The sequence below is a fragment of the Capricornis sumatraensis genome, chromosome 20 (assembly GCF_032405125.1).
Source record: "Capricornis sumatraensis isolate serow.1 chromosome 20, serow.2, whole genome shotgun sequence".
In the NCBI taxonomy this organism is placed as follows: Eukaryota; Metazoa; Chordata; class Mammalia; order Artiodactyla; family Bovidae; genus Capricornis; species Capricornis sumatraensis.
In genome coordinates, this window is record NC_091088.1 from 10,182,051 (window position 1) to 10,253,221 (window position 71,171).

The 71,171-nt window shown below is 47.1% G+C and overlaps 2 protein-coding genes across 4 annotated transcripts; both read left to right on the forward strand.

Moving 5' to 3' along the window:
- Positions 1-26,645: 26,645 nt before the first annotated feature.
- MON1B (MON1 homolog B, secretory trafficking associated) lies at positions 26,646-36,863 on the forward strand. Of its 3 annotated transcripts, XM_068992395.1 has the most exons (6): positions 26,646-26,732; positions 27,148-27,305; positions 29,618-29,938; positions 30,476-31,295; positions 31,668-31,815; positions 34,421-36,863. In XM_068992395.1, the coding sequence occupies exons 2-6, from the start codon at positions 27,158-27,160 to the stop codon at positions 34,628-34,630; spliced, it is 1,647 nt and encodes a 548-aa protein (XP_068848496.1). In that variant the 5' UTR covers positions 26,646-26,732; positions 27,148-27,157; the 3' UTR covers positions 34,631-36,863. The 3 variants fall into 3 exon arrangements, with proteins under 3 accessions (XP_068848496.1, XP_068848498.1, XP_068848497.1); XM_068992396.1 differs by lacking the exon at positions 26,646-26,732 and having other exon boundaries at positions 27,069-27,305; XM_068992397.1 differs by lacking the exons at positions 26,646-26,732; positions 27,148-27,305; positions 29,618-29,938 and adding an exon at positions 26,894-26,932 and having other exon boundaries at positions 30,478-31,295.
- On the forward strand, positions 35,947-47,457 carry SYCE1L (synaptonemal complex central element protein 1 like). Its single transcript, XM_068992228.1, has 8 exons — positions 35,947-36,007; positions 41,965-42,027; positions 43,552-43,611; positions 43,801-43,896; positions 44,726-44,780; positions 46,318-46,381; positions 47,211-47,280; positions 47,366-47,457. Exons 1-8 carry the CDS (start codon positions 35,947-35,949, stop codon positions 47,455-47,457), a joined length of 561 nt encoding a protein of 186 aa, XP_068848329.1.
- The last annotated feature ends 23,714 nt before the right edge of the window (positions 47,458-71,171 follow it).

Here is a 71,171-nt window from a genome sequence, read left to right on the forward strand (position 1 = left end):
CCTGAGCAGACCTAGAAGCACTGACACCCTGAAAACAATGAGCACATTTAGTGCCCAGATTGTGGTTTCCAAACACCATAATGCATTAAAAAGAAACCAGAGCCCTTTAGAAAAAGGGTTGAATACAGGGCTGGGGCAGGTAAAACAGGAGATGAACTCATCTATGTTAAAAGGACACACAAATCAATATGAAAGGGCTCCCAATGTCCAAGGCTGGAAAATTTTCCTAGAAAACTACAGAACAACTGGAACAATTAAAATATAGGACAAATTTTTCTAGAAAACTAAATATATAATATTGAATTATACCTCAAAGAGCAAAACAAACATCCATCAGCCCATACCAATATTAATAAAATACTGAATAAGCTAAATAAATGGGAAGAGGGGAAAAATATCCCGTTTGGAAGAATTCCAAATAACATGTTGAGACACCTGCCTTCTAAGAAGTGGAAATTCATTTACTTCCCCTTAAGTATGAGGTGGACTTGCCATATCCCAAAGAATAGAATATAGAAAGAAGAAAATAGGAATTTTATAACAGAGAAATAGAGAAGAAACCATCTTAACCAAGCAATCAAGACTAATTTCAGCAGTGATCATTTTTACTGATATCACACATCCCCTGACATAATGCAATGAGAAAATAACTCTAACTTTGAGTATACTTTAGAAATATACTTTTTCTCTTTTCAAAGTGAAGTTTACTTAAATATGTAATGAATACATTATATTTAAATTACAATTCTTTTTAAACCTGTTATAACACTGTAGCTGTTGTTCTTGTTTAATCTCTTAAGTTGTGTCTGATTCTTTTGTGACCCCATGGACCATAGCCCACCAGGTTCCTCAGCTCATGGGTTTTCCAGGCCAGGATACTAGAGTGGGAGGCCATTTCCTTCTCCAGGGGATCTTCCTGACCTAGGGCTCAAATCCACATCTCTTGCATTGGCAGGCAGATTCTTTACCACTGAGCCATGAGGGAAGCCCTTATTATACTAAACTTATATGACTATATGTACAATCTCTAACTTTAATGCAATAAATAAATGAATAAATGCTGACAGTTACAGATTTGCCCTCATTTTGTTGTTGAAGTTTCTCATCTAGTATCCACTAAGTCAATGCAAAAAAATTAATCTCGAAATTTGACTCCTGGAGCGTAGGGGTCTTGCCTGCTGGTGTTTCAGGACGTTTGATGAGAATGTGACCAAATGAGGTTCTTCCCTATGAGTCTGCAGTTCACACTGTTAATGACAGGAGTCGAAGAGGTCTAAGCCTTCATGATGCATATACATGATGAAAAATATTCTTAGTAATTTCCAGATTTTCTTATGAGCATGTCCCAAATTTCCTTCACACACTCTGAGCTCAGTTTTCATTTTTGCAAGCTAAGGCAGGAGTCCCTAACCTTTGGGCCACAACTGGTACCTCCTGTCAGATCAGCAGCAGCATGAGATTAGAAATGAAGTTGCACAGGGGGCTTCCCTGGTGGCTCAGCAATGAAGAAGCTGCCTGCCAATGCAGGAGATGCGAGTTTTCACTCCCTGGGTTGGGAAGAGCCCCTGGAGAAGGAAATGACAACCCATTCCAGTATTCTTGAAATCCCAAGGACAGAGGAGCCTGGCGGGCTACAGTCCATAAGGTTGCAAAGAGTCAGACATGACTTAGCAACTAGACAACAATACAAAGTGCACAATAAATGTAATGCGCTTGAATCATCCTGAACCACCCCTCCTCTTCCTGGTCTGTGGAAAAACTGTCTTCCATGGAACCGGTCCCTGGTGCCAAAAAGGTTGGGGACCTCAGGGTGAAGGAGATTTTAGGAATCTGCGTAACGCTTGGTTCATATCACCACTGCTTGTCAGGGAGGTGAGTAAGGCACACAAAGGATAGGGATCAGATCTAACCTAAGTGATCTGGGGGTACAGCTAACTCCTGCTCCTGTCAGCACAACACTTCCGTGTGGATGTAACTCTTCCTGTTTCCACCTATGGTTCTGTATTTATGCTTTAGGAATGACTAACATTAGAGTAAAAAAAAAAAAAACCACAACAATAACAAAGAATGAAAAAAAATTAGTGAACTTTCCCCTCAAGCTAGGCAATTGCCTTTCTAAATATTATTTCATGATCTTGGCCCTAAATGATTCACCTAAGAGAAAACAGACAGCAAGATAGCATCACTAAACCTGTGAATTCATCCATGATGCCGCACCAAATGTTACTAATCCCAGCACCAGATGTGCGGCTACTTTGAAGGGTGATGAAGGGTGACGTTCTGGGGCTCTGTGTCTGGTGAGTTAGATGCTCTTCTTTTAAGATCTTTACAGATAAAATAAACAACTGTTAATGAAATGATTAAATAGGGCCCGTGAAGATCCTCAGAGCCTGGGGTCTGGGTTTAGGCAAACAAACCGGTCCATTAGATTGTAAGTGACAGAAAACTAACTCGATGTAACTTAAGCAAAAGAGGAAGAATTTATGGGCTCTCCCAGTTGGGAAATCCAACACTGTCTCCGGCTTGAGACCTGGTTTGATGCAGAGACTCAGCAGCTTCAGGGCTCCGGTCCACCTCGCCACCTCACACTCTTTTTGACTCTTCTGGTATCTTTCCTTAGATGGGCTCCCCTCTGTCAGCTCAGCCACCCCACTGACAGAAGGCAGTCTTTGCTCTCTGCTGGCATAGAAAGTTCCAAGGAGACTGTCCCCCAGGGTCACGTGCCCTTCACTGATCAGTCACTAAGGTCTCGGCTGAGATGCTCTGATTGGACTGGCTTGGCCCAAGCCTTGGCTCCTCTGTTCAGGGGAGGGAGGGGCTGGGTGATTCAGGGACCAGAGGGGCCACATGGGTGAGGGAGGAGAAGAGAAAAAGGGAGCACCACCCTCAGAAGACAGGGGATGGAAATCAGAGCCCCGACAGCTCTCTGAAGCGACAGTGTTGTCTGAGCAGAGAAACCCGTGACCTCAGGACGGCCTTCCACCAGAGCTAACAGAAGATGCCAAAGGGGGCCTCCCGCGCCATCTGTGGCCCTGATAACATTCTGAACAAGGTCTCCCCATGCACAGCTATGCAGAGACGCCTCTCCATCTGTTGGAGCCTTGTGGCTCTGACCCCTCAATCTGGAGCTCCTCTCTCTCTCTCGGTGGGGACAGGCTTCCGGAAGCAATGTGTGTACGTGACCCGGCCCTACCTACAGCTGATCGGTAAGAGACAAGTCTCAGAACTGAACTTGTCAGACATCCGATGGGGAACCTTGAACCTTGAACCTTGAACCTTGCCTTGGGGCCACCAAGGCAACTGTTCCTATGTGGCTGAACACAAAACATAGGAATTTGAGAGCTTGCTGTGGCTCGGGTTTTCATTCAGAAACAAGAAAAGCTGGGGGCTCAGAAGTAAGTAACAGAGATATAGAGAGAGGTGTGGAGAGAGGTATAAAGACGTTTGGAGAGAGAAGTAGGCAGAGGGAAGAGAAGGAGATCTCAGGATCTTTCTGGTTTCTAATTCCATCCCTCTTGAAGTTCAGCGGCTCTCCATCTGATGTGCCATGCGGTACGCTCTGATTTCTCCCCTCTTTCTAATGAGCTCACCAGAGTTCTCTTACTTTCGACCAGCGTCCTAACCACCACAGCAAGAGTGAGGAGACGGGCCAGTGAGCAGGAAGGCTGTCTTCTAGGCACAGGACTATGATCCTACACATCTCTGACAATACCTGCTCGGTCCCAGGGGTGCTGAGATGGAGCAGTTTCACAAAACCCTTGAGCACCAAGCCAGACCACCACAGAAACATGTCAGATCGGAAGAACTGAGTGATCTTCTCCTTGCGCAGGCGGGAGAAGATGAACTCAGGACGGTCCTCGGCTGCTGGGATGTGGCACTCATCCACTCCATCATACTAAGAGAGGGCTGGGTAATCCGCAGGCAGCAAGACAGTCCAGGTGGTTTGCAAATCATCGTGTATTTCTTCAGATCTGCCTGGGGGCCATCTGTCAAACTAACGCAAGTTCCTCATTTCTGTCTCATCTAACTTGGAAGCCAGCGCAGCAAAGCAGAGCAGAAAAGTAACGGGCATTCCTCAAAACCACTGCAAGGCCTATTAACAACCCTCAGATGCCTGACGCAAAAATACTACCTTCAAAACATTCAGTAGATTGCTTAACGCCAGACAGCATTTCTAGGAGCCGTCCTAAAGACAGGCTGACACCACCTAAAACAGCTCCTGCCCTGGTCTTAAAGCCTGGATCCCTGGTGCTCCCAACCAAGTGGAATCTTCAGTACCACCTGGCCAGCAACCTCGGATTCTAGTTCTGTGTCCACCCCCCGGCTCTTGATAGCACATGACATCTAGGCACCTGCCACTGTATTGAGATATTGTCTCTATTTTCCTAGCAGGCTCAACGTGCCCCTAACTGGGATACATTATGACCTTTTCACTGGTATTGACTTAGTAGGAAGGCCTTGGAAGACTCTGGGTTAGGAAAAATATTTGGTAAAATGTGACAAAAAGCATAGCACCAGGGAGAAATGGCTGATTCTAGGACTGAAGCAGGGAACATGCAAAATGATCCCAGGGCATTGTCCTGTGCCACAAATCAAGGATGTAGTTTCTTCCAGCTTTATTGAGGTATGATTGATAAAAATGGTATATATTTAAGGTATCTGACATGATGGTTTGATATATGTATACATTGTGAAATGATAACCAAGTCAAACTAAATTAATACATCTATTACCTCACATAGCTGCATTTTCTTTAAACAATGATTCTGGTGCTGTGAGAACACTTAATATGTACTCTCAGCAAGTTTCGAGTATACAATACAGTCACTATGCCGCACACTCTATCCTTAGAACTTATAACTAAAGTTTGTTCTCTTTAATCCAACTCTCCCCCATTTTCTCCACCCCTAGTGACCATGGCTGAAAAGAATATACAATGTTTAAATGAACACATAAAAGTTACAGATGTACTGAGAGGATATAGGAGCTGATCTCAAAGAACACTCAGTGGCTCAGTTCAGTTCAGTCACTCAGTTGTGCCCGACTCTTTGTGACCCCATGGACTGCAGCACGCCAAGCCTCCTTGTTCATCACCAACTCCTGGAGTTTACTCAAACTCATGTCCATTGACTCAGTGATGCCATCCAACCATCTCATCCTCTGTCGTCCCCTTCTCTCTTCCCACCTTCAGTCTTTACCAGCATCAGGGTCTTTTCAAATGAGTCAGCTCTTTGCATCAGGTGGCCAAAGTATTATAGTTTCAGCTTCAACATCAGTCCTACCAATGAATGCTCAGGACTGATTTCCTTTAGGATGGACTGGTTGGATCTCCTTGCAGTCCAAAGGATTCTCAAGAGTCTTCTCCAAAACCACAGTTCAAAAGCAACAATTCTTCTGCACTCAGCTTTCTTTATAGTCCAACTCTCACATCCATACATGACTACTGGAAAAACAATAGCCTTTACTAGACAGACCTTTGTTAGCAAAGTAACGTCTCTGCTTTCAATATGCTGTCTAGGTTGGTCATAACTTTTCTTCCAAGGAGTAAGCGTCTTTTAATTTCATGGCTGCAGTCACCATCTGCAGTGATTTTGGAGCCCCAAAAAATAAAGTCTGTCACTGTTTCCACTGTTTCTCCATCTATTTGCCATTAAGTGATGGGACCAGATGCCATGATCTTTGTTTTCTGAATGTTGAGCTTTCAGCCAACTTTTTCACTCTCCACTTTCACTTTCATCAAGAGGTTCTTTAGTTCTTCTTCACTTTCTGCCATATGGATGGTATCATCTGCATATCTGAGGTTATGGAATAATTTGCCCAGGATGGGAATACGAGAGAACCTGACCTGCCCCTTGAGAAACCTATATGCAGGTCAGGAAGCAACAGTTAGAACTGGACATGGAACAACAGACTGGTTCCAAATAGGAAAAGGAGTACGTCAAGGCTGTATATTGTCACCCTGCTTATTTAACTTCTATGCAGAGTACATCATGAGAAATGCTGGACTGGAAGAAACACAAGCTGAAATCAAGATTTCCGGGAGAAATATCAATTACCTCAGATATGCAGATGACACCACCCTATGGCAGAAAGTGAAGAGGAGCTAAAAAGCCTCTTGATGAAAGTGAAAGAGGAGAGCGAAAAAGTTGGCTTAACGCTCAACATTGAGAAAACAAAGATCATGGCATCTGGTCCCATCACTTTATGGGAAATAGATGGGGAAACAGTGGAAACAGTGTCAGACTTTATTTTTGGGGGCTCTGAAATCACTGCAGATGGTGATTGCAGCCATGAAATTAAAAGACGCTTACTCCTTGAAAGGAAAGTTATGACCAACCTAGATAGCACATTGAAAAGCAGAGACATTACTTTGCCAACGAAGGTCTGTCTAGTCAAGGCTATGGTTTTTCTTGTGGTCATGTATGGATGTGAGAGTTGGACTGTGAAGAAAGCTGAGCACCGAAGAATTGATGCTTTAGAACCGTGGTGTTGGAGAATACTCTTGAGAGTCCCTTGGACTGCAAGGAGATCCAACCAGTCCATTCTGAAGGAGATCAGCCCTGGGATTTCAGCTAAAGCTGAAACTCTGGTATACTTTGGCCACCTCATGCGAAGAGTTGACTCATTGGAAAAGACTCTGATGCTGGGAGGGATTGGGGACAGGAGGAGAAGGGGACGACAGAGGATGAGATGGCTGGATGGCATCACTGACTCGATGGATGTGAGTCTGAGTGAACTCTGGAATTGCTGTGATTCATGGGGTCACAAAGAGTCGGACACGACTGAGCAACTGAACTGAACTGAGTATAGGATTATGCTCCAAAAGAACAAAATAAGTATCAATAACTATATGGATATAAAGATTGAATATAAAGAAATAGATGAGGCAAAGAGGCAAATCTTCCCTACAAAAAAATTCCACGTAACACATGTAGATACCCATAGAGGATTTCGCTTCCTTCTTAGAGTGCAGGCTGGACTTAGTGACTCACTCATTTTCAAAGAATAAAGTATGGAAAGGTATAAGTAGTGACCTTACAATGTAGAAACCTGGTGACACCTTTGTAGCCACATGATCAAGGTGAATATCACCAGTGATGATTCAAATTGATGTCATGTATCACCTGATATGATACAATGAGAAGGGGGAGACACCTCTGTGGTATTCTCTCAAAAACCCGTTATTACCCAAATCTACACAAGAGAAAACACCAGACAGACAACAATGAGGGACATGCTACAAAATGCCTGACTGGTGCTCTTCAACACTCTCAAGGCTATGGAAAACTAGGAAAGGCTGAAAACTGCAACATACCGAGGAAGACTGCCGGCACATAAGGAGACAATGTCATCTGTTATCCAGGATTTGAGCAGGGAAGTGAAAAAGGATGTGGGTGGCAAGACTGAGTAAACATGAATAAAGTTTACAGTTTAGCTCATAACTACCAGTATTAATTTCACAGTTTTGACAAATGTACCATGGTTAAGTGCCATGTACTTCCCTTGTATTTATTCCTTGGGGAAACTGGATGAAAGGTATACAGGAACTCCATACTAAATTTCCAAAATTAAAGTTCATTTAAAAAGTTAAAGTGTAAAACCAAAATTGTAAAAAAAAAAAAAAAAAAGGCCCTTTTTAGGGATAACCAAAATAAAGCAAAGGAGTCAGGGCAGGTAGAACTGGTGAAGAGTATCAAGTAACCTAAAAATGACTGCAGTTAATTTGTGAACCCATCATCAGCCTTTATTTCTCTCACAGATACGCCCAAAAGACCAAAATAAAATACAGTTGGCTATTTATCTCCTAAGGATCTTGAGAGCCCTGCAGAAACTGTGGAATGTCTCGGACATGAACACCAAAGGGGAAGTATTTTAGAAGGGTGGCCTAGGCTAGGTATATCTTGTCTGTAGTGTGCAGGAGTAACGCTGCTGTGTTTAACCTATTCTGAATTTATTGAACTTCTTAAATACACATATTTTCCTCAAATCTGAGGAGCTTTCAGCCATTAAATTTCTACTTCCTCCCTCCCTCCCTCCCTCCCTCCCTCCCTCTCTCCTTCCCTTCCTCTGCTCCCTGGGATCAGCATTATGTGTTTAATATAAGATGTTTGATGGTTTCCCCAGTGTCTCTTAGGATTCACTGACTTTTCTGCATTCTTTTATGTCTATCAATGGACAATCTGTATTGATCCACCAATAGGTCTACAGACTCTTCCTTTTACAAGCTCACATTTGCTGTGGAACTTCTCTAGTGAACTATCCACACCAGTTATTGCATTGTACTTATTTACTCCAGATATTCCTATTCGTTTATGTGTATTATTCATATTTATCAATTTCCTGAGTCATATAATTGTATTTTAATTCTTTAGTTTTTAAAGCATATTTATAATATCTGTTTTGATGTCCTTTTCTACTAAGTTCAACACGTTAGCTCCCTCAGAGAACACTTTTACTGACTGATTTTTTTCCTGTGTATGAGAGTCTGATGTGACTGAGCGCATGCACGTGGGCACACACGCCATGCACACACACATGGCTTACTTTCCTATTTCTTTGCATGAATTCTTGAAAACATGGCATTTTAGACAGTCTACTGTACTGACTTTAGATTCTGTTGCTGCCTTGTGGGTGGCTGTAGTTGATGGATTTTTGTCTGTTTAGTGACTTTACTGGACTAATTCTCTAAGGTCTCTTTCTCCTTCAACATATGTATAATTGCTGTCATCTTGTTGCCCAGAGCTTGAAATTCCATTCCTACATCCTCACTGCTTCCCTACAATAACAAAATGGCATTTCTCCCATCTCAACTAGAGAGTCTGGGGAGCTTAATGGAAATGATGGTGCAGGAGAAAGGGATTCAGTAAATCTGCATTTGATGTCCTTAGGAAATGTATGTATGAAAATGGCCAGAATCAACACAGAAGAAGGTTTGAGAAGTGAATTACAATACAGAAACCAAACAGGTTTCAAATTGTTCTCTGGGAGCACACAAGTGAGGCAGAAAAGAATCACACTGCAAAGCCTTTGAAAGCTAAATTCATAGCTGAGCCACAGTGCCTAAAAGTAGGCCAGAATGTGTGCTCCAAACTAAAACAGGTTGGTCACTTACTACAATGGAAGATTTTCAAAGGAACCATGTCCAAACAGAAAAAACAAACTCATAAAAAGAGAGACCAGATTTATGGTTACCAGAGATAGGCATTGGGGGAAGGGAAAATCGGAAGAAGGCTGTCAAAAGCACAAACTTCCAGTTATAAGACAAACACCTGAGATATGATGTACAATATGAGCAAATATGATTACCACTATTGCCGGGAGCCAGCGTGAGGAACTCCGCCCATGGCAAAGGTCATGAGGAAGGAGGCTTCAGCATACGCAAAGGCGGGATCGAGCCTCAGGAAACCCCCTGTTCTCGAGCATCTACCCCCAAAACCAGAGTCTGTTTTATGCTCTCACCTACACCTCTGACTTTACGGGGGGCTCTCCCCCATCACCATTTCTCTAGGAGAAGGAGTTAACTTGCAGCTCCAGTTAATAAAAATTCCTGGGCGTGACAAGAGTGTTTCAACTTACAAACTCCTCTGAAGGTTCTCTAGCCTGCCTGAGCGGGTTCGTCCGGCCACATGTGATTGTTTACAGCCTCCCAACCGTGAGAGGCATGAGATGCTTTAAAGCTTTCTAAATACAGACTCTTTTGAGAAGTTACAAAATTATTAGTATAGTATAGTGGGTTGATTAGAAATTATATTGGTGGAGGGTTTTTCATTTGTTGAGCCAATATTTGCTGCTAAATCCCCATATTCCCTGCCCTTATAATGAATATAACTAGCATATAGGAGAAATAAGTATTAACCTTTAAGAGTAATCATGTAAAACCTTAGGCTAAGTAAATTCCTTTCTTAGTTGTAACCTACTACACCCTCACCCTATAGGAATGCAACTTTATCTGGTACCTTCAGAGGGTGGCGCCTGGTTTAAGAAAAACACCCTTGGAAAAAATAAGTTTCTTGGTTATCAGAAAGAATGGATCATAAAATGTCAGCAGGCCTCATGGCCAGAAGATGATGTAAAACCCATAAGACCTTTTTGTATACATTTATGTGAAGCACCTGATTTTGATAAAGGTCAGGACTGCTGACCCCCACGTGACTTTAAAATTTCCATTCATCCCTATGTATAACAAAAAGTATATAAGCAAACCTGAAAAATAAAGAAGTGGGATCAGTTTCTGGAAAGACTGATTCCCCCGTGTCATTCTTTCCCCTTCTGGCTGAATTCCCATCTGGTACGTGAGTACTCACCAAGCCTGCTAATTCTGCCTGGGCTTCTAAGATCGGACCAGGGAGGCCTCAGTGCCTCCTCTCCTTTGGGAGAATGGAAAGACGCCTGTGGCCTACGTAGGTGGTGATTGGTATTCCACGTAAACCAAGTTATTCAGCCTCTTTTTCTCCACTAATTTTCCTACTACACTATCCGTTTCTAATCTCTCTCTATATCTGTAATTAAATAAGTTTTTTCCTAGGACGCCGATTCCGTCTCCCCTTCAAATTACCCTGGATCCACCGGGGCTGGACCCCGGCACACTATTAAATACAGTGTTTATATATGTTATATATTAAGGTTGTTGCAAGACTAAACCTTAAGAATTCTCATCACAAGGGAAATTCTTTTTCTATTTCTTTAATTTTGTCTATATGAAATGATGGATGTTTAGTAAAGTTATTGGGGTGATCACTTCATGATGCATGTAAGTCAAATCATTATGCTATACCTCTTAAACTTATGCTGTGCATGTGTGCTAAGTCACTTCAGTCATGTCTGACTGTTTGCGACCCTATGGACTGTATCCCACCAGGCTCCTCTGTCCATGGGATTCTCCAGGCAACAATACTGGAGTGGATTGCCATTTCCTCCTCCAGGGGATCTTCCTGACCCAGGGATTAAACCCTCATCTCAGGCATCTCCTGCACTGGCAGGCAGATTCTTTACCACTAGTACCACCTGGGAAGCTTTTATACTGTGCTATGCATCAATTATATCTCAATACGATTGGAAGGAAAAAATAAAGCAAATTCAGCACAGTAAAGTAAATAAAACCATGTCATGTAATATTCAACACATCCATGACACAGTCTAAAATAGCATAGCACAGGAGCAGACATATGTATATCTGTGGCTGATTTATGCTGATGTGTGGCAGAAACCAACACAATGTTGGAAAGCAATTATCCTGCAATTTAAAATAAATATATTAAAAATAAGTAAATCAATAAACTAGCATAGTCACAATCTCTCTTGATGACCCATAGTGTGACTTGTTGCTGCTCCCAGCTAGAACTCTTTCCCAGAAATTCCTGCTGCATATATTCAGTCTTAATTCCTTATGATTCAGAAAGGTTTTTGGGAACAGAAGCCATATCCTGGAGCCACCTTGGTGTGTGCAGACACCCACAGAAAAGAACACCCTGTGGTTTCCAGGTAGTCTGTTCCAGAGGCTCAGGGCACCTTGGGGGCAGGTTTAGAAGGGATGTGGCTGATCAGTCCTGGGAGGCTCATTAAGAATCATGTGCAGGGAGGGGGACCTTTGGTCCTGGGAAGATGGGTGGGGAACAATTTTGAGGAATCCCAAGGGTTAGCAGCAGGAGTCTGGACAATGGCCAACTTACCCTAGATGAGGAACGAGGGCAAGTGCCTCCCGAGAAGTTCAGTTTCTCCTGCACTGTCCACTTCTGGATGTAAACAGTCAGCCTCCTTGAAAGTCACACAAAGGAACTGAAATAGTCTTTCACTTGTCTTGATCATCTGTAATTAAAAAAACAAAAAACAGGACTGAGGCATGTGCTTGAAGAGTATGGAATGTTTTAGATGGCTTGAGGAGCTATAATGAAACAGCACAGACTGGGTGGCTTAAACAGCAGGCATTTATTTCTCACAGTGATGCAGCCTGGGGAGTCCAAAATCAAGGTGATGACAGATTTGGTTTCTGGTGAGGACTCACTTCCTGGCTTGCAGACCACTGCCTTTCTTTCTGTATTCTCACATGGTGGAGAGAGAGCAAGCTCTCTGGTATCCTCTTATGAGACCACTAATTCCATCAGGAAGACCCATCCTTACAGCTGTCTAAACCTAATTACCTCCCAAAGGCCCCCACCTCCAAATACCATCATGCTGGGGGTTAAGGCTTTGACAGACAGATTTGGGTGTATGTTATAATTCAATCAATAGCAGGTGGGCAGAATAATGCTCCCCACAAAGATGTCCGTGTTCTAACCCCTGGAATCTGTGAGTATGTTACCTTACATAGCAAAAGGGGCTGGCTTTGTTGGTGTGATTAAATTTAATGAGACTGAGTTGGGGAGGTTCTTCTGGATTATCTCTGTAGGCCCAATTTAATTGTGTAGATCTTGAAGAGTAGAGAACCTTTCCTGGTTCTCAGTCAGAAAAGTCAATGTGGCTACAAAGTAGTAGTCAGGGAGATGAAACACTGCCAGCTGTGAAGCTGAAGGCAGGGGATCATGGCACAAGGGTTATAGGAAGATCACAGAAGCTAGGGAAAAAAAACAAGAAAACAGGGTCTCCTCCAAAACCTCCAGAAAAGAACACCAAATGATATCTTGATTTGTAGCCTGATGAATGAAATCCATGTTGAATTTCTAACCTACAGAACTGTAATAAGACAACTCTGTATTATTTTAAGCTACGAAAGTTGTGGTAAATTGTTAAAGCAGGAACAGGTGATTAGTACAGGGAATTTGTGGGAGCCTGGAGTCTAACTATTTCAAGAGAATTTGTTCTGCTCCAGGAATTCACCCAAACCCATTCACTCAGAGCTGTTTTTTAAAGCCCTTGTATTTTAGTGGGGGCATGGAGGTGGGATAAGTTCATTTGTTTAAATGTTGAATTCATGAACCATCCAGTTTCATGGAAGGGACTCAGCTACTGATGCAGCCACACATTAGGTCTTGGCAAGGGCCTGGCTAGATCTTGTGGAAGGTCACACAAAGATCTAAGGTCAGTTATGAAACTCTCAGGTCCTCCACTGGGCCAATTATCTGCAACATTAACGGCTTCATTTTCATCCGAAGAATGACCAAGAGCTGTCAGGCCCTCATCGGAAGGTCAAGCACAAGTCAAGGCTTAATACTCATGACTCCTACCCCAAACTACAGGGCTGGCCATACCTGAGCCATTAGCAAGGCCAGTCCACGCCTCGTCATCGGATGAGGAGAGAAGCAGGTTTCCTCTTATCTAAGCCTCTGAGGCCCTGACTAGCTCATCTGGTCTGCACTATGGCTTGCTGGCTTCCTAAAGGGTCTCAGGTCCCCCTGACCCTGAAGACCCTATGTGCAGGAGTCACAGGAGAGCACAAGTCCAGCAAGGAGACATGCAGGTGGAATCAAGGACTGAAGAGCCTAAGTTACTTCACCTTGTAAAAGAGCTCCATTTTGCAAAGGTACCGGGCAAACAGACTTAGACTTTGGATATTGCCTAAACTTGCCCCACTGTGCACGAGCCAATCAGCCCTTAGGTTAAACCTCCTGACTTTAAGTTCAAGAATTTGTGATTTACCTTGGAAGTAATGATTTACCTTTGTGATTTACCTTGGAAGTAAAAAAACCAATCAGAAATCCACACACAACCCTACAGAAGAGGGTAACCGATCAGCAGTCCTTCAGCCTGAACACCCCGTTGTTACCCTTTCACCTGAATATTCCCTATACAAGCAGTGTAACCCAAAACTCGGGGCTCCTCTCCTTAGCTGCTGCGTCGGTAACGGTGGGAGCCCCAGCTCGAGCTTGGTAATAAAAACTCTCTTGCTTTTGCATCGGATACCGGCTCCCTGGTGGTCATTGGGAGATTTCGCGACTTGGGCATAACAGGACTTAGTGAGAGGGCAATTAGCGGTCAGAAAGCAGTTACCACGTCTTCATAAATTCTGGATACACACTGGTCGTAACCAGACCATTAGCTTCTTCCCATAGGAAGGCTCAGGAACAAGCAAGCATTTGGCTGGAGAACACAAGCAGGTCAGGCACTGGTGGCCCTGTTCTCCTCCAGGGCTTTCCTCCTGGGCCGTGACCCCAGGTCATTACCATTCCCAAAGCTCTTCTCTGTGCACAGCAGGTCGATCACTCTCTTCAGAATTAAATCCATTCGATCAGGCACACCCCTGGGCCTCTCACAGTCCCCAGGGTGTTTTGGAGGAGACAGGGCCTGGCAGCCTAGCTCCTCTAGTCTGCCAGTACTACTCCTGAACTCCCACTGTGAGCGCTTCCTGTTTTGAGCAGTGTGGTCCCCACAGAGGTGCTCTGAGAACAGGAAACCAGGAAGAGGGAAGTTGGGCCATTCAGAGGAAAGCCAGATTCTAGACAGGAGGAGGAAATAGGCAACACAGGGCATTCTCCCCACACGTCATGCCCTTCTCTACAGACTTGTCCATTACTCCATAAGCCATAGCCCTGCCCCTGACTTGGATGGGGAGCCGAGCTTACAGGCCCATCAGAGAAAAAGGGCCAAGCTGCCAAAGGCATCTATAAGGCACAACCCTACTATTCACACACTCACATTCCAAGACCATCTCCGGTATGTGGCTAAGACCTTGTGGGATTTAACAGTCAAACATAACACTCAACACTCCAAACAGGCCAGACATTCCCCCTGTCTCCCTCTCGTAGATGATTCCTGGGTTCCACAGTCTTTAAGAGAGGTTCACAAGACTTTAGAAGTCTTCTTACCCCAGTGCATTCTGCATCTGGTGAGGTTTTATATGGGTAGAGACACAAACTGTACTTGAGACTGAGGAAAAAAACAGGGCCAGGAGTCTGACTTGTGGGTGAGGAAGAATTCAAACAGTAAAGTAAGTGGAATGAAGAGGGGGAGGGAAGATGACAATCGGGGTACTTATTTACTCTATCATACTGATTTGTGAACATTGTAAGCATACAACTCCATGAACTGTAACAAAAGAAGTGCCCAAATGCAGATAGGAATTCATGTGCTTGATGAGCTTTGAGGGCTTTGAGGAGGAGTGATGGGATTAGCAAGAATCTGTCTGGGATGACTGGTGAGCCTGGGAGTCCTAAGGTGTTTGGGAGTGTTGATGGGCTTGGGGAGTTATATGAGTGAGTGTGAGAGTGCATATGTGTGTGTGTTTTATGTCTTACACTTGCTCAGCCGTGTAAGACTTGGAAACCCCATGGACTGTAGTCTGCTAGGCTCCTCTGCCCATGGGATTCTCTAGGCAAGAATACTGGAGTGGGTTGCCATTCCCTTCCGCAGGGGATCTTCCTGACCCAGGCATCGAACCCAGATCCGCTGCACTGAAGGCAGATTCTTTATCACCTGAGCCACCACGGAAGCCCTCATGAGCCTAGAGACGAGGACGACTCACTAGTCAGGTGGTGTGGAGTGACAGGCAGGGGGCTCTCGCTTTGCAGTGTCATTGACAGTGACCAGGTAGAGAGGGCAGCAGGAGCTGGTCATGGATAAGTGACTGAACTGAACGTTTTCAGACAAATGGGGCTTCTTCACGGGACAGGAATTCAGGGAAGCAGCAACCCATGTCTGTTTTGGAAATCTGTCTCTGAAGTTCAAAAGACAACGAAGTCTGCTCTCCATTACAGGAGGCTACCCCAAACAGAGAAACAATGTAAATCAAATATTTGAGAAGAGGAAACAGTCTTGGTTCTTGGTGAAGTCACAGAACAGAGAGATGGAGACAGGATGAGAGTGAGGCGGAAGGGAAAGGGGAGAAAAAACAGAAAACAGATCACACAGAGAAGGGCAGTGGGATCAGAAAGCGGAGTGGGAACAGGAACAGGCACTGAGGAGGAGGAAGGAGTACGGGGTCAGGGAGCGAAGGCCGGGAGGGAGAGAACGCGGAGAACAAGGACCGCGGAGAACCAGCAGGGAACGCGGAGAACAAGGACCACGGAGAATCAGCACGGAACGCGGAGAACAAGGACCACGGAGAATTGGCAGGGAACGCGGAGGGAAGGAGAATCAGCAGGGAACGCGGAGGAAAGGAGAATCAGCAGGGAACGCGGAAGGAAGGAGAATCAGCAGGGAACGCGGAGGGAAAGCAAGCCACAGTCCTGGAGCCACAGGCTCTGCTTTGGGGCTGCTCGTGATGCAGTTTTATCCTCCCTGCAGTCTACTAGGAAGCCTGGTATTGCTCAAAAAGCAGCACCATTCAGGAATCCACGTGGCAAGAAAACTGGAGTGGGTAGCCATTTTCTGGAGGGTAGCCTCTAGGGGATCTTCCCCGCCCAGGGATTGAACCCGGGTCTCCTGCAAGCAGATTCTTTACCGTCTCAGCCACCACCAGAGCCCAAGTACAAAGATTCAGATAACTTGCTCTAACTTTGGGGAAGCACACGGCACACTATTAGAGCCAGAACGAGTCCAGATGCCTCTCTCTGTAAAAGGACACACTGTAATTCATAGAGGCCAGCTCTAGAAGCTCAGAGGATGCTCAGGCAGGTAAAGAATCCCCTAGGACTCCTAGTTCTGCAGCTCAGGGTCCTGGGGACAACACAGAGGCCGTTAGACCCTACATGGGAGGTCCCGTGTGACCAGACCCATGATGGGCCCCAGCTAGAGAGAGCTGTGCAGAACAAGGAGATCGGCATGGGTCCCAAAGCCCACGTGAGGATGTACTTGCTTGGGGCTCTGGCCTCACGGCTGTTGTCACAATCAAAGACGCAGCTAATTAGAAGATAGTAAATGTCCTCCCAAAGCTTTTGATCATCTAGGAGAAGAAAGGCATGAAATGGGACAGAGCGGCTTCTGCGGGAAGAGAAGAGTCTTGCTATTTCAACAGAACCAGGAGATGGGGGTGAATGGGGGGATAGAGGGTTGTGGGGCTGCAAGTGGGAGGAAGCACTGAAGGATATATCTTTCTAATGCAGAACTCATGAAGTGTGTTTCATCAGCGACCTTGCTGGCATCGCCACCAACACTGTACCATTATTAGGCGGGTGACGCAGAGATCCTGGAGGCTTTAACAAGTTTCCACAAGGCACAGCATCCAAGAGAATGGAGCCAGATCCTAGAATGAAATCAATGATGTTTACCTGCTGACTGAAGAGTCTGGCTGGACGTTTATCTCCCAGCTTTAGGTCAGGTGACCGACTTTGCATCACGCACCCAGCCCTTACCTCCGCTTTCTAGCTTTATTTCAGGTGCCCCCAGCTTTACTTCACGTTCCCATCTTTGGTTCACACCTCAGGCTGAACAGCCACGTGCCGGGCTTTATGGAACACACCTGGAACTGTGATGGTCCAAGGCTTTTCACCTCAGTTTCCTGGCATTTACCTCACGTAGACCTGCTTCAAGTCATCTTGCTGCGCTTATGGCACCTGACCTTTCCCAGGGTTCACGTCACTCTTCAATGCTTTATGGCACTGTTGAGGCTTCATTTACATCATTTCCCGTCTTTACATTACTTGGCCCAGCTTTACCTTTGTCTATACCAATTTCCAGCTTTACATCTGCAGACCTTGCTTTACCTCACCTGACCCTGCTTCAGGGCACTTCCCCTAACTGGCCTGATCTCAGGTTTTCGGACTTTTCGGCCAGTGATCCGGCTTTCTCTCTCCTATTCTGGCTAAAACATTCTGACCCTGCTTTTCGCCAGGAGCCTGGCTTTATCTCACGTGCCCTACTTTATACCAGGACTTATTACAGGGAAGAAAGGAAGAATGAATCTGACTTCAAATTACATTTGTTTCTTTGCTTTAAAAAAAACACACAACTTTACTTTTGGCTGCACTCATGGTTTGCTGCTGCACACAGGCTCTCTCTAGTTGCAGCAAGCAGGGGCTACTCTCCCTTGCAGTGCACAGGCGTCTCATTGCCGTGGCTTCTCCTGTTGCAGAGCACAGACTCTAGGCACACGGGTTGCAGTAGCTGTGGTGCAGGGATTAGTTGCCCGGAGGCGTGTGTCATCTTCCCCCGGCCAGGGATCGAACTGTCCCCTGCGCTGGTAGACGGAGGCGTGTGTCATCTTCCCCCGGCCAGGGATCGAACTGTCCCCTGCGCTGGTAGACGGAGGCGTGTGTCATCTTCCCCCGGCCAGGGATCGAACTGTCCCCTGCGCTGGTAGACGGAGTCTTAACCACTGGACCCCTGGGGGAACCTTGTTTCTTTTAACCTTTGCTTTCTACTGCTTTTACAAGGTAGTCACTAGAGGAATGTTGCCCATTGCCGAAAATATTCAGAATGGCCTATCTCCAACCCTGTGCCCCCAGGCCTGAATGTTAAACTAAAAGACCTTTGTTAAGCTCTCAGGAAACACCCTGAACCAGCCCACCTGTGAATAGCTACAGGAAAGAAAAAATTAACACATCCCCTCCCACAGTCTGGCCGAAGCCACATCTTTGCAACAACTCATGGTCTTTTCATCCTCACCTCCCCTTTCTTTGTTCTCTAAAAGAAACTAGCTTCCAGGCCCTGGTAAGATGCTTTTCTAGGACACTGGCTCACCATCTTCTCAGAATCCCAGCATTAGGAACAAAGTCCTTATTCCATGCCCCAACACCTGGCTCCTGATTTATTGGCCTATCGTGTGGAAAAGAGAATGAGCTTGGAGCTGGGCAGTTTCCCTTGTGCTGCTATTCCATGGGAAGCGTTACTCCAAATGGCCAACCAGCTGGGTTTCTATGGATGCACAATCCATTCTCTTAAGATGTGCTTAACTGGAGAGATCATAACCTTCCTTACTGAGCAGACTCTGCATGGCTGAACGTTTTATTTCTGTCTTTGCCACTCAACCTCCCAATGGGCGGACATTCATACTTTCTTGAATAGAAACCTTGTGTGTGTTAGTCTCTCAATCTTATCTGAGTCTTTGCAACCCTACAACCCTATGGATTGTAACCCGCCAGACTACTCTGTCCTTGGAATTCACCTGGCAAAAATACTGGACTGCGTTGTTATTCCCTGCTCCAGGGGTAGGATGCTTACCGGGGACAAATAGTTAAATAGTTCAGTCGCTCAGTGGTGTCCAACTCTTTGCAACCCCATGCACTGCAGCACACCAGGCTTCCCTATCCATCACCAACTCCTGAAGCTTGCTGAAACTCAAGTCCATCATCTCCTCTGTCATCCCCCTCTCCCGCCTTCAATCTTTCCCAGCATCAGGGTCTTTTCCAAAGAGTCAGTTCTTCACAGCAAGTGGCCAAAGTATTGGAGTTAAGCTTCAGCATCAGTCCTTCCAATGAACACCCAGCTGATCTCCTTTAGGATGGACTGGTTGGATCTCCTTGCAGTCAAGGGACTCTCAAGAGTCTTCTCCAACACCACAGTTCAAAAGCATCAATTCCTCAGTGATAAATGGAGGATAAATGGAGAGTGGATAAATGAAGGATGGCTTTTGACAAGGCTACAGAGGAAGGCTTCCCTGGTGGCTCAGACAGTGAAGCGTCTGCCTGCAATGTAAAGGCAGAAAAGATCCCCTGAAGAAGGAAATGACAACTCAATCCAGTACTCTTTTTTTCTTTTATTTTAATTGGAGGCTAATTACTTTACAATATTGTGGTGGTTTTTGCCATACATTGACACGAATCAGCCATGGGTGTACCTGTGTTCCCCATCCTGAACCCCCCTCCCACCTCCCTCTCCATCCCATCCCTCAGGGTCATCCCAGTGCACCAGCCCTGAGCACCCTGTCTCATGCATTGAACCTGGACTGACGACCTGTTTCACATATGGTAATATACATGTTTCAATGCTATTCTCTCAAAGCATCCCACGCTTGCCTTCTCCCACAGAGTCCAAAAGACTGCTCCTTACATCTGTGTCTCTTTTGCTGTCTCACATATAGGGTCATCATTACCATCTTTCTAAATTCCATATATATGCATTAATATATTGTATTGGTGTTTTTCTTTCTGACTTACTCCACTCTGTATAATAGGCTCCAGTTTCATCCACCTCATTAGAACGGATTCAAACAAATCCAGTTTTCATTAGAACTGGAAAATTCCATGGACTGAGGAGCCTGGCAGGCTACAGTCCTGGGGTCACAAAGAGTTGGATACTACTGAGCGACTTCACTTTCACTTTTCACAGAGGAAGCATGCCAGCTCCATCTAGTGTGCTTCTGAAGATGGATCTTCAGAAGCAAATCTGGCAGTTTCTATTGCTGAGCCTAGGGGCTTTCCAGATGGCTCACTGGTTGAGTCCACCTGCCACTGTTGGAGACTCGGGTTCAACCTCTGGGTCAGAAGTCCCCCTGAAAGAGGAACTGGAAACCCACTCCAGGCCGTGCCTGGAAAATTCTATAGATAAAGGAGCCTGGTGGGCTACAGTACATCGGGTCCGAAAGAATCAGACATGACAGTACAACACAACAGAATTGCTGAGCCTAACTAGGATCCTAATAATGGAGGCATAACACACCTAGAGCATTATAGAAAGTGTATCTTAGCAGGTCCTAGGCAAAAGAGCTTAAACAAAATTCAGGAAATACAACAAAAACTTAATGAGGCTCCATCAGAGTTATGGCTCAATGGGTAAAGAATCTGCCTGCAATGCAGGAGACACAGGAGATGCAGATTCGATCCCTGGGTTGGGAAGATCCTCTGGAGGAGGGAAGGCAACCCACTCCAGTATTCTTACCTGGGAAATCTCATGACCAGAGGATTCTGGTGGGCTACAGTCCATGGGGTAGCAAAAAGTCAGACACGACTGAGCATACACACAAACACACACACATATGCATGCAAAGTCAAAGAATTTGTCAAGCTCATAGGCGCTATAGGAACACAGACCCTGAGGCCCCCGCATTGAACAAACTATCCCAGATATAAGAAGAAAATTACAAAATTCAGATGGTGCATTTGGAATGAACACTTCTCAATTGGTAGATGTTGCTTTTAACATGTTCAACAACAGGGAACAATGACAGAAGAAAGAAGACGCAAAGTGGAACACCACTTTCCTGGCAGCAGCATTGGATTCCTGGAAAGTGCATAACCCAAAGAGAGGTAAGTCACCACTGGGGAAGGAATGATGTGCTTACTGTAAGTAGGAAAGACACCGGAAAAAAGATTCAGTTCAGTTCAGTGCAGTCGCTCAGTCATGTCCGACTCTTTGTGACCCCAAGAATCGCAGCACACCGGGCCTCCCTATCCATCACCAACTCCTGGAGTTCACTCAGATTCACATCCATCGAGTCAGTGATGCCATCCAGCCATCTCATCCTCTGTCATCCCCTTCTCCTCCTGCTCCCAATCTCTCCCAGCATCAGGGTCTTTTCCAATGAGTCAACTCTTTGCATGAAGTGGCCAAAGTACTGGAGTTTCAGCTTTAGCATCAGTCCTTCCAAAGAAATCCCAGGGCTGATCTCCTTTAGAATGGACTGGTTGGATCTCCTTGCAGTCCAAGGGACTCTCAAGAGTCTTCTCCAACACCACAGTTAAAAACATCAATTCTTCGGTGCTCAGCCTTCTTCACAGTCCAACTCTCACATCCATACATGACCACAAGAAAAACCATAGCCTTGACTAGACGGACCTTAGTTGGCAAAGTAATGTCTCTGCTTTTGAATATGCTATCTAGGTTAGTCATAACTTTTCTTCCAAGGAGTAAGCGTCTTTTAATGTCATGGCTATGGTCACCATCTGCAGTGATTTTGGAGCCCCAAAAAATAAAGTCTGACACTGTTTCCACTGTTTCCCCATCTATTTGCCATGAAGTGATGGGACCAGATGCCATGATCTTCGTTTTCTGAATGTTGAGCTTTAAGCCAACTTTTTCACTCTCCATTTTCACTTTCATCAAGAGGCTTTTTAGTTCCTCTTCACTTTCTGCCATAAGGGTGGTGTCATCTACATATGAGAGATTACTGATATTTCTCCCAGCAATCTTGATTCCAGCTTGTGTTTCTTCCAGTCCAGCGTTTCTCATGATGTACTCTGCATAGAAGTTAAATAAGCAGGGTGACAATATACAGCCTTGACGTACTCCTTTTCCTATTTGGAACCAGTCTGTTGTTATTGCCCTGGGCTAAAACATAGGATTGCCAACATCTGCTGGATCATAGAAAAAGCAAGAGAGTTTCAGAGAAACATCGATTTCTGCTTTATTGACTATGCCAAAGCCTTTGACTGTGTGGATCACAATAGACTGGGGAAAATTCTGAAAGAGATGGGAATAACAAGACCACCTGACCTGCCTCTTGAGAAACCTATATGCAGGTCAGGAAGCAACAGTTATAACTGGACATGGAACAACAGACTGGTTCCAAATAGGAAAAGGAGTATGTCAAGGCTGTATATTGTCACCCTGCTTATTTAACTTATATGCAGAGTACATCATGAGAAACGCTGGGCTGGAAGAAGCACAAGCTGGAATCAAGATTGCTGGGAGAAATATCAATAACCTCAGATATGCAGATGACACCACCCTTATAGCAGAAAGTGAAGAGGAACTAAAGACCCTTTTGAAGAAAATGAAAGAGGAGAGTGAAAAAGTTGACTTAAAGCTCAACATTCAGAAAACAAAGATCATGGCATCTGGTCCCATCACTTCATGGGAAATAGATGGGGAAACAGTGTCAGACTTTATTTTGGGGGGCTCCAAAATCACTGCAGATGGTGATTGCAGCCATGAAATTAAAAGACGCTTACTCTTTGGAAGGAAAGTTATGACCAACCTAGATAGCATATTGAAAAGTAGAGACATTACTTTGCTGACTAAGGTTCGTCCAGTCAAGGCTATGGTTTTTCTTGTGGTCATGTATGGATGTGAGAGTTGGACTGTGAACAAAGCTGAGTGCTGAAGAATTGATGCTTCTGAACTGTGGTGTTGAAGACTCTTGAGAGTCCCTTGGACTGCAAGGAGATCCAACCAGTCCATTCTAAAGGAGATCAGCCCTGGGATTTCTTTGGAAGGACTGATGCTAAAGCTGAAACTCCAGTACTTTGGCCACTTCATGCAAAGAGTTGACTCATTGGAAAAGACCCTGATGCCGGGAGGGATTGTGGGCAGGAGGAGAAGGGGACGACAGAGGATGAGATGGCTGGATGGCATCACTGACTCGATGGACATGAGTTTGAGTAGACTCCGGGAGTTGGTGATGGACAGGGAGGCCTGGCGCACAGCAATTCATGGGGTCACAAAGAGTCGGACACGAGTGAGCGACTGAACTGAACTGAACCGAAAACATAGGAACAAAAACAATACAAGGAAGCGAGGAGCCTCTTGTATGGTAGAAAGAGAGGAACACTCAAAGCAAACGCAGAGATCTAGGGGGCTCCGTTTAACTAGAGGCTTGCATGCATGCATGCAATTCCAATTTCCCCACAGGCGCTCCAGGCTCCTTTGACGGTGGGGAACAAGTTGATTAACTTACTAATAGATACGGGCACAACATTCTGTGGTAAGCACCAAACGGACACAGAAAGCATCTCAATTCACCCCAGTTACAGGAGTCCCTGAAGAAGCACAAACTCATTTGTTCTTATAACTTCCAGAATGTCAACTAGGGGACCCCACCCTGAAACACAGTTTCTTATGATATGTCAGAGTGTTCAATCCCTCTTTGGGGACAGAATCTCCTTTGCAAGTTTAAAGCTCGAGTAACATTTTTGCCAGAACAGCTTGACATCAGGGGCCCACCCACCAGAGCATGCTTTGAGCCTACAGATGGCGCTCATGGAAAACCCAGAAAAGGAGATGGAGCTCTTTCTCCCCTGAGCTATTTGCTTTTACCTGGCAGGACCCAGAAACACAGGTAGTTCAACAGTGTGCTTGGACGGACTTCCATCAAGGATTTAAGAATTTCCCTACTGGAAGCAGCTCTTTGCAGGAAACTGCCCTCAGGAGGAAGCCCCTGTCCACGTCACCTTAGCAAAGCTATATTGTAATTCACTTTTAAACCAGGGACTCCCATGTTCTCAACTCCAACCCAAGCACACTTTTCAAATCTTGTAATCTCACAATACCTTGCCTAACTTGTTGGTTCTTTCCATGGATCAAAGCAGTAGACATGAAGAATAAGTAGTTAACAGGTGACCAGATCTCTTCTCTAGCTTCGCCTTCAGTAGCCTGAACACACTGTGTGAACAAGAGTAACATGTAGGGGAAGATCATGAGGAGTCCACAAGCCTGCACACAGTGGAAGACAGCCACAACTCTCACTCCCCACCTCAGAGATGAACTGAGATTACTTCTGTTTCCCTTTCAAAACTTTCAGGGCTGAAGAGAATCTTCAGAAGTGGCTTTCCGGGAATGCTGAGTCCACCTTCTCCCCAGATTGCTGCCATTCTGATTCAAAGCATCTTTTCTCTCCACCGACATTTGTGGGCATTGATTTTGTAAGGAGTGAACAGCAGGACCCGATTCACTGGGTAACACTACTTTGGGGAAACCTTGGCTAGGGACCTTAGAAACTTAATATTAGACAAAGGATTCTTACTCTAATATGTGGACAGTTTGCTCACAGCAAGCTCTGCTGCTGCTGCTAAGTCGCATCAGTCATGTCTGACTCTGTGCGACCCCATAGATGGCAGCCCACCAGGCTCCCCCATCCCTGGGATTCTCCAGGCAAGAATACTGGAGTGGGTTGCCATTTCCTTCTCCAACGCATAAAAGTGAAAAGTGAAAGTGAAGTCGCTCAGTTGTGTCTGACTCTTAGCGACCCCATGGACTGCAGCCCACCAGGCTTCTCCATTCATGGGATTTTCCAGGCAAGAGTACTGGAGTGGGGTGCCATTGCCTTCTCCACACAGTGAGCTCTACATATGAGAAAAGTCTTCAAAACACCATCAGAACTCTGAACTATTTGGCCAATTCTGGATATAAGGTCTCCCAGAAAGAGGCCTAGACATGTCAGCAACAAGTCACCTATCCAGGCTTTTTCCTTTCCTAAGGACAGTGGGATCTTTTGCCCAATAGACAACAGGCAGTTCAGACTTAAGAACACCCAAGACCCACAGGCACCTGAGGGTCTTCCTGAGAATGGCAGGGTTCTGTCACATTTGGATCCCAAACTATGGGCTCAGAGGAAAACTCTTCTAGGAGGCTTTAAAGGGACATGATCTTGAGTCCCTTGCTTAGACTAACGAGTACCAGACAGCCTTTGAAACAATAAAAACAAAGTTAGCCTCAGCCTAACCTTTCAAATTATATGTCCAGGAGAGACAAGGCCTGAGTCTGGGGGGATGTTAATTCAAGCTCTGGGGAATTGACCCCCTGCCTACTTTTCAAAACAACTAGTATAGACTGTTAAGGGGTGGCTCCCTTTCCTTCCAGCTGTAGCAGCTACATATGACAGGCTTCAGGAAGCTGAGAAGTTTAGCCTGGGGCAATCCACCACTGTGTATGTCCCTCCTCAAATCTTTTCTTTACTGGAACAAAGAGGGAGCTATTGGCTGACTTCTGAGAGAATTCAGGAGTATTCTCTTAGACAATCCTAATTTAAGACTTCAGGTCACTTCAGCCTGAAATCCAGCCATTGTTCACACCCCTCAATGCACAACTGCCTACACGTCATTGAGCTAGTGTACTGTAGCAGATGGAACTTAAAGGACCAACCCTCCACTGAGCCTCATGTGGGACTGATCACCGATGGAAGCAGCTTCATGGACCAGAAATCATTGCTCTGACAAGATCCCTACTAAGCACTGAAGACGAGGGACTTTCACTATGCATTCTCCCTGGTGCACACTCACGGGCAATCTGGAAAGAATAGGGGCTCCTCAGTCAAACCGTCAAGACAGAAAGCATGCTTATGAAATCCTGTCACTATTGGAAACGGTCCATAAGCCCTCCCAAGTGGCCATAAGGCCACCAAAAGGGTGAAACTCATACAACAGAGGGCGAATGGTTAGCTGCCCAAGCTGGAAAAAAGCCAGCAAAGAAGGTGATGATCAAGCCTTGCTGGAGTCAAGGAGGAATCAGGAGCCTGCCAAAGGCACGCCCACAAGCGCCCCGGTCAGGCCTGGGCTCCTAACCTGCATAGTCTCGCCCACAGAGACCCATGCTCGGAAGTGAGGTCAGCTCTGCCTTTCGCGCGTTTGGGCAGGGCCTGGTCAGCCTACACATTGTCTTTGCAAACTCACCCTTCTGCGCCATGAGCTTCCCTTTTTCCAGAGGCCGCCAAGCCCTTAGCTGCCTGAATCCCCAGACACCCACAAAAACTTCCTGCCTCTGAGAGGCCCGCCTCTCGCCTTAGCAACCGAATTCTTAAGTTGGCCAGCCTGCGCACGGTACTCCGATTGCGGGCGGCCCTTGTCCGTCAAGCATTTTCTCTCTGTCCAGTGTCCACTCCACCTTCCTGCCCCTGCCTTTCCTGGAGGATAACGGAGGATGAAGTTTCCTCCATTCTGGCGAGTCCCACCTATCAAGACTTAAGCTGCGAGCTTCGGAGAGGAATAGGCCCCAGCCTTCCATTGGGCCCGGAGAAATGTCAGTCAAGGGATGGGCGGGTCCAACAGCGACCTGACGCAAGGTTTCTGTGGCGACACTACTCAGACGGAATGGGGCGGGACGACCTCAGGGGACCGGCTTCGCTGTATTGGGCCAGAGGCGAGGCAGTCCGCCCTCCGTACTCCGGATTGGCTGAGCGAGAGCCGCGCCCCCCTCACGCCGGCGGCTTTCGCACGAGAAGTGGGCCCATTTCGCCCCAGTTGTAGCCACACGTGCTCTCGCGGAGAGAGTGAGTGCAGACCGGGCCGGCCAGATCCGTCGTAGACCCGGGAGCAGCGCGGGCCACTTCAACGGTGAGGGAACACGAGTGGGCGGGAGGAAGGAGGGGTCTGGCGCCCGGAGGGCGACTAAAGCTCCGCAACCGGAAGTACCTTCAGAGAGGTGTCGCACCCGGAAGTGTGGCAGGACGGCAGCCACACCCGGAAGTGTGGTGCTTCCGGGGCTACGGGAACTAATGGTACCTGGCCAATTGAGATGCAGTGTTAAAACAGGGGTTTGTATATCTTTATTTGCTGAGGCTTGGCAGAGCCTTCCTTTGCGGGAAGTGTTGGAGGTTGCAAGTATGTGGTCGTGTTTTTGAATGTTTCATCCTGTTGAAACGCCAGGAGAGAACGAGCCCCAGGAGTGTGTGCAAGGAGGCCAGGCTGAGTAAAAGCTTTTAAGAAGTTTCTTTTGCTGCGGGTCGCCCTCCATCCCACCCCCCCACAGGGATGTGCAGATGGAGGCCGGAGGAGACACTGCTGCCCCAGTCCCTGGGGATGCGGAGGACTTGGAGGAGATGCGGTTCCCCAGTGAGGAGGCTGAAGACGGTGGAGGGGTTCACAAGGACTTACCCGATCCTGGAGATGCAAGCTTGGAGAAAGCAGGTATACATTCCCTTCACGAGGGTCTTGGAAGGAATTCCTAAGGGGTGTTATTCTTGGGGAAGTTTCTTGGGGGCCCAGAGAGGAGTCTTTGGGACTCAGGGAAGTAGTTTAAACCATGCTTTGGATCAGTGGGAAGTCATTGGGGACTCGAGTTGTAGTTTAAATCATTGAGGAATAAAAAGGAAATCAGCGAGTGTCAATGGATGTTCACTGGGGAGGTGGTGTGAATATAGGCCCTTGAAGAATCAGAAAGGGATCAGTTGAGGTTAGAGAGGGACCCAGGGGGTTTAGGCTGTTTAGATCAATGATGACCAAAAGAAAGTTAATATGGTCAGTGAAAGCCACTCAGTCCTGTCGGACACTTTGCGACCCCATGGACTATGCAGTCTATGGCATTCTCCAGGCCAGAATACTGGAGTGGGTATCCTTTCCCTTCTCCAGGGGATCTTCCCAACCCAGGGATCAAACCCAGATCTCCCACATTGCAGGCGGATTCTTTACCAGCTGAGCCACAAGGGAAGCAAGCCCTAATATGGTCAAGGGGGACTATTTAGAAGTTAGTGTCTTTGGGGGCTTTAAATCACTGAAGTGGGAAAGGGGATCTGTGGAGGCCAGTGGACACTCAGTATTTACATCTTTAAGGAGTTGATGGCAATTATTGGAGGGAATCTTTAAGGAGCCAGATCTTAGTGGATTTAATGGTGATCATTGTTGGAGAGACAGTGGACATCAGTGAGACAATTAGAGAGTCAGAGGACCAGTAGGAAAATCTTTGAAGACCTCAGCGTATATATAGTGGTATAAAGTGGAGGATTAGCAGAAATCATTGGGAAATGAGTGCTCATTGACCACTTTGGAATTAGTGGATGTTGATGGAGTCGTTGGAAAGGATCATTGAACATTACTGAAAATCAGTAACAGGGGTTGTCTTTGAGAACTTGGGAAGTATTGGGAGGAGGTAACTGGGGACTGTCAATGAGAGAGTGAGGAAATATGAGGTCATTGGGATTTTATGGGGAAAGTATTGATACATAGTTGCCAGTGGATAATACTGGTTGTCAATGGGGATCAGTGGACATTGACTAAAATAAATGGGAGGGTAGTCAGTAGAGGGCAATGAATTTGTGGATTTCACTGTTGAATGTTAATAATGGCCATGGGGAGGGCAATAGAGGTCATTAAAAAAGGCGATGGCACCCCACTCCAGTACTCTTGCCTGGAAAATCATGGACAGAGAAGCCTGGTGGGCTGCAGTCCATGGGGTCGCTAAGAGTTGGATACAACTGAGCAACTTCACTTTCACTTTTCACTTTCATGCATTGGAGAAGGAAATGGCAACCCATTCCAGTGCTCTTGCCTGGAGAATCCCAGGGATGGGGGAGCCTGGTGGGCTTCCGTCTATGGGGTCACACAGAGTCGGACACGACTGAAGTGACTTAGCAGCAGCATGGTGGTTATTGTAGGGAGGGGGTGGATATCAGTGAGGATAAAGGAGAGTCATATCAATGAGAATAAAGGTCAGGGGAATCAGTAGGGGTCATTGGAAGCCTTGGATGTTAATGGAGGTCAATGGTGGTCATTATTGGGAATGCAGTGGACATGGAGTAGATTAAATTGTGGGTTGGGGCAGTCACTGAAGATCATTGAAGATCTAGGTATTAGTTATGTTAATGTGGGGTCACTGAAATGTTACCGAGCAGCGGTGGGAACGAATAGGAAGTGGGGCGAGTCCTAAAGATCTGGATGTTAGTGGATCATCATGGCAGTCTTTAGGAGAATTAGCGGTCTTCCCCAAGAATGTAAATGGGTGACCAGGAGAGTCAGTAGTGTCATTAGGGTGAGTGGACATCAGTGAGGATCAGTAAGGGGTTAGGGTGATGAGGGGTGCATAACTGCTGACACAGATGATAGTAGATATAATGGTGGCCACTAAGTAATGAGCAGATATCAGGAGAGTACATGAGGGGTCAGAGTAAATGGGGGTTCACTGAAGATGAAGATATCGATGATCATTCACAGGTGTTGGGGTGCTTTGCAAACTTGGGAATGGCAGTTATTGAAAGGGGAATAATTATTTGGTAGGGAAATAGAGGGTTCAGTAATGAAAGTTAGATGGGCTTATTGGAGTTTTTGCGGGGGAGGTCATTGAAACCTAAGTGTTAGTAGACATCATTGTGGGGCAGAGGAGACACCTGGAGGTGTGTGTCAGTGGCAGGGATCACTGCAGGGCTGGTAGGGATTTGCTGGTTCTGTGGACACATGGGGTTAGTGGGGGTCCACAGGCAGATGACTTACTGGGGGCTCCCTTTCAGGATCCAAGACCAAGGACCAGTCACCTGGCCTGCTGCTCCAGTCAGAGGCTCCATCATGCACCTATGGGCTCTGGAGCCCCGCGGCCTCCGAGGGCAGTCCTCTGGGCGGCCCTGAGATTGGCTCGGGGGGCCCAGGTGGGGACCCGAGTGACGAGGACTGGCGCAGCAAGCGGAAGCACGTATTTGTGCTGAGTGAGGCCGGCAAGCCCATCTACTCGCGATACGGCAGCGTGGAAGCCCTGTCGACCACCATGGGTGTGATGACAGCGCTGGTGTCCTTCGTGCAGAGTGCAGGAGACGCCATTCGCGCCATCTATGCTGGTGAGCAGAGGGGCAGGAAGCAGGATAGGCGACAGTGACTGGGGCCTTGGCTGGCTGGCAGGAGGCTGGCTGCCTAGGGCACTATGGAGCTAGTTAGGAGTGAGTCAGTGTGTGTGGAAGCTGGCCAGGCGTCTGTCCAGGGGGTCTATCTGTCCGTTTACCCTGCTGAGTTTTGATTGATCAACTCACCGGGATATAACTGGCTGGATACTTCCTTGTTGTCTGAGAGCCTGAGCGTGGGAGCTGTGTGAGTTGGGTGTTTTTCTCGCTGTTAGTTTTCCTTTCTCCATCTTCCCCACTGCATGCTGTATGCCTGATTCTTGACCATCCCATCATATCTCTGCAAGTGTCCCAGCTCCCCCAGTTTGTCCTTACCCTAGTCCTGGTGTCCTCTGAGTGACAGAGTGGGCTTGGACCAATTGTGTGTGCCTTGTTGGGGGTGGGGGTGGGGGGCGACTGTGGAAGAGCCCCATGTGACCCCCTCATGCCACCACTGACCCATCTCCCTCCGACCGTCCCTTCCCTCCCCTCCCCCAGAGGACCACAAGCTGGTGTTCCTACAGCAGGGCCCGCTGCTGCTGGTGGCCGTGTCAAGGACTCCTCAGTCAGCCGCCCAGCTGCGTGGGGAGCTGCTGGCCGTGCACGCCCAGATCGTGAGCACCCTGACGCGCGCCAGCGTGGCTCGCATCTTTGCGCGCAAGCAGAACTATGATCTCCGCCGCCTGCTGGCCGGCTCGGAGCGCACCCTGGACCGACTTCTGGACAGTGTGGAGCGGGACCCAGGGGCTCTCCTGCTGGGCGCTGTGCGCTGTGTGCCTCTGGCTCGCCCACTGCGGGATGCGCTGGGCGCGCTGCTCCGACGCTGCACAGCGCCCGGCCTGGCCCTCTCGGTGCTGGCGGTGGGCGGTCGCCTGGTGACAGCCGCCCAGGAGCGGACGGTGCTGGCCGAGTGCCGGCTGGACCCCGCCGACCTGCAGTTGCTGCTGGACTGGGTAGGGGCACCGGCCTTTGCGGCAGGCGAGGCCTGGGCACCTGTGTGTCTCCCCCGCTTCAATCCTGATGGTTTCTTCTACGCCTACGTGGCCCGCCTGGATGCCATGCCCGTCTGCCTGCTGCTGCTGGGCACCGACCCCGAGGCCTTCCATGACATGGCCACCTGCCGGCGCCTGGTCGAAGAGGGCATGCACTCGCTCGGAGCCATGCGTGCCCTCAGGGAAGCTGCCAGCTTCTCAAATGCTGCATCGGCCAGTGCCTCAGCCTACAGTGTGCAGGCTGTGGGCGCTCCTGGCCTCCGGCACTTCCTCTATAAGCCGCTGGACATCCCTGACCATCACCGCCAGCTGCCCCAGTTTACCAGGTGGGCTCTGCCCCCATGGGCATTTGGCTGGGTGGGGAAGCTTATCTAACTGGAAGGTTCAGCCGCTCAACAGACAAGACTCTGGAGAGAGAGCCGGCCGTGCTCTCCAGAGATGCAGTAGAATGGGTCTCTGCCTGATGCGGGAGTCAGCCTCCAGCCTCAAGAAGTCCCCTGTCCTGATGGAGAGGAGCACCCCAAGGCTCCAGGAATCCCCATGTTTGATAGGGAGGTTAGGCCCGAAGAAGCCTCCAGTCTAACCGGGGAGGAGGCTCAGCTCCCTTACTTTAATTGAACTCCCTAGACAGAGGGGAGATGGGCCAACCAAGAGAGCTCTGGACTGACCCTATCCCCTACCCTCCTCCGTCAATGCAGCCCCGAGCTGGAGGCCCCCTACAGCAGAGAGGAGGAGCGACAGCGCCTGTCTGACCTGTACCACCGCCTGCACGCCCGGCTGCACAGCACCTCCCGGCCGCTGCGCCTCATCTACCACGTGGCTGAGAAGGAGACCCTTCTGGCCTGGGTGAGTTGAGCAGGGCTCTGAAGGAGTCGATTCCCATGCTGCAAGCCTCTTTCCCTCCGCTATATCCCCTCCAGCCACAGCAGCCTCCTTTAAGCACACTACACCTTTGCCTGGGCTGTGGTTTAGTATCCGTCCCTGTCCCTGTCACTCCACGTGTCTTTGTTTTTAAATATGTATTTGGCTGTGCTGGGTCTTTGTTGTGGCATGCAGAATCTTTCTTTAGTTGTGGCCTGTGGGCTCTAGTTCCCTGACCCGGGACCCAATCTGGGTCCCCAGCATGGGGAGCTCAGAGTCTTAGCAGCTGGACCACCAGGGAAGTTTCCATGTGTCTTTGAAACCCATCAGTCTCAGTGTCTGAAACCTCTTAGACTCATTGTTCTGTTGACCATTCCCTCATTAATGTCTTCCCCTCTCAAGAGGTCCCATTAACTACAGTCACTTTGCCTGTCAATTTCACATCAGCCCCACCCTCTGGCCGTGGGTACCGGTTGAACTTTGATTCTGTCTGTCCCCTGCACTTGAGCACTGCAGGCTTGGTTCCATGCTGTGCCTTCCACTTGGGGTAGCCTTCCCTGTGGTCTCTTTAGGACTGCTGTCCACGCTTCTGGTAAAGGTCAGCTGTTCAGGGGGTTTGGTCAATGTGACTCCATTGGAGATGGCTCTTCCCTTAGATTCTGACGTTTAGTGCACATTTTTTAACTCATCTATTGCATGTCTATTATGTATCAGGCATTATTCTGAGAATTTTATTAAAAATTTTTTTGTTGTTTTCATTTTCAAGCAACTTTAAACTCACAAAGGAGTTGCAAAAAATTTTGTGAAGTAGGTCTTTGACTTAGTTTCTCCAGATGTTAACATAACCAGGGGAACTCATCAAAATCAGGGAATTAACATCAATGCAATCACATCTTATCCACAGGCTTCATTCAGACTTCACCAGTCGTCCCACTCACGTCCTTTCAGTGGCCCATGATCCAGTCCAAGAGCACATATTCAGATTGATTGTGTCCTCCTAGTCTTGTTTATTCTGGAACATTCCCTTGGTCTTTTTTGTCTTTCACAACCTGGGAATTTTTAGGAAGTACCAGCCAGTTAGTTTGTAGAATGCCCCTCAACTTGTTTTTTACTAATAATATTTTGTCAGGTCATGCATCTTGAGCAAGCCTCTTGCAGAAGTGTCAGATGTCTTTCTCTGTGTTGTATCAGGAGGACCATGACATCACTGTGTCCCAATGTTGACATGACTCCTGTTCACTTCGTTAAGGTGATATCTGCCAGGTTTCTCCACTTTATAGTTAGTCTTTTTGCCATTTGTAATTAGTCAGTATCTTGTGGTGATTAGGTCAGTGTTTTCTTTTTCACCATATTTTCATCCACTAATTTTAATATCCATTGATGATTTTTGCCTGTGACAGCTGTTTCTCTGGCATTTACCATATGGTGATTTTTCTCATTTCATCCTAATGTCTATGTTTATTGGTTGAGATTCTGCTGTATGAAAGAGCTTTCCTTGCTCTTGTTTATTTGTTGAATTTTAAACTTCATATCATGGATTTTTTTTTAATTCAATGAGCTAAAATCTTTTCCTGTCTTTTATTTTTGTGCTCAAACTCTTGCTTAGTCAGCAGAAGCCATGGATTTAGCCAGACTGGCCCCTGTATCTTTTTATTTTTTCTTTAAATAAAATTTTTGACTGCTCTGTGTAGGCATGTGGGATCTTAGTTCCCTGACAGGGATCAAACCTGTGTCTCCTGTGGTGGAGTATGAACCACTGGACCACCAGGAAGCCCTCCCCCTATGTCTTTCTGACACATCTGTATCACTGCTTAAGTTCTTCTTACTTTCTGGCAAAAGATAGTCCAAGCTTATTTTGTAATTTCTCTGTGCCTGTCCTGAAAGCCACCATCTGTCCAGTGAGTCCTTGAACCTTTTAGTAGAGGATGGTATTTCAACACCAGAATCTGGTAGTCCCAGGATTTTAGATCAGGCGGTCAGGAAATGACATCTAAGTGGAAGGGGAGATCACAGGGCATGTGGGTGTCTCGAGGAACAGTACACCTGGCAGAGGAAAAGGACTGTGCAGGTGCCATGAGGTGAGGCTGAGCCTGGCTGTGTCTGAGGAACAGCAGGCAGAGGCTAGAGTGGCTGGCACGGGAGGAATGAGGGGAAGAACAAAGACGGTGTGGAAAGGTGCTGGTGACCGGATCGGGTTAAGCCTCTCAGGTTGGTATGAAGATTAAGTTGAATTAATCCTCACGTCACACCCAGGCTACAGATGATAAAAATGTAAGAATGTGGAACTTAGAACAGGACTCTGTATACAACAATTACTCATTCAATGCTAAGCACTCTTGTCATTATCTCCAGTCCACAGATGAGTGAACTGAGGTCCAGAGAGGGAATATGCACACACACATAGCACCCAGTTGAAATCACTGGTTCTGGCTGATCCCCTGGCCCACTCATGATACAGAAGCATCAGCTTACCTGCTTTAGCACAGTGGCCAGGTTGGACAGAAGACAGGTACGGGGCTAGGGTAGGATGGACAGCACTGAGCTTGGCTGGCTCGGGACCAACTGACCATGTCTCCTCTCAAACCCGCAGGTGACCTCCAAATTTGAGCTGTATACCTGCCTCAGCCCCCTGGTGACCAAGGCAGGTGCCATCCTCGCAGTGACCAAACTCCTGCGTTGGGTGAAGAAAGAGGAGGATCGGCTCTTCATTCGTTACCCACCCAAGTACTCCACACCCCCAGCAGCCCCAGCGGCTTCTACGGACCAAGCTTCCCACAATGGCTTGTTTGCTGGCCCTTGAGAGGCAGAGCTTCCAGACTGGGCAGTGTTGAGAACCACCGCCTTGGGCTTTTACCTTCTGTCTTCACCCTGGAAATGGGGCAGGGTTGGGGGGTTGGTGGTGGTAGTATGTCTGTGTGTGTCCAGTCGCTCAGTCAAGTCCAGTTCTTTTGCAACCCCACAGACTGTAGCCTGCAAGGCTTCTCTGTCCATGTAGTTTCCCAGGCAAGAATACTGGGGTGGGTTGCCATGTCCTGTGGGTGGTCCCAGTCTCCCTGGGCAGTGCAGCAGGATCTGGGGAGCTGCTCACCAAAGACACATGGGTGGCAGGGTGATTGCACACAGGTGAGCAGGCTGCCTACGCAGTCCCCTCATGCCCCTCCACCTCTGGGGAAATCCTTAAGACTCCCTCTTCCCCTCCCTCTGCCTTCACCTTCTCCACTTGGATGGTGTTCCAGCCTCTGTCAGGGACCGTCTCCACGCTCGCTCCTGCGACAGGGGCCTGGCTCCTCCCTGGGATCTCAGCCCAGAGTGTCTAGGGCTGGCCAAGGTCTCTCTTGGTGGCCCAGGGCAGTTTTGGAATTGGAAATGTAGGACCAAGTCTGTGCCCTGAAACGGCCTGAGGATATTTTTAAACAAAAGAGAACTGCACATAAAAGGCCTAAAACCGATATCCACAAGGACATTTCCTTTGCCCTTCATGTGCTTCATCTTTACCCAGTAAAAAATGACCCCATCAGTGCTGGCTGCTGCTAATATTAATAAGAAGGTGACCTCCAGCGTCCACCTGCCTATGTAACCCAGGGCAAAGTACCCGACTTCACACAGTGACTGAGATCCAGAATTTTTACACAGATCCACTTAGCTTCCACGGCCCATTCTGTTCATTCGTGACCGCTCATAGGCTGTTAAATGAGGATTTGTGAAAGGGGACTGCGCCACTTGTGCACCACCACACAGCACCTGCACAGTTGTCCGACTCACAAACCGCACGACCCAAGCAAAGATGAGAGAGAGAGCGAGGCCTGCCTGTAATTTCTACGTGTATGTGCAACACTCAACACCCCAACAACCAAGACCCTAGTCCTGCCTCGGGTTTCGCTAAGCTGGAGCTTGGAGCCTCGTGCTGCACGTGTACGTGCTAACTGTCGTTCAGAGATCTCTGGGTGGCCCACTTCGGTGAGCTGATCACCCGTCGCTCTTCACCCTGGTCAACTGATGCGCAGAGACGCACTGGGCACGTGCACGCTGTACCGCCTTTCTGCCGTCGTGTGTTTTTGTTTTGTATTTGTTTGAACCAATCACCAAAGCGCACGCGTATGAGCTGCGTGCTGGAAAATGGCGGGGAAGCTGGAGCCTCGGGAAGTGAAGTCGCCGGAAGTCGTGGAGGATGGTGAACGTAGTGAAGGCAAGGGGCCTCTGGCATCCAGGGTCGAAGGGAGGGAACCTTCGTCCCCTTGCCCTAGTGCAGTGGGTAGTCACTCCGTCGTGTCCGAGTCTGCAACCCCATGGACTCCTTCGTTCAGGGGATTTCCTGGCAAGAATTCTGGAGTGGGTTGTCTTCTCTAAGGGATCTTCCCAACCCAGGGAAGAAACAGATCTGCATTGCAGGTGAATGCTTTGCCGTCTGAGCCACCAGGGAAGCCCTTTGTCTCCTTACAATAATGAAATACTGGTACCAGTACTTAAAAAAAAAAAAAAGAATTATAAACTGCTGTCCAACAAAGCGGAGATAAAAACATGTATAATTCTCAGCATCTAGATTAACTTGTCAATTTTTTTGGTTATACGTGAGTTAAATAGAATACCTCAGTATTCATCTTTTCAAACAATAAAGGGGTGGATCTCACAAAACCCACTCAACTGCTGCCACATCTAAGAGAACTTAACAGTAATTCCAATACCGTCATTTCACATCCTCCCAGCACATGCCACACTTTGCATGGACTCTTAAATATTAATCGTGGATGGCCACTCTCAAGAGAGCTTTTCTCCCGGCATTTTGTTAATACTGACGCCCCCTATCCCAGTGAGAGGAAAGACAGAATTGTTCTAGAGGGAGCTGGAAATTGCAGTCTAGGCAAAAGAGGAAAATTGTCGAAGACAATGATCCCCCGCTATGCCACTAGCACTTTTTTTTTTAACTATAAAAATTTTCAAAATGTACTTAAGCACAGAAAATAAAATGAATGCCCATGTACTGGTCACTGTGTATTAACAGTTGTCAACTCCTTTCATCTATTTCTGACCTTCCTACACACTCTTTAGACCACCTTATTGATAATAAACACATTGGATTACATTTTTCCAAACACATCTATGCAGATGACAACAATGATTATGATTATGTACTTGTATATTGTCTGCCTTAGATTGTGAGCTTCTTGAGAACAGACCATTCATTACCATTTCCCCAGCACCTGAAACAGTGCCTACTTGGCAAAAGTAGGTGCTCAGTCATTTTATTTTTTATTGTATGAATAATGAAATAACACTGGGAGTTCTCTTAGATTATGGCCTCATGTTGAGTGCAAGCTTTCAACAAGATGCCAATAAATTGCCCTTATTAAGCACTTAATATAGCTGCCACTGTGGGGAGAAAAAACTCTAGTATTATTACATTTTTTGTAAGAAAGGAAGTTATGATTAACTTCACCAGCAATGGAGAAAATTGAAAAGCATATCAAGTTGCCCTTTCTAAACCATCCAAATTGGCTTTAGAACAGGAAGAATATCTGCTATTGATTACTCTGGCAGAACAGGACTTCTTTTGCCTTGATGGTAGAAGTGGCCAGCAAAGGCTTTGGTGGAGGCAGTTTGTCAGAATACGCATAGCATCTAAAACGCTATTTCTTATCTGTGGTCGCGGTGCTTGAAAATCATAGAATACACAGATGTGTGGACCAGGCAGGGTCACTGGAATGTTGATGGGAGCAAAACACAGAAACAATCATGGAAATGGCTAACTTTAAGTATATTCACGCTTTACGGAATGCCTATGTGGTGGACATTATTTTTTTTTAGAGGCAGGAAGAAATAAATTCCAATTTAACTCATTACAGTTAATTTTAAAAGGAGAAGATTATAGGAATTCCCTGACAGTCCAGTGAATTAGGACTCAGCACTTTAACTGCTGTGGCCATGGTTCAAAGATCCTGCAAGCCTTGCAGCACGGCCAAAAAAAAAAAAGTGGGGGGGGGGGTGGCGAACACCGTGATTCGTTAACACAGAGTAAGCTTCATAGGGATCATGTTCTTATGAGGGAAAGCAAGTTAGAATTAAGAAAGAGGCAGTTCAGTTATACAGTTATAGCTCTACGTGTGTTACATAGAAAAATGTCTGAAGGTTAAAGGCCCAACTGGTGACTCTGAACAAGGGACTTGAATTTGGGAGGTTGTGCAGAAGTGAAAGCATTTTTTTAAATTTTAAAGGAAAATGCCAGTAGTAATGAATAACTTTAAAATATAAGAGGGGAAACTGTTGAATGGCATCTGGGGATTGCACATTAATATTGGTCAAGTTATTAACACCTCTGTTTTGATGGTTATACTGGTAGAGTTCCCTTAGAAATATGTACTGGAATATTAAGAAGTAGTGGGTTATGATATCTGCAATTTGTGTGCAGAAATGCTCTCAAATGTGGAATCAGATGCAGGGGCAAATAACACTGTGGCCTGTTTCTACAGTTTTCATGTACATCTGAAATTATTTCAAAATAAAATGTTTCAAAGGGGCTCATACTCCATAGGCTGTTTTGTTTTGTCACACTGATTTTTTAAAATTTTTGTCAAGATGTTTCTTGAACTATTTAAAAGATTTACCGATCACTCATGATCTTACTTGGAGAAGGCAATGTCACCCCACTCCAGTACTCTTGCCTGGAAAATCCCATGGATGGAGGAACCTGGTAGGCTGCAGTCTATGGGGTCGCTAAGAGTCGGACATGACTGAGCGACTTCACTTTCACTTTTCACTTTCATGCTTTGGAGAAGGAAATGGCAACCCACTCCAGTATTCTTGCCTAGAGAATCCCAGGGATGGGGGAGCCTGGTAGGGGGTCACACAGAGTTGGACATGACTGAAGCGACTTAGCAACAGCAGCAGCATGATCTTACTGTGTGACTAGGACTCGAAATGCAGTGGAGAGGAACAACGGAGCTTTCACAGAAATGGTGGAACAAGCCAGCTGTAATAGACATACGGGGACAATCAGGGGAAACCAGATGTGTTGTGAGTATTTGGTGATATAAATGATCCGATGATTAGTGATGATTGTTAATCTTGGTGAGACTCTTAAACTGCAGTCATCTAAGAAAATGTCTTCTAGTAGTTGAGACTGTTTTTTTGAGATTCTTAATGAATTTCATCTAGGGATGAAATGTCATGAAGTCTGGGACCTACTTGAAAATATTTCAGCACACATACAAAATAGCTGAAGCAAATATCGGTGGATATTAATGATTGTTAGATCTGGGCAGTGAGTAAACCAGAGTTCATCACGGTATCCTATCTAATTTCATGCGCATTTGAAAATCCTCATAATATTAAAAACAAAACAAGTAATCACAAACACTTCCCTTTATTATTAAAGTAGATTTAATTTTTTAAATTCCAAATACTAAGAGTATTTGAAGAACTTAAAAGTATCCAGAGGAGACATACCAACCAGTGATACCAGAGAAAGACAATAAGATTGAGAGCTAAGAAGAGAAGGGAGTTGCATTTTACTTTACATATTTCTGTAGTGCTTGAATGTTTTTAGAATGTTACTTGGGTAAGTGAAAATTAAAGCAATACATGCAATACATCTTACCAAGATCTGAGTGTCTTCCTCAAGCTTGGAGTGACTTGGATAAGGGACTGTCGGTGAGAGGAGACTTTTACTTTTTACTCCTTGTTCTTCTACAGTTGTTTATTAAGTAATTTAAAACTTCAAATGCAAAATTAAATGAATGCATACTAATATAAGGGGAAAAGATGTAAAGAAAGTGAACATAATAACAAATATTTCAGCAAAATTTAATAAGCTCGAGTTAAGAGCCCCTGATTTACAGCATGAGTTTTAATGGCTGCAAAGAATTTTAGCCTATGAAGGTGCCATAATCAACTAAGGTATCTTTAAGTTGCTTCCATATTTTAAGATTATGGACAATGAAACAGTCTTGCCCACCATCCTTAATTATTTCCTAAAATAGATGCCTTGAGGTGGAATTTCTGATCCAGAGGAGTTGAGTAAGTTTTTGTATTTACTACCAGAAAGTTTGAAATGAAATAATGTTTTGGCCTATATGATTGGCAAAATGTTGAAAAAATATTTGAATGATAAGAGTATGAGGAAGGAGTCTTCCATGGGCCTCTAAGGGGAGGGCAACTTCAAAACACCAAATTTAGTAACATACATGCCCCTTGATCCATCCAGTAGTCTTCTAGGAATTCATTCAGTAACATTCTGATGCATGCATAAAGAAGAATGTACCAGGATCTAATATTAGATTGAATTGTGTCCCCTTAAAATTCATGTCCACTCGAACCTCAATATGTGACCTTATTTGGAAACAGTTTTTGAGACTGTATTAAGTGTCGTGTAGAATAAGGTTGTACCCTAATCTAATAACTGGTGTCATATAAGAAGAGGGAAATTTGGACATACAAAGATAGAATTTAAGGTGAAAGACACAAAAGAAAGACCCACGTAGAGGTATTGTTATGGCTTCTCAAGAAAACTAATGCAGACAGTCACTGTGGCATTATTTGTAACAGCAAAAACAGCAACCTAAATGTCCATCAATAGAGGACAACTTTAAAAGATCATTAGTATATATATTATCTAATAGAAAAATGCAGGGACTTCTCTGGCAGTCAACTGGCTAAGTCTGCACGTTCCCAATGCAGGGGGCCCGGGTTCAGTTGATCCCTAGTCAGGGAACTAGACCCACGTGCCGCAGCTAAGAGTTGACATGCTGCAGCTAAAGATCCTGCATGCCACAACTTGAAAAGCAGATGCCACATGCCGTAACTAGAGATCGCAAATGCTGCAGCGAAGATCCTGCATGCCACAAGACCCGTGCAGTCAAACCAATGAATATTTTTCAAATAAGAAGGAAAAATATGAACTGTGAAATGCCATTTGGGACATGACACCATCTTTATCAAAAAATGCTTGTATGTGGTTTGCTTGTATGTGATGTGAATGATCACTGAGTACACACAAATAGCCTGTCACACAGGTGGCCTTGCAGAGGGTAACTGAGGAACTTAGGTCTTGAGGGAGGGACTTTGCATTGTATACCAAGGTGGGTAAGCATTTCTTCCTTTACTCTTTGGCTGTCATATGTATTTTGTGAGCTTCTTTTCATCTTCTCTGCTTAATTTTTCTTAGAGAGCAAGCAGTGAGTCACTAGGAGTTGCCCTTTTCTCACTGATTTTACAAGAGTTTAAGATGTTGGTATTTTTACTGGTTTTGTTGTTGTTATAAGTAACACGGGCTCACTTTTAAAAGTACCTAGAAATATATGTGGCAAAATTACGTTTGAATCAAGACCTAAATAAAGTCTGTTCATTAGAGTTGATTGCTATATGTCTCATCTCTTAATCTATAGAGTTTCCTTTTCCCCTCTTTTCCTTCTTTGTAGTTTTTTTGTTGAAGAAACCACGTTGTCCTATGTGTGGAATTTACCAGCATCTGGATGATGCTGACTTCATCCCCATTGTGTCATTTAACATGTTTTCCTATTCCTCATATTTCCTCTGAATTGGTATTTCGAAATGGAAATCTGATACTATTCCTTTTTCTGTTTTTCTTGGTCGGGGTTGGGGGATGGGGAGCAGAGTCCTTCACAGGTGGTGTTGTGTTCTTTCATCAGGAGGCTCACAATATCCAGGGGCCTTTTGTGGATGTTAGCAGCCATTGCTAAACCATGTCCTAAACCCGTCGCTTCTTTCAGAATTTGCAAGTAGTGGCCTACGATTATTGGAAAGAAATCCATATGAAATCATTCTGTCCTGTCGCATTGCCTGCAACTTCATACTGATTGAGAACAGCAGCAACAAAACTGCCTCACTTCTCTCACCCCTGAATTTTGCTAAGGGTGGTGTCCTGCAACCCCTCGGGGAGAGCTGACCAGTAGAGGTTCTGAGTCACCCACCACACTCCCTCAGCCTCAGGGACAAAAGACAGGGGTCCTGTAGGGATCCTGCCCTGGCTGGGGGGCTGCCCCTTGGCCGACCCTTTGTTCAGCCCAGGGTGTTCTCAGAACCTGCGGAGACTTTCTTCCTCCCTGCCCAGGCAAGTGTGGGCCTTTCCTCAGTCCCCTCTCACTCTCACTGCATGCTGTAATTCTGGTTTTCATTCCACAGGTCAGACCGAGTCTTCAGAGAAGACCGAAGACTTGCTGGAAATGGTGAAAAAGTTGCAGAAAGGTCATGTGTCTCCTTGTGTCTGAGGCTTAGCTTGAAGAGGTTTTAAGACAGGAAGATGTGGTTCAATCCCCGACCCCTCAACTCACAACCTTGGGAAATTATCCCATTGCACTTTCTCCCTCTTATACCGTTTAGTTCTTTCAACCAAAAGCACAGCTTCGAAATTCAAGACATACAAGCTACTCCCCAACACACAAATGCATGTGTGCATACACACACACACACACACACACACACACACACACACACACCAGCCATCCATTTCCTTGACCCATAGGCCAGCAGCAACTATTTTTAAATTTTCTGGTATTTTTCTGGAGATTTAAAAAAAATCCATTTTGGGTGTATATTCTTTGTCCTTTTTTGTATACAAATGGCAGATGGCAACACAAACAGCTTTGCACCAGGCTTTGCTTGTTGATGGGAGACTGGGAGCCAGCCTGCATCCAGTATCTACGTCAGGGCTGGGGCAAAGTACTGGCTGGGTTTGAGGTTGGATCTCCCTCTCCCCTAGTCCATCAGCAGCTTAAAATACTACAATCCACTGGTCTGTTCCAAATAAATGAAAACTTTCCCTTCCCTGACTCTGTGGCTACAGCACTGGAGCTGCTGCCTAGGCTAAAATTAGGTAGAGGAATAGGGGGATTGAAAATGTAGAGTGACCCTAACCATCCTCCGTAAAACAAAGACCTCAGGGAGTCACGTCCTAATCAGCACCTCGGAGAGCACTCAGTCTCCAAGAATTCACAGGAGCTGGGGTTGGTGGCCTCCTAAAAATCCAGAAACTGACCTTCAGGATGTCTCGGGGTGGTAGTGACACCCAGCAAAGGTTGGGCAGATTTTCCCCCCAATTCTGCACTTTCAACCTTGAAGCCAGAGAGGACGAGAAGGGCTTCCGCATTCAGAGTACTGAAATTTGGACTGTGCGAAGTTAAAGATGACTCCCTAAAGAGGCAGTGATCTCCCTGTCATTGGAGAGTTTGATAGCTGTCTAAATGCAAGTGGTACCTTCCTCATATTTGAACACCAGAGTCCAGATACGCAGAAGCGAACCCACCTTTCCAGGCTTTCCATGCGGTGGGGGTTTTCAGGAGATGTCCACTGTCTCCCACCTCATTCAGAATTACATGCACAAGCCTCTGCCACGGCCCAGAAGACCCTGGGCCATCTGCCACCCCCACGTCTCCACCCTGCCTCCTGCTACTCCGCTAGCTCACTAGACTCACGCCAGCCCTCCCAGGCCCCTTAGCCGAATGTTTTAGGCATATGTCTCAGTCACTGCAGGGGCTTTGCATTCATGGTCCTTTTGCAGCATCCACTGCCACCAGCATTGACATCACAAATCTTTGCTCAGTGTCCATCTTTCCCACCCAGAATGCAGGCCCTGCAAGAGTTTCTCTTGCATGCTCCATAAACGCTGATCGACAGCAGCAGAGACACAGTGCCAACACCCACCCTGCTCCTTCTGCCCAGGACAGCCAGGCACCTGCCGTCTCTGGCTCAGTCTTCTATTTCCTTCTGCAGAGGGAAGCCTGGAGCCACAGATTGAAGACCTGATTAACCGGATTCATGAGCTTCAGCAAGGTAAACTCCGGGATCTAAGAAGGCCCGCTGGCCAAGAGGGGCATGGGCTGGGGAAGCCCCCGCTGCATCACCTGTAAGATCCAGGCCCCTCTGGACTGTCTGAAGGTGGGTTTACAGCATCCCAGTCTGCAGGATACAGCAAGGCTGGAGGCCACCTCACACTGTGTCTTCGTCCTTTCTCTGGCCCAGCGAAGGAGAAATCCAGCGAGGAACTGGGAGAAGCCCAAGCTCTTTGGGAGGCCCTGCATCGGGACCTGGACTCCTGTAAGTGGGACCAGCAGAAGGGTGCAGAGAGCTCGTGGCCAGTGCTGACCTCAGGGTCTCTGCGCAGGCTATTCCCTCCACCTTTGATGCTTTCGTCCTACATAACCCACATCACCTCGCGCTGTTTTGAGTCACCTTTCAGCTGAAATTTCACCCCAACAGGTCTACCTTGGCGGCCCCTTCTAAACACCAAATACCACCTCATCTTGCACGCACCCCCCAGTTTGATTTATTTCTTCATAGCTTTTATTCCTGCTTGTCATGGTGTACTTTTGCATTTCTCATCCTTTCCCCATTCTACTGTGCATGTGCTACACAAGGGAGTCCTGCAGTCCTTCACCCCTTCTTACAGGGCGTGTGGGCTCCCAGGGGGAAAAAGCTGGATCAAGATGGTCCCTAGCAGGAGATGGGTGCAGGGCCCGCAAGAAGACACTGCCCTCCCCTGAGGTTGTTTTATCTTCTGTGTGACCTGGGGCCTTCCCTTTGCATGAAGTTGCAGTCTGGGAATAGGATGAGGCCCCTGGAGACTCAAAAGTGTCCCTGTGTTTTCCAGTGAATGGAGAGAAAGTGCACCTAGAGGAGGTTTTGAGCAGAAAGCAAGGTATTTACCAGCCCTTTCATCCTCATTATTCTACCCGCCCCCCCTACAAAAGCCTGAAGTTCCCAGGCAGCCAGAGGAATCCCCCTGAGATCAGAGGCGAGGTGCTTCCCTCTCTGCTCAGATCTGCCCCTCAGCTGCCACCTGACTTGGAGTAAACACTGAAGTCCCCTCAGTGCCCTGGCCAGTGTGCTGTGAGGCCCCTTCTGCCCCATCTGACTCCTCAGAGCCCCCTGGTCCCTCTCCCTGCAGAGGCACTGCGGACCCTCCAGCTGTACTGCCAAAGGAAGGTGGAGGAGGCACAGAGGTAAGAGGTCCTGCCTGGTTCTTCCCCGCCTCATTTCCCGGCCTGAAGGAGGAGGAGGCAAGAGCTAGGGGAAAGAAATCTTAGACACACACTCGTTTTCCCTTTGTATAAAATCGAGTGGCTAGATGAGAGCCTCTCCTGCTTATCTTTGATAAGTGGTAGTGTTCAGCTGAACTCATTTAATCATTCATTGCTATTTCTTTATCAAGTGGATACTAAGTTCCATCCACTGGTATTATTTTAGGTCTTCCCCTATGGTTTATCCAGCTCTTCTGCCATCCAGAACATTTGTTTATCTGTCTGCTCATGTAGGCCCCCAGCCACCCATTTACACACCCATCCATCTACCGACCCATCCAACCACTCTCCCATACATCCAACCAACTATCCAACTCTCCAGCCAGCCAGCCAGCCATTAATCTTTCCAGCCTTCCATCTAATCATCTTTCATCCAGCCAGCCATTCTTTCTTTTCTCCACCTTTCCAGTCATCCATGTAGCCATTCATTTCTTTACCCAGCCATCCAGCCAGCCAGCCATCTGTCAGTCTTTCCTGTATTTCTCCATCCATCCATTATCCTTCCACTCATCATTTCTCTAACCAGACATCATCTCTCCAGCCTATCACTCACCTATTCAATTCACTGTCCAGCCACCTATCCATCTGTCTTTCCATCCTTTGAACCTTTGCTTAACACATTCTTGTGACCAGAGGTCTCACACCCTGGGGCATCAAGATTTTAATAACGTGGGAAAACCTGATGACAGATAGTTAAAGTGTATATATGCTTAATCACACCACACCTACCACTGTCCGAGGAGCAGATAGTGTGCAGTTATCAACCAGTCCTCACAATGACAGTCCCACCATTTTACATGTGAGGAAACAGATCCACAGAGGCTGAATAACTTGTATAAGATTATAGTGGAGTAGCAGATCCAGGCTTCAACCCTGGACTTCAGAATGTATGAAACTAAACCAATGTACCCTTCACAGGGATTTCTTGGAGAGCCACGGTTTGATGGGAGACAGAATGGACAGGGTGAGAGTGTCAAGAAAGGCTTATAAGGTTCACACTTGATTTTAAAAAAAGGAGAATGATAAAGATTCTGAACAGACTCCCAGCCCCACTCCGGCTAGAAGGCTTAATGGCTCATTCAGAGACTATAACTGAGGGTTTTCTTTCCTTTCCCAGGAACTACATGTTGGTGGAGCACACAGAGCAAATTTCTATCCAAAACTCTCAGATCACAGAGACTCAAGGACAGAGGAAGCTGGGGTAACCCTGGGGTGACCCTGGGTCTAGGGCTTCGAGTGGCCTGGTGTAGGGGATGGGAGTGGGGCTTGCCTAAGGGAGAGCTTGTTGGAAGGCAAGCTTGTTGCAAGGCGAGCTGTTGGATGCAAAGCCTGGAGGATAAAACCCATGAAGGGACTCCTAGCAGAGGGAGCCCTAGGCATAGATCTGAAGCCCCAGACTGGGCCAGGCTGGGTGTCAGTCCTACCCTGTGCTTGCTTATTCCTGGATGCCTGCCCCTAGGTTGCCCATGGAAGAACAGCTGGAGGATTTGATAGGCCCACACAAGGACCTCTGGGAATTCCACGTGAGCCATTATCATTGCCTCTGTTGAAGCCCCTCCTCCCCTGGCTCCAGCATGTCTGCTGATGGGCCCAGGGTCCTCCTACTGCTCAGGCCCAACGCCAAGGGGTGGTCCTTGACTCCTTTCTTCCTGTCACCCGCTCAGCTCAGTCCACTCAGCCACCTCTCACCAACCCCCACTGCCGCACTTAGCCTCCGGCGCCCAGACTGTTGCCCTGGCCTGTGCTAACCTCGCTCCCCTCCTGCTTGCCTAGAGTACTCATCCTGCAGTAGTGAGTGGGAACTCTGACCCAGACATGGCCAGGCCATCCCTTCATTCAGCCAGTGTCTCTGGATGTGTCCAGCAGCACTCCAGAGGGGCCAAGTCTTTGCTGTCCCCAAGCTGGTTAGAGACACAGGGTGGGCATGCCCAGAGTCTAAAACAAGAAAATAAGTCGATGGATCCTGTAATGCCAGTGGGGAAGTCCTCTGTGAGCAGGTGTCATCTGAACACAGACACGGATTAATAAGCAAGGAAGCCATGCAGTTGTCAGAGTGCAAATGTCCCTGGGAGGGAACCGTGCCTGGTGTATTTAAGGAAGAGCAAACCATGGGGCTGGAGGATGAAATAGTGGGAAGAGGTGAGGTTTAAGAGGTACACGGGGACCTGGGGAGTGACTGAGGGGGAAAGCGTCTCTCCCCGAGCCCCCCAGGCCCCAGAAGCTGCACACCGAATGAATGGGTAGCTGAATGAAGGCATGAACCCACTAATTCAGATAAGGACTTTCCGAGAGACGCGGAGGAGGAGAGGACCAGGGGAGCTGCAGGGACAGGGCTCCTCTCTCTCCTAGCAGATGCTGAAGCGGCGACTGGCCTGGGAGATCCGCGCCCTGCAGAACAGCAAGGAGCAGCTGCTCCTCGAAGGTGGGACTTGGGCCCGGGGCGGGGGCGGGGCCGGGGCGGCCCGCGGGAGCCCCGGCGCCGCCCACGACGCCCCGCCCGCCCCCAGAGAGGCAGGCGCTGGCCCGGCTGGAGGACGTGGAGCGGCGGCTGCTTGCGCAGCCCGAGGCCCCCGCCGCCCCGGCGGCGATCGGCGGGTGAGAGGGCCGGGGAGGTGGGCAGGGACCGAGGCCTGTCCCCAGCGCTGGCTCCCTGGAGGGCGGGGCTCCCCCCGCGCCCGGGCCTCCCGGCGGGTCCCCGGGGATCCTCAGCGCTCCTTCCCCGCAGGCTGAAGGCGGAGCCGGAGAAACTCCGGGGGGAGGCCCCCGCCCAGACCCAGAGCACTCCAGAGGACCCGGCCGGCGCTGGAGAGGTAGAGAGCCGGCAGGCGCGCCGAGGCAGAGCGGGCGGCCAGGGCCCGGGGTCCCTGCGGGGGGCGCGCGTGCGGGCGCGGGGCGTCCTCGGCGGGTGGGGACCCGGCCCGCCGCAGCAGGCCTGACGCCCGCCCCCCAACCCCAGCAGGCCGGCCCCCCACTCCGCCTCCCAGCAGGCCTGACTCCCGCCCCGCGCACCCCAGCAGGCCGGCCCCCAGCTCCCCAGTGAGGGCGACCTGGCGCCGCCGATGCAGCTGGTCCCGACGACCGCCGCAGGCCAGTAGGACCCACCCGGCCCCACCTTCCTTCAAGCTCGCCCGGAAATAAAGGCCACGTTTGCGGACCGTGCTCCTCCTCTGCGGGCTGAGTCTGTGGTCTGGGGTCTTTAAGGGTCGGGGTCGTGCCCCTCTCCTCTCGTCGCCCGAGGGGGTGGGGCGGCCAGGCAGCCTGTGCGGGGCCTCGGCCGGGCTCCGCCCGCCAGCCCCTTGGCGGGCTCGGGATGTCTCAGGGTCTGCGTGAGTGTCAAGGCCACTCCATTTCCTTGGCCTCATCTCGGATTCCTGAATTTTATCAGTAAGGGCTAAGATGTGTGCTCAGTCATGTCCGACTGCAACCCAGGAGCTGTAGCCCGCCAGGCTCCTCTGTCCATGAATTCTCCCAAGAATACTGAAGTGGGTTGCCCTTTCCTTCGCCAGGGGATCGTCCCCAACCAGGGATCCAGGGAGTCTTTTGCGTCTCCCGCTTTGGCAGTCTGATTCTTTACCACTGCGCCACGTAGGGAAGCCTCAAGGGCTAAAGGGGACGTGGCAAGAACTCACTGCAGGTCCTGTCAGTCTGCTGGGGTTCAGAGCAAAATCCCAGCCTGCAGAGCCCCTGCATTCCCCAACAGCTTCCTCCCAAGCCTCACCTCTCACATCCTCATGTGCGCTTCTAGCCGCACAGATGATTTTCCCCCCTTCTCCCAGCACTTCGTCATCTCAGGGCCTCTGCCCTGCTGTGTCCTCATCTAGGTTGCCGTTTCCCCAGTCTTCCCAGACCACAGAGCCCGTTAAGGATATCAGCTGCTCAGGAGGCTGGCCTGGGGGCCCCACTTGCTACTTACCAAGCACTGTGGGTTTAATAAGCATTTGCTGAACATCTGCTTGTGCCCCAGGCTCTGCTGTAGGCCCTGCTGAGTTTAAATAGCAGATGGGGGAAGATCTCAGTGAGGAAGTGGGCCAGATGAGGGAGGGTGCCCTGGGCAGCAGGGTTGGGTGGGCACAGGCTGAGTGTGTGGAGGGAGTGGGGGAGGGTAGCTGAGTTTGCTCTGTTTGAGGAGCATCTGGAGGAGGCCAGTGTGGTGACACAGAGGGAGGTGAAGAGGGATGGGAGATAATGTCAGAGAATCCCTGGCGGGCCAGTTCAGATGGCTCTCGTCTCTCTAGACTATTCTGAGCACAAGACCTGGCGCACAGCAACTGTCGGTAAATGTTGGCGATCACTTAGGACGATGATGAGTCATTATATCCCAGCCCACCTATATCACACAAATGGGGACAGCCCCGAGAGTCCGCTGACATCCCTTTCCTCCTAAGATTCGAATCCTGGCTCCCCTGGTCACTGAGTGACCTCAGGCAAAGTGTTTAATGTCTGCAAAACTCAGTTAAACACCAAAACTCTGCAAAACACCAAGTGCACAGAACTTATTATAAACCTGGTCAACTTCTCCTTCCAAAATCTCCCCTGAACCCTTAGCCAAGTGAAATTGCCCCTCGTGTGAATACAGTGCAATACACAAGGAGATGGTTGGCACGTGGGATTTCCTCTCTCAGACTGAACTCTGAAAGTGGAGACTAACTCAACCCAATTGGAGGAAACTCACATCTCAAAAGGCACAGAGAAAAATGCAAGTTCCACCACAAACGGCTTTTGTTTGCTAAGTTCAGAGGTTTTACAAATATCTGCAAGGTTTTTGAGATGAATAGGGTATGTTTGCTGCTGCTAAGTCGCTTCAGTCGAGTCCGACTCCGCGACCCCGTAGATGGCAGCCCACCAGGCTCCTCTGTCCCTGGGATTCTCCAGGCAAGAACACTGGAGTGGGTTGCCATTTCCTTATCCAATGCATGCATTCATGCTAAGTTGTTTCAGTCATGTCCGACTCTGTGCGACCCCATGTACAGCAGCCCACCAAGCTCCTCTGTCCATGGGATTCTCTAGGCAAGGATACTGGAGTGGGTTGCCATTTCCTTCTCCCAGGGAATGTTTGGGACTTGGTAAAAAAGAATAGGTGGGCTTTGAATTGTTTCTGGAGCCACATGTCTGATGTTGTGAAGATTTGTAAGAAAAGTACAGTTTTTAATTCCTCAAAGGATTGGGCACACATGAATGATATGGAAGCTGCCCTACTCACCCAACTACATTATCCTCAGTTTGCTTGTTTATATCAGGGAGAAGATTTTCAACTAAGATGGAAGTCAGAAGATTCCCTTGTCCTAGGTTTAGAGCTATGTGTCTTGGGAATGTTTTAGTAACCCTTCCACGAAGGCTTCAGAAGGTTTTTCCCTGCTGTGGGTACATAGTTTCATTTTAGCTTAAAGGAGAAAGCCTTGGGGAAAAAAAACTCACGTCAGGCTCTGAATATCAGCTTCCAACTTGGTCAACATCTGACCATTCTTTAAAAAGAATTCCCTTAAATACCTTGTCAGGTTTTAGCCGAGACAAAGAGCAAATATTCTTGGCAGTATTGCACAGTTGCTTGGATGTGTAGGGCTGGAAAAATTTCTACCTTCTTCCCTTCTAGGTTCTTTGGCTGGCCTAATAATTAAATTGATGTGAGAGAGTAATAGGAAAAATGAATTTATGGAGCCCCATAAAGATATGAAGGCTTAAAAGACATCCAGGTGACAACATCCTATGTAACACCAGAGCTAAGGAGAGGGGTAGGGTCTGATGATACAAAGGGGAGGAAGGTAATTCACAGGAAAGCAGAGGAGATGCTACAGAAACAAAGATTGCCTGGTCAGCACATACGTTTCTTAGGTAAAACTGAAACCACACACCTCAGATGGAACTCAGACCCAGCCAAAACTCAGATTATGTCTTGAACCCACAGGCTAGGACTCAAACCCACTGTCTTTCAATTGGAATCCCACACCGGTCTTAAGACAAGCTCGAGTTCTTCATGTCTCATCACAGAAAGAATTCAGTGAGAGGCAAAGTGATAGAAGATAAGAAATGAATTTAGAGAGATACACATTGCACAGACAGAATGTAGTCTATCTCAAAGGTCGAGAGCGGCCCCGAAATACTGGGTGGTTAGTTTCTGTGGCCTGGGTAATTTCATAGGCTAATAAGTGGGAGGATTATTCCAACAATTTGGGGGAAGGGATGGGGATTTCCAGGAATTGGGCCACCACTCTGGCTTTTTATGATCGGCCTCTGAATGGTCATGGGACCTGTGGCTGTATCATTCAGTATATGCTAATATTTACAATGAACACATGCTGCTGCTGCTAAGTCGCTTCAGTCGTGTCCGACTTTGTGCGATCCCATGGACAGCAGCCCACCAGGCTCCGCCGTCCCTGGGATTCTCCAGGCAAGAACACTGGAGTGGGCTGCCATTTCCTTCTCCAATGCATGAAAGTGAAAAGTGAAAGTGAAGTCGCTCAGTCGTGTCCGACTCCTAGCGACCCCATGGACTGCAGCCCACCAGGCTCCTCTGTCCATGGGATTTTCCAGGCAAGAGTACTGGAGTGGGTTGCTGTTGCCTTCTCCAAATGAACACATAATGAGGTGCAGAGTCCACTGAAAGTCACATCTTCCACCATCTTGTACCTCACTGGTTCTGAATAGTTTCTGTTGTATCCTCACCAGCTTTGTCATTCTTTTGAAGGTTGTGCCCAGGCCCTTCCCTCCTGTTTCAAAATGCTGTCTTTGATAATACTTTTCTTTCTGGTACAGGCCTTCTTTCCAATGTAAATTAGGCCGTGGAAGGGAAGGTAAAGAGCTTTTCCTGAATCTACTGAGTTCTTGGTTGCCTTTAGCTAAAAAAAATTATCCTCATGTGTAACTGGCATATTTTGGGGTGGCAAAATCCGCTCCCCTTCAGCTGCAAGAGATATTCCTAAGGAGAGTATAAAAGATACTAACCTCCCAAGACCCAAATCATTCCAAAAACACAGCCGAGAGAGATGTAGACAGTTGCCTTGAAAGCTGGCAACAATCAGTAGAACATTAGTTGCCACTGGCATTTCTTTCTGCATTTCTACCCTGCATTTCTTTCTGGTCACATCTTGGGGCCCCCAACTTGATTGTTCCAAAGCTAAGGTCTCAGGACACAAAATCAGACAAACAAGAAAAGCAAAAGCTATTCTGGGAGAGAAAGGTTCAACAACTAATGGGTACTAACAAAATGAAGGGTAAAAATCATGATCATTTCAATAGACACACAAAAAGCATTTGACAAATTTCAACATCCGTTTATGATAAAAATTCTCAACAGAGTGGGTATAGATTGAATGTACCTCAATATAGTAAAGTTCATATATGACAAGACAACAGCTAAAATTATACTCAGTGGTAAAAAGCTGAAAGCTTTTCCTTTAAGATCAGGAACAAGACAAGGATGCCCACTCTAGGCACTTTTATTCAACACAGTATTGCAAGTCTTGGCTAGAGCAATTAGTCAGGAAGAAGAAATAAAAGCAATGAAATTGGAAAGGATGAGGTAAAACTGTTATTGTGGACAACATGATTTTCTATATGGTAAACCCTAAAGACTCTACCAGAAAACCATTAGAACTAATACACATATTTAGTAAAGTTGCAGGGTTAAGCAAAATCAATGTACAAAACCTGTTGTGTTCTTAAATACTATCAACAAACTACTAGAGAAATCAAGAAAATAATCTTGTTTATAATTGCATCAGAAAGAAGAAAATGCATAGGAATAGATTTAACCAAGGCAGGTGGCAAAAGATCCATACACTGAGAACTGTGAGACATTGATGAGAGAAACTGAAGAAGACACAATGGATTGGAAAAAATAATATTGTAAAAATGTCCGTGTTACCCAAAATGATCTACAGATTCCATGCGATCCTCATTGAAATCTCAGTGGCATTTTCACAGAAATATTTAGAACACATAATACTAAAATCTGTATGGAAGCACAGAATATCCTGAATATTGAGATATTGAGCCAAAGCAGTATTGAGAAAGAGGAACGATGCTGGATGCATCATACTTTCTGATTTCAAACTGTATTACCAAGCTATAGTAATCATAACACTGGCATAAAAACAGACACATAAATCAGTGAAACGGAATAAAGAGCTCAGAGATAGACCCAAGCATATATAGTCAACTTATGACGAGAATATACAACGGGGAAGGGACAGTCTCTTTAGTAAATTATGTTAGGAAAACTGGACCACTATTTCATACCATACACAAAAGCTAACTCAAAATGGATTAAAGATTTGAATGCAATACCAGAAACCGTGAAACTCCTAGAAGACAACATAGGCAGTAGGTGTTTGACATTGCTCTTTGTGATGTTTTTTTGGATCTGACTCCAAAGGCAGTGACAACCACAACAACAACAAATGTAAATGAATGCAACTTCATTAAGCCAAAGAATTGCACAGTGAAGGAGACCATCAACAAAGTAAAAAGGCAGCCTACTGAATGGCAGAAGACACTTGTAAATCACATATCCAGTAAGGGGTTAATATCCAAAATAGATAAAGAGCTCATAGAACTCAATAACAATCCAACTGAAAAATGGACAGACTTTTTTTCAAAGCCATTCACTTGGCCGACAGGCACATGAAATGATGCTCAACATTACGAATCACTAGGAACATGTAAATCAAAGCCACAATGAGCTATGATCTCACAACTGTCAGAATGGCTGTCATAAAAGGAAAAGAAGTATTGGTGAGAATGTAAATTTGTGCAGCCACTGTGGAAAAAGTATGGAGCGTCCTAAAAAAAAGTTAAAAATAGAACTACCTTATGATCCAGCAACTACACCTCCAGGTATTTATCTGAAGAAAATGAAAGCCTGACTAGAATGGATATATGCACCCATATGTTCACTGCAGTGTTATTCACAATACCCAAGATGTGGGAACAACCCCAGCGTCCAGATCATCAGGCAAGAGATCCTGGAGGTTGGGGACCTCTACCCTAGAGAAAGAGTGAGCCAAGGACTCACTGTAAAGGGTAGAAGAAAAATTCCTCTTCCTTGTCTCCAGAACCTGCAGAAGGGAACTTGGGAAAATTAGCAGAACCCACCAAAGGGTGGAAATTGTTACCAGGGTCAGCTTTCCCAGGTCTCTATCTGTGATGCCTAGTCAAGAGAGGGAGGTAAAATTTTACATTGCCCTTTTCTTTGCAAACTCAGAGTCTTATTAATTTGGTTTTGGGGATCAACTGTGAATGGATAGAAATAAAGTGCACAATAAATGTAATGCGACTGAATCATCTCCAAACCATCCCCCCTCCTCCCTCATCAGTGGAAAAACTGTCTTCCACGAAACCAAAAGATTTTCCCTGGTGCCAAAAAGATAGGGGACCGCTGCTTCAGGGCGTCTTGTAAAGGGATAAGCTTACCTAAGTTAAAAAGTTCCCCCTGGATTCTCTTTGATAGGTTTAACCTGCTATTTCAGCTGTAAAACACAATTGTGTTCACCTGAGACCTCAGCCCCACCCTAAGTCAGATCCACTCTGATGCCAGACACTCTCCTTCCCGCATCACAGCAGGCAGCCTCCAGCAGGTTTCCTGACCCAGAGCAGAAAACGAAACGCTCAAATGGCCTGGAAGCTCAAGAAGCAAAAGCTGGGGATCCAGGACCAAGTGGACTCAGCCAGCACCTCCAGGGACAGCGAGAGAACAGCAGGTGCCCGCCCTGGTTGCTCTGGGATCCTGGCGGCTGTCGGCGGAGGCGAGTCTGTTTGGGGTGGTGTAAAACCTTTAGAGTTTGAGCAAAAATTGATTTCGATCAGGCAGTATCCAGTCAAGTAGGTGGAAAGAAACTCTGAGAAGTTGTACAAAATGAAACACTTTTATAGACAGAAAGGAGCAGGAACAGGGGAGTTTTATGAGTCAAAAAAAGCTGGTTGGTTATTGCACAATTATTTCCTTTAGGGCAGCAGTCCCCAGCCTTTTTGGCACCAGGGACTGGTTTTGTGGAAGGCGATTTTTCCATGGATGGTGGGGAGGGGCGTTGGTGGTTCAGATGGTAATGCCAGCGATGGGGAGCCGCCCAGCTCCCAGTGGGTGGCCCAGTTCCTAACAGACCATGGTACTGGCCCCAGGCCCGAGGGCTGGGGACCCCTGCTTTAGAGGCTGGCAGGGGCCAGTCAGGCAGATGCCCTGACTGGTGCTGGTCCTGGTGGACTTCTGGTGAAGATGTCGTCTCTGGGAAAGCTGAAAAGGTCTCGGTTTGGTGACGTGGGACTTAGGATAAGCGACTCTGTTCTGGGCCTGATGTCTGGTTTTTAACAAAGGCTTGGGGCATTGTTTATATCTTTGTTGAAAACATGGGGTGGAGGTGACACCCCGGGCTTTGAAATGGCAGATGCAGATGCAGTTTGGTTTCTGTGTCCTCTTTGTGCGCGTGGGTTCCCAGTGCTTCAGCTGACTTTGCAAGAAACACAGCTGCTTGGTTTTTGCTTTATGTCCGCACCTGAAGTCAGTTCTTGTTAACCGTCAATACCGAAAATACTGCTTTCAGTTAAAAAGAAGCTCAAATCAACTGTTGTAACTCTCTCTGTTGAAAGAAGCCGCAAAGATTCTTGTGCTCCTGTGCACATAAAAGCATCTTGCTGGAAGGCTGGGCTTCACTGGGAGTGAGAATCTGTTTCATTTGCCTTCTCATTTCCTTAGAAAATTTAGGAGTAGCTTCTGAATAAATACGGTGGGCAGCAGATGTATGTCAAAATGAATTTTAATTCTCATGTTCTGGCCAAGGCAGCAGTGCCTGGGAGCCAGCTCTAGGTGTGAGCTAACTCCCTGCTGCAGAACCCTAGATGGCTGGCTTTGTTTTTTATACACTTGCTTAATGTGTTAGTGAAATAAATAGAAGGAAAGAAAAAAGAGGAAAGGGGAGAGGGAGGGGGCATAGGGAGAAGGAAGAAAGGATGGAAGACCCTGAGTTCTCCTTTCCTAGGGAGGGATTATTCAGTAAACAGTGAACTTGCTAGACAGACCATGAGGGGGTTGTGTATTTCTCACCGTCTCAGACCCCATTCTGTGTCTAGGTGTAATGAGGTCTTCAGGGGGATGTGGAAGAAGTTACGAAACCAAAGCAGGGTCAGAGAGGGACCTCCATCCTGGATTCTAAGCTAGGAAAGGAGCTGTGTGTTATCAGACACTCAGATACACGAATTTGAGGAAGAGCAGAGGTTAGTAGGATAACTTCAGAACTTCTACCACTTGTAACTTTTTACAGAGCACTTCTTAACACTATAGACTTTACATACATCCATGATCTCATTAAACTCTCAAAATAATAGTGTAAATAAAAGAGGTACATGTGGCACCCACAGTGAGGTTCCCCTTGTAGTAGGGAGAATTCTAGCCCGAGCCAATGATCCAAGGCTGCCTGGAAGCCATCCTTCTGATTGGGGGCGGGGCCTATAACCATAGAGACGCACGTGGGGCGGGGCCTTCTTGGGTGGGGAGGTTCGGAAGGTGGCCCAGAGAGTCCCAGGGAGGGTGAGTATTCCTGAGCTTCTCAGCTGAGAGCCTGGAACACACTGGGTGCTTCCTGGTGAAAAAAGTTCAGTTCCTGAGAGGGGTTCAGTACTGTTAGGGTTCACGAGGGGCTCATAGCTATAGTTAAAATATAGCCCATTGTGGCGACCCGACAAACAAGGGATGAAGTCACAGCGGCCACCTGGCCCTGGTGGGCATCCTGTTTCTTCTTTAAGGCGATATCCTGTTTTTCCCTGCTGGTGCCAGTTTCTCAAGACTATGTGACCACCCGACTGTGAGACCCCTTCGACTACGTGACCACAAGACCCCAGCTGCAGGCTAAAGATAAACTGAGGCCCCCTCCCTCCCGGGCACAATTCCCCATCCATAGGGTATTAGAAGGGCTGGCTGTAACAGGAGAGCGCTGGTTTCTCTCTAAAGCCAGTCAGTTTCTCTCTTTCTTCCTGTAATAAATCTTTCTCTGCCTGACTGCCTGGCTTGCTCTCTCTTTCTGCACGCTCGCCTTCCGTTTCTGGGGCTGAAACCCGGGAGGGAAGACCCACCGCGGCTAGGGGGGCTCCTCTCCTGAGCCCGCCTTCGGTAGGTCCTTCCCTTGGACCTCCGGGAAAGTGGGCGTTGGCCCCGGGACAGGACTCTCCACTTGCCTTGCTGGATTGACGTCCACACGCCGGCTCTCATTTCCTGGGCTGCAGGGGTGAGTGAATTCCTGGTCTCTCTGATCCTCTTTCTTGTCTGGTTTTTGAAGCCCTAGCGCTAGGCGGAGGGTCCCCTCGGCCCTTCGGCCCTGGTCTCACTTTGAAATAGGGCGCGCCCATTTCACAGTGGACCCTGTTGCTGACGAGAAGGCCGTGAGAACGGGACACCTTTTCTCTCGGCCGTTTCTCATGTTTTCACTCACCCTTGTTTGCCTTCCCTCTCTGTTCAACTAGGATGGGAAATTCTCAGTCTAACCTGCAAAATCTACCCCTTTAGGCTGCCTTCTCCAAAACCAAAACACCTTGGGTTTTCAAGGAGAAGTAAGCCCAAGGCGACTCACTTATTACTCCAACACGGTCTGGGCACAATATCGACTGGATATGAGATCCCAGTGGCCAGAAAAAGGAGCCCCTGATTAGAGTACTTTACAGGAGCTTGATAACTTCTGCCGCCACGATGGCGAGTGGTCAGGGGTCCCTTCCGCTCAGGCTTTCTTTGCTCTCCGGCCCTCTCTCTGTACTTGGTGTTCTACTTCTCAGATACTTTCAGCCCATTCTGCGCCACATCCTCCTACTACTATATCTTCTGATGCCTGTTTGGATTTTCCCTAAGACCCTTCTGACCACAGTGTAGCTCCAATCACCTCTAATCCTATCCTAGCAGAGCCGGTCCCACAACCTCCACCTTACATTCCAGCCCCCACCTTCCTCCTCCCACCGCTACTACCCGAGTCTCAAGTCCCCATCTGACCTCCCTAAACCCCCTCCTCATACCCGGCTGAGAACAGCCTTAAAGAAACAGGACCCCAATCCCTCCCTGCTCCCCTCCTTCCCTTTGGAGAGATGGCTGATACAGAGGGCATTGTTCGGGTACACGTCCCATTCTCCCTCTCTGATTTATCTCAAATCGAAAAATGTCTTGGCACTTTTGCCTCTGACCCTGACACTTATTTAAAAGAATTTAAATACCACACCCAGTCTTATGACTTGACCTGGCATGATATTTACGTTATACTCTTCTCTGCCCCTCCTCCCAGAAGAAGCAGGAGGAGTCTGGCAAGCCGCTCAGGCTCATGTCGATGAAATACATCAAACTGATGATACTAAGCCTGTAGGCTCAGCTGCCGTTTCCAGGGCCGACCCTAATTGAGACTACCAGGCAGGGCGTCCAGGTTGAACAGTCTTTACCACACTTGTAACAGGGCCTAGATGACTTCTGGCGACTTGCCTTATTGCAGGCCTCCAAAAAGCAGGATTTCACTTTGACTTTTCACTTTCGTGCATTGGAGAAGGAAATGGCAACCCACTCCAGTGTTCTTGCCTGGAGAATCCCAGGGACGGGGTAGCCTGGTGGGCTGCCGTCTATCAGGTCACACAGAGTCAGACACGACTGAAGCAACTTAGCAGCAGCAGCAAAAAGTAGGACATAAAGCTATTAACTTTGATAAATTCAGAGAAATAACTCAAAGACCAGATGAAAATCCAGCAAAATTTCTAGCTAGATTAACAGAAGCCCTACAAAAATATACAAAATTAGATCCAACTTCAACAGAGGGTACTATTGCCCTTAATACCCATTTTATTTCCCAGTTGTCCCCAGACATTAAAAAAAAAAAAAAAAAAAGCTAAAAAAGGCAGAGGAAGGCCCTCAAACCTCTCAATGAGATCTCTTAAATTTGGTTTTTAAAGTTTTCAGTAACTGGGGAGAACAGGCAAAACTAGAAAAGGCTCAAAGAGATAAATATCATCTCTTAGCCACTGCCCTGTGCGGCTCCAAACCTCAATCTTCTGCGAGAGAAAAGAAGTCATCTAGGCCCTGTTACAAGTGTGGTAAAGAAGGGCACTGGGTGCCTTTGGGCCCATGTCCTTACTGTGGCGTAAAGGGGCACTGGAAGGCAGACTGCCCTAATCCCCTCTAGGGACCCGGACATCTCCTCCTGATCCTGAGCAGGAGTCCTCAGACCCAGCTCTGCCGAGACCCCTGAGACTTGCTGCCAAAGACTGAAGGTGCCCAGGGCCCCAGGCCCCAACTCTCCTCACCTCTACAGAGCCCAGGGCAACTCACAGTGGCAGGTAAGCCGATCTCTTTGCATATCTCTTTGCATATTCTGCCATGCCTGCTTATTCTGGAAAAACTAAAGTCTCTCAGATCTCTGTTGTGGGGGGTTGATGGTTTGGTGTCTACACCACTGCACACTTCAGAATACCCGATTCTCTCATTCTTTCCTCACACTCCCCGAATGCCCCACTCCAATCCTTGGAAGGGATCTACTCTCCAAGTCTTTCTTCTCTATTCCAAATCTTTCTCCTGATCTGGCATGGCTACTGCTTCTCGAACCTACTATGTCTTCACCCCCTCATTGCCCTCCTCCTCTGTAAGCTGTATAGTCTGGGAAATTGATCACCCCTCCATCACCTCCCGCCATATTCCATTTATATTCATCTAAAAGACTCAACAAAGTTTTCCGATCAACCTTAATACCCTGTTTCCCAGATACATCAACAGGGGTTTAAACCCATCATCTCTAAGCTGCTGTGTCAGGATCTCTTGTGCCCTACTCACTCTCCTTATAACACGCCTATCCTACCTGTTAAAAAGCCAAATGGCTCCTACGGCCTGGGTCAAGACTTGAGACATTAATGCTGCCGTCGTCCCCGCTGACCTAGTAGTCCCCACTCACCGGTAGTCCCAAATCCCGGTACTCTTCTTGCCCTTGTTTATCCTCCTATTTCACTGTCCTGGACCTCAAGGATTCACTTTTTGTCCTCCCTTTACATCCAGACTCTCAAGATCTTTTTGCATTTACCTGAACAGATGCAGACCCTCATCGCTCCCAACAATTAACGTCTTCTGTCCTTCCCCAAGGATTTCATGATGGTCCCCATTTCTTTGGCCAAGCCCTGGCCTCAGACTTAACCTCCATCAGTCTTGCCCCAAGCTCTATCCTCCAATAGGTAGATGATCTCCATTGTAGCCCCTCACTCATACACTCTCAGCAACATACAGTGCAACTCCTCAGCTTCCCAGTAAGCTGATCAGGGCTGTTGAGTATCTCCCGTTAAGGTTCAACTTTCCCTTCTTGAGGTCACCTCCAACACCTATGTGTTGGAGTTCTCCTGACACCAACGAAGAGACATATAACTACTGATAGAAAGTCCCTTATATCTGCCTTACCACTCCCTATATCAAACACAGAAATCTCATTTGGGGCTTGGCTGGGTATCTACACCCCTGGATCCCCAGTTTTGCCCTCCTGGCACAACTCCTATACCAGGCTTCCCGGGGGATCTTTTGGACCTCTTGAGCCTAAGTCAAACATCCGATCAGCCTTTAATGCTCAAAAACAAGCTATCCTCTTGGCCCCAGCTTTAACACTGCCTGATCTCTCTCGCCCTTTTATACTCTATACTACTGAGAGACATAAAATTGCCCTAGGAGTCTTAGGACAGGTGCAGAACCCTTCCTTTGGCCCCATTGTTTATCTGTCAAAACAACTGGATACCACCACACACAAGGATGGCCAGCCTGCCTGCGTGCTCTGCCCACAGCTACGCTTATTGCTCAAGAAAGCAAAAAACTTACTTTTGGGATACCCATGGTCATTCCCTCTCTTACTCTTACTCAGTAAGTGGGTCATTTACCCACTTACTCTCACACAAGACCACGGCTCTTCTATCACCGTCTTGTATCTAACTAATCCATGTCACCCTCCTAGAATCTCCTGAGTTCTTTTCTGAACGCTGCCCTACTCTTAACCCCGCCACCCTTATCCCTAATTCTTCTGAGCCGCCAACTCACACTCGTAATGAGACATTAAAAAGACTTGATACCTCATTTCTCCCATATCTCCTCAGTCCCTTTAAATAACCCTGGTCTTACTTGGTGTATTGACTGTAGCTCCTATACAATCCCCAAAGGAAAAAGAGTAGCTGGATATGCAATTGTTTCTGACATTGAGGTTATTGAATCTCAACCTCTCCCTGTGGGAACCTCCTCCCCAAAGGCAGAACTTGTTGCACTAACCAGGGCGCTTACACTTGCAGCTAACAAATGTGTACACTGACTCTAAATATACCTTTCACACCATACACTCACATGCAGCCATCCGGAAAGAACAAGGGTTCCTTTCTACAGAAGGACCCCCCATAACTAAAGCCCAACTTATACTTCAGCTCCTAAAGGTAGCCAGTATGCCAACCAAAGCCGGTGTCATACATTGTTGAGGTCACCAAGTGGTATCAGACCTCATCTCACGGGGTAACAATACTTCTGAGATGGAGGCAAAGCAAGCCTCACTCCGAACACCTGCTCATCAACTCATAGTAATCCCTAACATAAATCCCCTCTATCACCCCGAGGAAAAGACATAGTTATTACAGACGGAGCCCAGCTTCAAGGAGACTGGTTGCAAAAGCAAGGCCAGTGCCATACAAATTCTTACAGACATACATTGAGCTTTACATATAGGCACTAAACCTCTCTACCACCTTTTAAGACCTCTTATCACTTATCCTAACCTCCTTTCACTCCTACAGCAAATCATTCACTACTGTGTGTTCCTCCGTCTCACCCCAGGGAGCTCCAAGCCCATTCCTGCGTTCCGCACACATCAGGCACAAGGTCACATACCGGGAAAAGACTGGCACGCCGACTTCACTCACATGCCTCCTACACATAAGATAAAACTCATACTAAAGGTATCACTAAAGTGGAGACCTTCTCGGGGTGGGTTGAAGCTTTTCCTACAAGGTCAGAAACTGCCCCAGAGATAACACAAGTTCTTATTCGAGATATCATCCCTCGCTTTGGCCTCCCGCTTTCTCTCCAGTCTGACAATGGACCGGCTTTTGTCTCATAAATCACTCAACAAGTAGCCCAATCTCTTGGCACAACCTGGAGGCTACATATTCCTCATAGACCTCAATCCTCAGGGAAAGTCAAAAAGGCAAATTCAGTTCTCACAGTGCAACTGGCTGAACTCTCTCTTGACTACAGGAGCCGTGGACTGAACTCCTTCCCGTGGCTTTGGCTCGCGTTACGGCCACTCCATGGGCTCTGTCTCTCTTAGTCCTTTTGAGCTCATGTGTGGACGCCCTTTTCTCTTAGGCCAATTTCCTACTACACGTCCCTTAATGGGAGGTTGTCTCCCTTCCCTTATCCGTATTAGACACCTCATGAGAAAACATGCAAATTGCTGTCTGCCAAAGCCTCCTCAAACAAATCCTACTGACTTGACACTCATACCTGGGGATCGAGTTTTACTTCAGAGCTTACACCATAAAGATTTACAGCCTCAGTGGACCGGCCCCTTTGAGGTCATCTTAACCACACCGGCAGCCCCTAAATTGGCAGGTCATCCTTGGTTTCATATCTCCAGGTTAAAGTGGGCCCAGGAGACTCTCCATCTCCACCAAAAATTACTCCCCATTTGGACGCCCCTTGCTACTCCAGCACCATCTTGGGCCTTGACAGGCTCCGATGGGATCAAATCCCTGTAGAAGCAGAACAGCCAAAAATAACCAATATTGATAAGTAAAAGGGATGATCAGATGTATTGGTTGCTGGTTGGACTGGGACTCCCTTTACTTCTCTTGTTTGGAATAGGACTGTATTCTGTATCCGCCTTGAGTGGACTCCTGGTAAGAAGCTCCTCTTAGGTTTCATTTACTTGCTTATGGTTTCCATCCTTTGCAGTCTTCTTTCACTGTAAATTTAAATGAACTTATTGCCCACTTTTCTACATGTAATATCACAAAACCTCACTTTTTCACAAAATCTCATAATCACTGATCTTTCCACACCTCTTGATTTTATTACTGACCTATGGTTACAGGGAGGCTTAACAGACTTTACACCTGTCCAAGTTTACTTCTGTACCTGGGTCCTTATCCTCCTCATTTACTCCCTTTAAATGCGAGCCACCACACCATGGTACTGATCGCGTTCTCTTTTCTTCTATACATCCAGCATGCCCTACCTAATTCTCACTCTACCCCAGATTTAACTTGCCTTTTAAAACCTTAATCTACCGTTTTCTCAATACCTCAAATCCAGCCCTGTCTAGTGATTGTTGGGTCTGTTTGTCCATCTCCTCGCCAGGTGGGTCAGTCCTGCCTGTCTCCACAGATCAGTGGAGCCACGTAAACACTTCCCCCTACAACACCTACAGGGGAGAGCCCCTCTTTTTGTCCTATATGTGCTATTTATATTCACTGGATCAGATCAACAATCCTGATAAAATGTTGTCCTCCCTTCTTGCTGACCCCGCTTCCATCCATATCAAACCGGCTATGCGAGGACCTCCTACCTCTGATGTCTGCTTACAGCAAAAGGCTCCCTTCTGTGTTTCTAGACGACTCTATAAATAACTCACAGCCACATCTAGGCTTATACCTTTGTACCTCTGTAATCACACCTCACATCTTTCCTTTGGGTCACGCTATTGCTTTGGGTCTATTGCTTTCTCAGGAAGGTTTCCTTCGGCCTCTGAAGACACCAGCTCGGTTTGGGGGTCAGCTAACAAATACCCAGAAAGACTCTTGTTTGCTATTGATTCCAGTTTCTGCCTCCTTACTCCTGGAATATTTTTCTTATGTGGAACCACCACATACTTATGTCTTCCCACTAACTAGACTGGGACATGCACCCTGGTATATCTAGCCCCAGATATCTCTGTTGCTCCTAACAACCATACTCTCCCTATCCCACTAATCCACAACCCACCCAAAGGAGCAATTCAATTTATTCCCTTATTGATAAGCCTAGAAATAGCAGCAGGGATTGGAACAGGGCTGCAGGACTCATGCCCTCTTTAAACTACTCTCTGTGGTGTTGGAGAAGACTCTTGAGAGTCCCTTGGACTGCAAAGAGATCCAACCACTCCATCCTAAAGGAGATCAGTCCTGAATATTCACTGGAAGGACTGATGTCAAAGCTGAAACTCTAATACTTTGGCCACCTGATGTGAAGAGCTGACTCATTTGAAAAGACCCTGATCCTGGGAAAGATTGAGGGCAGGAGGAGAAGGGGACGATTGAGGATGAGATGGTTGAATGGCATCACCGACTCAATGAACATGAGTCTGAGTAAACTCTGGGAGTTGGTGATGGACAGGGAGGCCTGGTGTGCTGTGATTCATGGGGTCTCAAACCGTCGGACACAACTGAGCGACTGAACTGAACTAAACTGAGTCTCTCCAAGGTTCTTACTGAAAGCCTAGAAGTAGCCACCGGCCTTATCACTCTCCAGGGCCAACTAGATTCCCTGGCAGCTGTGGTCCTTCAAAACAGAAGAGGGTTAGACCTTCTCACAGCAGAAAAAGGAGGCCTGTGTCTTTTTCTAGATGAAGCCTGCTGTTTCTACACCAATAAATTGGGTGTTGTAAAGGAGGCAGCAAAGAATCTGACAAACAGGGCCTCAAGAATACGTCAACGTCTCAGTAATTCATGGGAAAACTGGTTAAGCAATCGGGATTGGTTGCCATGGTCCTACCTTTACTGGGCTCCCTTCTCATATTAACCCTCATTCTGACTTTCGGCCCCTGTCTAATGCATCTGTTTTCAAGGCTTCTCCAGGACTGCCTACGAGCCTTCACCAACCAGACTGTTCATGAGCTACTTCTGACTTGCTCCAATTATCAAAAGCTTTGAGCCCACTCAGACTTCCTTTAACCCATGTTCCAGCCTTTTCTTATCTTACCCCATGATGTCACCCCAAACTAGTGTGAAGCAGATACAGACGACTGACCTTTGGCCCTTAGCTTATATCAAAATGGCTGGAATGTTAGGGTTCACAAGGGGCTCATAGCTATAGCTAAAATATGGCCCACTGTGGCAACCCGACAAACAAGGAGTGAAGTCACAGTGGCCACCTGGCCCTGGTGGGCATCCTGTTTCTTCTTTAAGGGGATATCCTGTTTTTCCCTGCTGGTACCAGTTTCTCAAGACTATGTGACCACCCTACCATGAGACCCCTTTGACTATGTGACCACAAGACCCCAGCTGTGGGCTAAAGATAAACTGAGGCCCCCTCCCTCCCGGGCACAATTCATAGCGTATAAAAAGGGTTGGCTGTAAAAGGAGAGCGCTGGTTTCTCTCTCAAGCCAGTCAGTTTCTCTCTTTCTTCCTGTAATAAATCTTTCTCTGCCTGACTGCCTGGCTTGCTCTCTTTTTCTCCACGCTCACCTTACAAGCACAGTGGGTCGTGTTCATCCCTGGCTTAGAAGCTCAAGGGGCCACGATGACAAGGAAGGAGGCTGCTTCCATACCCTGGGGGTGACGGCCAGTGAGGAGGCCTCTGAGTTTCATTTGCATTATTAAATGCTCTCCATCAGGTTCAGAAACATTTCTTGTGAAAGTCATACTGGTAAATACTTAAGGCTTTGCAGTCACATATAGTCTGCCTCTGGCACGTTTTCTTTCTTGCTTTCATGCTTTTGCTCTCCCTTCCTCGTTTCCTTCCTTCCATACTTTAAAATGTTAAAAAAAAAAAAAAGAAAATTCACTCTTAAAGATTGAACCAAAACAGATTCTGGGTGGTTTGCTAGCTCTTGGTCTTAAATAATCAGTAGAACAATAAGTTTAGGCCTGAATTGGTGTTTGCCGTGTTTTATATCAGGCTTCCCTGATACCTCAGCTGGTAAAGAATCCGCCTACAATGCAAGAGACCTGGGTTCAATCCCTGGGTTGGGAAGATCCCCTGGAGAAGGGAAAGGATACCCACTCCAGTATTCTGGCCTGGAGAATTCCATGGACTGTATAGTCCATGGGGTCACAAAGAGTCGGACACGACTGTGTGACTTTCACTCTCTTGTTTCGTAGTGTTAATAATCTGCCGTGGTTGATTTCAAGCTTCGATGTGAAGGCTCTTCACTGTCAGAAAGGCCTGCAGAAGCATGGGGTGAAGTGTCCCACACAGAGACACCATGTAAATAACCACAAAACAGGGCTGGCAGTGGCGTGTGGTACTGTAAACAGGAAGGGGATTTCTGAGCATCTGTTGCCCTTGTTTTCAGTGTGATTTGGAATATCTAATTTAATTTTTAACAAAGGCTGTGTTTGACAACCAGCTCCTGTAATTTCCGAAAAGTCGACAACTGGCTCTCCCGGGCTGGTTCTGACCACCCCAGCACAGCACTGCTCATGCCCTTGGGGGTGAGAGGTCTGTGTTCCCTCCTGTCACTGGGATGTGACCCTTCCCCCGCCCCCAACCGCAGTGGGATCATGGGCCTCCTTTCACGTTGGCTTCCTTGTGGCTCAGCTGGTAAAGAATCTGCCTGGAATACAGGAGACCTGGGTTTGATCCCTGAATTTGGAAGATCCCCTGGAGAAGGTAACAGCTACCCACTCTAGTATTCTGGCCTAGAAAATTCCATGGGCTATATAGTCCATTGGGGGCAAAGACTCAGACATGACTGAGCGAGTTTCACTGCATTTCACTTTTCACGTTGAGGATGTGGCTATGTCCTCACTGGTGGGAGAACGAGGCGGAGCCTGAGCTCTGTGACTCGGGTGGGTCAGGCGTGGTGTCTCGGGAGTCTCCCACAGGCACAAGGGAAGTCATTTCTCCCTTGCTTACCCTTCTGTTTAGAGTTCTGTTACAAAAGTTGTCTCTGTGTTCTAACTGAATATTAGAATTCCCTGTCTTAGTGAGGTAACTGATGGTCGGATAAAACGACTTCCCTGACATCACAGGGCTGAACATCTCTGACTCAGCATTGAAACCGCATCTTGAATGCCAATTCCACTAGGTTTTCCATGACGTCCTGTTGCAGCTGAAGTCAGTCACTAGTTTGTTCAGGCCCTTGGTGGGGGATTGAGCAGACCCACGGCTGCTCTGGACAGACTGACTGTGGCCTTGGCTCTGGAAGTGTTTCACCAGTGAGAGGTGTGGTTTGGAGAAGGTGCCCATGAAGGGTGAGAGCAGGGCCCCACCTGGGCCGTCAGGGGGACGGAGGTGGCCGGGGCTCCTCCCGCATCTGAGACTTAATTGAGCACAAATGCGGGACTCATTCCTGCACTGCGAGCTACAGGGATTGCAGACCTAGAGAGGGGAAGGGGTCTAGGATCTGATACTCGCATGTCCCACATGAATCAGCTTTAACGTCCTCTTAGCAGCGTGCTTCAGGACCGCTTATGATGATGGTAGTCTTGCAAGACCCCAGGTGCGCCGGGACCCAATTCATTCACAGCTCAAATGAACACATAGATGTGCTTTGTGAGAAATCATTAAGTCCTTTTAAAACAAATACATCATAAAATATTAATGTCAGTATTTTTTTATGCAGTTAAACCATTGAAAACATTGTGATGTCTCATTTAGCATGGCTTTCCCTTGAATAAATGTTCTTTCCCTATTGTAGGACTATGTTTATTCATCAAAGGTGATAGTAATCTTTCCCCTCAAAATAACTTTACTCAGCCATTAAAAATGTCTTCTGTCCTCTTTATATTTTGTCTTGGACATCCTAAATTAATCCTTAATCTCAGGGCTTCCCAGGTGGTTCAATAGTAAGGAATCCACCTGCCAATGCAAGAGACACAGGAGATGTTGGTTCAGTTCCTGGGTGAGGAAGCTCCCCTGGAGGAGGGAATGGCAACCCACTCCAGTATTCTTGCCTGGGAATTTCCATGAACAGTGGAGCCTGGTGGGCTACAGTCCATGGGGTCGCAAAGAGTCGGACACAACTGAGCACCCCTACTAACCTCGGGGTAGATGAATTTAATTTTCACTGTTGCTTCTTTAAGCTCCCATCAGCTACAGGCAATTGGTTTGAGGATTCCCTTTATTAAATATTGTGATTGTATTCTGCTTATTCTGTTGGGAGGGCAGGTGGCTGTATATTGCAGTAACATACACTCAGGGACACTGCAGCTTTCTGTTTCCCTTTTTGGAAGAATTTATTGTCTTCAGGATGTTTTATTGTGTTGTCAGAGTTTTCCCAGGTTAAACATATGTGGGTCACATTTCTCTTGCCTTCACTGCGTCTTGGGCTCTTGGCTCCTTATTTATAAGAGTGTTCCAGCCTTTGCCGCCCCCTCCACACCATGGCCCCTGCCCATCATCTAACAGCGCAGGTGCTCTTGCCCTCCTCCTGCCCCCCAGGGTGAGTGCTGGCATCTGGAAGGACCCCTGGGTCACTGCTGGTGGAGACACAGAAGTTCCAGCAGGCGCCGCCCCCCACTCCACCCGCCCCAACGATGGAGCCCCTGAGGCTGATTCCTCCTGTCACTCTGGGCACGAATGCAGTGCTGCGGTCCAGAGTGTGCCCTGTGGCTTCACCTGGGAATGTCTGAAATGCTTGGGGACACCAGCTGGCACTGAGGAGTCAGGTCCTCCTGGGCCAGACTTTGACCAGTGAGACAGGAGATGAGCAGGAGCTGGGGGTCCGTGGCCCCTCTTGTCCTCTGATGCTGGACACAGTCCAGAGGTGGCTGCTGGCTGGGCCACCAGCTGTGTCTCTTTGTGAAGCAATGGCCTCTGAGTAATGCAAGACGTGCTCTCTGCTTCCAGACATTGCCTGCCTCTCTCCTCCCTCCCCTCACTTTTTCACCCAGGGAATTACATCTCCTCTTAAAACCTTAGCTTTATCTTATTTTTTCGTTTTTTTTTTAGTTCTTGAGCCTTCGTTTGTGTATTATAAGGCATCTGAGCAAAGACAACAGAGGGTCATTGGCAAATAATCTCTCAGTTTTCCTTGTGAACATGGCACAATTGAAAAATAAGTCCATCCTTAAAATGTGATTTCAGTTCGATTTATAGCATGTTGACATTAAGCAGGAATCCACGTGGAAGAGCAGAAATAACAATTCAGGGGTTCTTACCAAGGCCCCAGAGACCCTGCCACATGCGGCCCCTTGCTGCCTCCTGGACGCCCTTTTCAACCTCTCTCCCTCTGACGCTCAGCTGCACTTTCCTCCTCAAGGCTGACAGTACTCGTGCCTCAGTGCCTTTGCACTTGCTCTTCCCACTTCTTGATGACTAATGACTTCTGTGTCAGCTTTAACCCTGAAGTATTGCGTATGTTTGATCTTATTGTAAAGGATGCTGTTTCATGTTTAATTTTGATGTCAGAGGTGTGAGTGTTTGTTGCTGGGCTCTCTGTTCTGTCCCTTGAGCCTCTGTGTGTGTTTTTGTACCAGTACTCCTCTGGTTACTCTGTAATATAGTCTAAAGTCAGGGCACCTGAGTCCCCCAGTTCAGTAGTTCCTTTCTCAAGACTGTTTTGGCTATTCAGGCTCTTCTGTGTTTCTTTACACATTTCAAGATTATTCAATCTATATCTGTGAAAAAATGCCCTTAGTATTTTGATAGGGATTGCTTTGAATCTGTAAATTGCCTTAGGTAGCATGATTAGTTCCTAGGGACAAAGAAATATAACTTATTTCAGTGTATTGATCTTGTATCAACTTTGCCAAACAGAGTTTTCAGAGATTTGTGTGTGTGTGTGTGTGTATTCTGTAGAATTCTCTATGTAGAAGTGAATTTGAGATAATGTGTATTGTGCTATTCTTGGTGCAAAGTTCTAAAATTGTCAAGGTGATTAATAACGTTGCTTGTCTTTTACATTTTTCTGATTTTCTGTGTACTTTTTCTCTTGAGAAAGGATTGTTTAAATATCTGACTATAATTTGAGTTTGTTTCCTTTGTGGTGCTATTATCTCTGTGCATTTTCAAGGTCTTTTACCCAGTGAATAAAGACTTAGGGTTATATACTCTTCGTGAGTTTTTCATTATCACTGCTTTTTGATTACAAAATGACACTCTTTGTTCCTGGTGTATTCTTTTCTCTAAGACTTACATTGTCTGATATCTTTTTCTGTACTTTTAATTTCAAATTATCTCTGTCTTTATATTTACTGTGAGCTTCTTGTAGGCAGCCTACAGGTGAATGTTGATTCTTTGTCCACTTGCCTAGTCTGTCTTAAATAGCATGTTCAGACTGTCTCCATGTAGTGTGATTATTTTTATGGTTGGGTTTAAATTCACCATCTTGCTCTTTTTAAAAATTAGTGTCGTTTGCTTATGTTTCCCTCTTTTTGTAATTTCTTTGGGAAATGGCATATTTCTTTATTCCTGGTTATCTTTATTAGTCACATGGTTTGTTTTGTTATTTTAAGGGTTGTTTAAGTAAATAATCCTAAACAAATCCTAAAAGAGGATGCTGTGGAAGTGCTTCACTCAATATGCTAGCAAATTGGAAAACTCAGCAGTGGCCATAAGACTGGAAAAGGTCAGTTTTCATTCCAATCCCTAAGAAAGGCAATGCCAAAGAATGCTCAAACTACCGCACAATTGCACTCATCTCACATGCTAGCAAAGTAATGCTCAAAATTCTCCAAGCCAGGCTTCAACGATACATGAACCATGAACTTCCAGATGTTCAAGCTGGTTTTAGAAAAGGCAGAGGAACCAGAGATCAAATTGCCAACATCTGCTGGATCATCAAAAAAGCAAGAGAGTTCCAGAAAAACATCTATTTCTGCTTTATTGACTATGCCAAAGCCTTTGACTGTGTGGATCACAATAAACTGTGGAAAGTTCTTAAAGAGATGGGAATACCAGACCACCTGACGTGGCTCTGGAGAAACCTATATGCAGGTCAGGAAGCAACAGTTGGAACTGGACATGGAACAACAGACTGGTTCCAAATAGGAAAAGGAGTCTGTCAAAGCTGTATATTGTCACCCTGCTTATTTAACTTATATGCAGAGTACATCATGAGAAATGCTGGGCTGGAAAAAACACAAGCCTGGAATCAAGATTTCTGGGAGAAATGTCAATAACCTCAGATATGCAGATGACACCACCCTTATGGCAGAAAGTGAAGAACTGAAGAGCCTCTTGATGAAAGTGAAAGAGGAGAGTGAAAAAGTTGGCTTAAAACTCAGCATTCAGAAAATGAAGATCATGGCATCTGGTCCCATCACTCCATGGGAAATAGATGGGGAAACAGTGGAAACAGTGTCAGGCTTTATTTTTTGGGCTCCAAATTCACTTCAGATGGTGACTGCAGCCATGAAATTAAAAGATGCTTACTCCTTAGAAGAAAAGTTATGACCAACCTAGACAGCATGTTAAAAAGCAGAGACGTTACTTTGCC

Bases quoted from the DNA above. Each gene is read 5' to 3' on its own strand.
- MON1B (XM_068992395.1), top strand. From the start codon at position 27,158: ATGGAGGCCGGAGGAGACACTGCTGCCCCAGTCCCTGGGGATGCGGAG. The intron at 27,306-29,617 runs GTATACATTCCC...GCTCCCTTTCAG, and splicing joins TGCAAGCTTGGAGAAAGCAG to GATCCAAGACCAAGGACCAG. The intron at 31,816-34,420 runs GTGAGTTGAGCA...TCAAACCCGCAG, and splicing joins AGGAGACCCTTCTGGCCTGG to GTGACCTCCAAATTTGAGCT.
- SYCE1L (XM_068992228.1), top strand. From the start codon at position 35,947: ATGGCGGGGAAGCTGGAGCCTCGGGAAGTGAAGTCGCCGGAAGTCGTG. The intron at 42,028-43,551 runs GTCATGTGTCTC...TTCCTTCTGCAG, and splicing joins GGTGAAAAAGTTGCAGAAAG to AGGGAAGCCTGGAGCCACAG. The intron at 43,612-43,800 runs GTAAACTCCGGG...TCTCTGGCCCAG, and splicing joins GATTCATGAGCTTCAGCAAG to CGAAGGAGAAATCCAGCGAG.